The following is a 72,089-nucleotide window of genomic DNA, read 5'->3' as shown; positions in this document are numbered from 1 at the left end:
AGTTACTGTAATGTGTAAGGATTATTAGAATTTGATTTGGGTAGGCTTGGATTACTTCTGTTTAGAAATGTGTCACAAGCTGGTTAGGAGCTAATACTGTAAGGCACTATTGCTGGGTTGTTGGAAAGTGTTGTATATTGTTTTTTAAAGTTTATATACTAATCTCTCTTTACAAAATGAAACTCAGTTTTGCCTAGATGCCTAAGCTGGGTGCCTCACCAATAACAGTGTGTAAGTAACAGCAATGATACTGAGAGTTCTGCAGTGTATTAAAGCTCTCAGAGATAGAAACAAAGCTATTTACATGTTAAATTATACAGAACCATAAGCGAAGAAACTGGCATCTTAAGCTTCCCATACACGGGTGATGTCGCCAAGAGAGCGGATCTTCACCCGATATGCCCACCTGGGGCCAAACGATCCAATTCTAATGTCGGCAATGGGGCAGTCGGTTCAGGGACCGCATCAATGAGCTGATGTGGTCCCCGATCCAACTGAATTTTCTAACCTGGCCGATCGATATCTAGCCAATTTCAGGCCAGATATCGGTCGGCCAGGCCCCTCGTTTCTGCCCCTACACAGGCCGATAAGCTACAATCGGCCCGTGTATGGGGACCTTTACACTTCCTATTTGTGCATTTACATGACTCCACTAGGAATTGGCAGTTGACTTTTTTACAAAATGAAAAGCAAAACTGATACCATAAGAAATTACAATTATCAAAACTTCTTCTTACCTCATATGTTACTGCATGCCCTCTCAATCCTATTATTTTCTTATCTCTATGTTTTCCCTTCTCCTAGTTAATCTTAGCTCCAACCAATATATTCATTCTTTCCGTCTAAAATGGAATTTTATCCTCTCAATTAACACTTATCACCCCAACCCCTACTGCCTGTGGCCACACCAAAGTTTAATGAGCTGCCATAGTTTTCCTTTCAAATGTTTTGTTTTTAATAAATGGTGTGCAGGCAATTAGCAAAAGCCTCATATACTGCCATCAAGTTGAAAATTTTCTAATTTTCAAGTGACTTGTATCTCCTTTTCTTTCTGTTTCTTTAACCTGCATCCATAGTCATTGTTACCATTCCAGACATTTGAAACTGGCACAGACCTGCTAAAGGGATATCAAACCTAAATGCAGAGTGTTTTCAATCATATCATCAATGTAAAATAAATTGTGCTACACAGCTTGAGTTCCAAATGCAGTTTATTGAAGAAACAAAGAAAAAAGAGATGTTCTTGAACGTTTAGGAAAATACAGCAATGCATTAAGGGCACTGGCAAACAGGGAGATTAGTCATGAGGCAACTTCTGGTGACTTCAGAAAACCAAAGCGATGCATATGCCGTACCACTGGCCCTAAGAGACAAACAACCAGGATCCCCTTTCCTCTCAGATAAACGTTAAGCAGGAATTTACAGAACTAGATGTAATCATTAGTAAATATCTTCTTAACTTGTTGCTAGGAGACATAAGAACACAGTTACCTCCATACAAACAGCTGAGAGTCCATACCAACACCCAAGAGTAAGATAGCTAAGAAGATAGTTTATATATTTCACTAAAATTCAGTTCTTTCCATCTAAACTTGACAGGCTACACTACCTTCCTTTCGGGAGTGTCAATTAATGACAGAAAATACAGAGACATCATATGACTGTGTTATAAGGAAGTACTGTGTTGTGGAGACCAATTTTTATGGTTATTGACATTGAGAAGGAAAAAGGGATAGAAGTAGGATGACACACTCATTACATACTATTCAAGCTTCTGTTAGTTAGGCAAAGGTCTAGTGATAGGTGGCTTTAAAGTGTGACTGCTGCTGCTTTAAATTAATAGGTTTTCTTGGTTGTGTATGTAACTGACGATGAGGTTTTGCCGCCATGATGGCCAAATGAGCCGCTTCCTCCGTGCATGGAGCCGCCTTCATATCCAGCTCCATAGCCATATTTACCACCATGGACGGAACCCATGCTACCTTGAAGGCAGCTTCCACTTCCCATTCCGTCTCCCATGCCGCCTCCAATTCCCATTCCACTGCCCATGCCGCCTCCCATTCCGCCTGCTGCACCGCCAAGAGCGCTGTATACATTTGAACCTCCGCTGATTACAGCTAAAATGTAAGGAGGAAATTAATTAGCTACTATTTAAAAACCCAATCAGTTAAACATAATCATAGCATCAATCAACTGTAGGCACTTACATATGCTGACATTGTTGGCAATCTGTCCAGACATTCTGCAAAAACCAGAAAAAAAGTATTAGGACACATTCGTTATAAAAATTGTATAAGTTTTTGCCAGCATTAAAGGTAATACAAAGTGCTGCAGTAAACCTGGTTTCTTTAGCAACAAATCTTGAACGGCCACATTACCCAAAATGTCCATGCTGAATCTGGCAAAATATATATGTATTCATATAGATTTATTGTATTACTCTAGTCATGCTATGAGAAAAATCTAAAGCTAAGACAGCTCAGTCCCTAAAGGAGTAATGTAATAAAAATATCACACTTTGCACCAGGTCTGGTAACCCATTTGCTTTTAAACATTTGACAAATAAATATACCTGTTGATTGGTTATGATGTGCTAGTAAACCTGGTGCTGACTACAATCGGCACTGGCTACTCTGTAGTAGCAAAACAGTTGCAGTTAAGCAAGTTAATCTCTCCATGTAAGCAGAATAAAATGATTATAATGATACACTTTGCATTTCATTGCCAGTTATTTTAGATACAATAAACATTTTGATGATAGTGTTCCTATTAGAATGTTACAGAGTTTGTTTAAACCATAGGTGACTTTCAGTTGGTCCCCTTCATAACATGGAACTAATATTAATTTTATTTCACAGACGCCTTGTAACTTACCTGTGCTCTTCTCCTCCCAGCATGAGTCCGTAAGTGCTAATTTCGACATCCAGTGAAATCTTAGCAGCCAGAAGTTCTTGGTACTCTTTAAGCTGACGAGCCATGTCCTCCTTAAGTTTCTTTTCAGCAGCTTCAAGATCATGAAGTTTCTTTTCTGCATCCTTGAGAGCAAGGTTGCCCTTTTCTTCAGCTCCAGCAATGGATTGATTCAGACCTGCAATCTATCATTTAAGGAAAAGCATGGGTTCTGAGTATGGATCGGCTATTGGTTACAAACCTAAGTCACTACTGACACAGCTCCGACCTACCTGCTTCTTGAGATTTTCAATTTCAGCCCTCAGCCTCTGAATGTTACGATTCAGTTCTGCTATTTCAGCCTTGGAATTCTTTATGCTGTGTCCATGTCCTTCAACTGTTTTCTGCAGCTCCTTGTACTAGAGAGAATATATAAGTGAAAAACCATTGGACTTATATAATGCAGCCTAAACAAGCTGTACTGAAAGATTCCAATGAATCTAGTCGAGGACTCTCAGATCCAACAGTCAAATGTGGCTACAACTGATACTACAGATAACTGGCTATCCGTGCAATCAGAGAAATAAATATAAATGGATAGCTTCACAAGATATTCATTTCAAATGGCTTTTTCAGTTGCTTTCTGCTTTCATTTTTAAATATTTTTTAAATATACCTTTAAAACTATTTTCTGTTGCCCTGTAACAAACAAGTCAGGGAGCAAGCACACTAGGGACTAAAGCTGATGCTGAGAAATGGCAGCGACTAATGTATCAAACTGTAGCAGAACTGGCAGCTAGCAAGATGAAGAGAGCTGCTACATGAAGAATAGAACTAGAATAAAATGAGAGGGGATGAAAGCTAGACTAATTCTTCTTTAACATGTATATTGTAGGAAATCAATAAAACACTCAAATAAAATTGAGTTAAAATAAGTCATTATTTGTGGCATTCTAGTGAAAACTGTATGTTTTAGAAAGGCAAATCATTACCTTTACCAACTTTCTCTAATTTGTTTATTAGAAATAATATTGCATACATTTTAACTTCTCCTTTACATGACATTACATGACATTACAGTAGGGTGTAGATATACTCACTTTATTATCGTACAGAGCTTCAGCTTCCATCTTGCTTCTTTGTGCAATTTGCTCATATTGACATTTCACTTCTTGAATGATACCACTCAGGTTCAAATCACGGTTGTTATCCATAGTCAGAATAACTGAGGTGTCGGTGACTTGTTCATGTACCTGTGACAATTCCTATAAAAAACAAAGTCATACCAAAAATTTGTCTAAAACATGTTTGAAGCAAAAGGTTCATTTTTGGTAACCGGACCCAAGTGCTAGAGCATTTCAGGCTCCAGGGGAAACTTGCTCTCTGCTCCTTGCACAGTGCCATTTTCCAGTGTTGGACATGGCTGTAGGCACCTACTCACAACCTCAAGAACTGAAGAAAGTCATGGATTACTTCAGGATTACTTCTAGTGTTCCATCTTAAGCAACTGATTACCCTGTTGCCAAATTGCCCTAATGTCGCCATTTGAAGCTACCTCAACTTCAGTGTTATGGCTACTCTATAAAGCCCCATAAGTTGCCCCTTTTGCCCCGCCTAAAGATAGCTTTGCATTAATAGAGCAATTAAGTTGAATAAAACCTGTTTGTTGATCATAGATCATCCAGATATTTTCTCCTAAAAAAATGGTAAAGTATTTGCTTTGAATAAAGACCCCTGACTTGGGTAAAAACAGCATGGGGCAAAGTGGGTGTTATCCCGCACTGAACCCTAATAGTTGTAATAATAGTATAGTAGTGGCAGTATGTTGATTTAGCTGTCTTTGGCTAAACAGTACTATAACTTTAAGATTCCATGCATAGAGTGATACAGAATAAAGAATAATATACAGACACATCCTGTGATATTTGAATGTAACTATGTTATTTCTATTTAATAAATCTAAATATGCTGTTTGGTTACTTACAGCAGCATAAAGAGTTCTTAAGAAGTTGATTTCACTTGTCAATCCATCCACCCTGGCCTCAAGGTCTGTTTTAGCCATGAAGGCAGCATCGACATCCTAGAAAAGTAAAAGACAATATTTCTTTTATTGATTTTGCAACACTGGCTTGCAGTAGGAGGAAGAGACAATATTTAGCAAACACTGATCAGAAGATGCTAACATATATTATTCTTGTTTTACTCTGTGTCCATTGATGATAAGTTGGGAATATTTTTTCCAGGACAGGTATGGGATCATAACTGGATTGCCATACTTTGAGGCTTCTAAAAGAAATGTAAATATTTAAACACCCAATAGGATTACTTAGCATCCAACACGGATATAGGCAGATTAGTAACCCCCGTTATTATTATAGAGAAAAGGGAAATCAGTTAAACAAAGTAAGATGTATTTACTAAAACAGCATTCCTGTGGCATTCCTACATTTTCAAGCTTCCTAGATAATACGTTTGCATTTAAAGATGACATTCCTGTAGGTACTTCTTACATGATTATATAACAGGATAATGGAAAAGATTCATTGTTTCTACTCAATAATTACTTTATTAACACAATGAGACACTTTAAAAACAACAATGAGACTCACCTTTTTAAGTAGCACAAAATCATTTTCTGCTTTGGTACGCTTGTTAATTTCATCCTCATATCTGTTTGAAGAGAACAGTGGTTAGTAAGCAGTCTTTCTTTACATGTAGGAACAGAGCTTTACCTTATCATACAGTGAGCAGTTTAAAACTTATTCTAAATGTTCAATTGGGAAAGTAAAACTTGTGCAGACATACTTTTTCTTATATTCCTCCACAAGATCTTGCTGATTCTTCAGTTCATGCTCCAAACGGCCCCTTTCATTTATTAAAGTATCTAAATATCTCCTCAGATCGCCAATGTATTTCTCAAACAGGGGCTCTAGGTTGGCCCTTTTGGTGCTGTGCTTAGTTCCCTGTTCCTGCAGCAGTTTCCATTTTGTTTCAAGGACTTTGTTTTGCTGTTCCAGAAATCTGACCTGTGACCAAAAGGAAAGAGTTTAGTAGTAGAAAATATAAAATGACAGAAAATCAAATCACTAAAAAACAGTTTTGACAAATTCACTGTCCAGCACCTACTGGATCTGGCAAAGGGTCTCACAGAGACATGACGGTTCATTTCTGTACATCAGGACTTTAGACTTTAGTACTTTATAAACTAAATTCCTTCTATAAAGTCACTTACATTATAAGTTAAAGATATGTAGCAACACTTCAAGTCGGGACATTAGTAATATATAGGCTATTAATAAGAGACTTACCTTGTCAATGTAAGCTGCAAACTTGTTGTTAAGAGTTTTAATCTGTTCTCTTTCCTCTGCTTTTACTCTCTGGACGTTTGGATCTATAGCCAGATCAAGTGGCTGCAGAAGATGTGTATTGATAGTAACCTGCTGAATTCCACCAGGTGGGCAAACAGGGAATCCCATATCCCCTCCATCAAATCCTGGGCCTCCCATGCCACCCATTCCACCCATGCCCCCTGCACCACCAAACATTCCACCACCATGTCCTCCTCCAAAGCCACCACCAAATCCTCCACCAGCGGCACCACCAAATCCTCCACCAGCGGCACCACCAAATCCTCCTGCCCCACCTCGAGCACTGGCTGCACTTATGGAAGTTCTATATTTTCCACCAAGGTTATAGACACTGCGTGACCCATAGCTACCTCCAGCCCGAGATCCTCCTCCAATTGCTCCAAGTGAGCAGGTGCTAAAACCCCCTCTTCCACCACCACCACTGCTAACAGTTTGCCGCTTCCTGATGGAGACTTGTGAAAAAGACATGATTGCTTTGGATTTAAGCAGTCAAAAGGGAAAATCAGAAGGACAGATAAGATGAAGGAGCCCCTTTGCACTGAGAGAGAGAGAAGTGTCTCCCTTTTATCTGCTTGAAGTAAAGGGCTTGGTTGCATGGGAGTCAGAGGACCAGTTTACAGCAATAGTGGGTTTGGCATAGTTGGCAGACACCCATCTAGTCAGTCTACTACATTGATCACACCTATGGGAAATTATTGCTTTGCTTGCAGTCCTTGATCCCTTGCACATATTTAAATGTGCCTGTCTGTGATGAAATGAATAGACAATCATATATAAAAGTAATCTCCTTCTGCCTACTACCAATGTACTCTATTACTGAAATAAGCCTTCAGGGTTTTTAATGCATCTTTCTCACAATTATTAGGAGACACTAATATTTTATGGAGGGTTTGTATTACAGGTGCAGGTAATGATTAAAAATAACAGGTGAATAGACACGCTTGGGATATGATGAAATATTGGCTGAAAGAGTCACCTGGAATTACTGGATTTTTATGAGTTTGCAATAGCTTGTGCAGAATGTTATGCCAGCTTTTATGCCAATCTATTTTTATATATTCAGAGGATGCTAGGGGATTAAAACATCACAATGGATTATTTATAGTGACTCCCGAATAAATTATGTTTATAGGGGATGAAGTATCCAAGGAATAATGGTAGCAAAGTTCTGACTTCTAACAATAGGCTGGATTTTTACTTCACAAATGAAAGAATATTGTTATTAGGTTCACTTGTAGTATTAAAAATTCTGTAGATCATTTGAAATTGTTTTTTGTTGTTATTCCTTGTGGGTTTTAAACCTTTTGTCCAGCAGTTCAAACTATCTTCTAGTTTCTAGGATCCCATTTTTCCTTAGCAACTAGGCAGTATTCAGAATGACAGAAAGTTGAAAAGGAAAAGGTCTGAACAGGTAGATAATTTATTAAATATATATAGATAACACTGAACCTTAGAATTAATATGCTTTCTTGTTGTAGGGTCTGTGATTAATTTTATTGTATTTTATTAACATTACAAATATAGAAATCAATTAGAAGGAAAAGAAGAAAAACTGGGGGACAAGTAGGATTGACATTTTACAATTTAGCTATTGGATGTAGCAGGTGCATGAATAAAACTATTCATTTGCAGAATGATGGTTGTGAAAGCCAATCAATTCAAGGCTACTGTTTTATTGGCATTGAATTATAAAGAATTATGTTGCCTATGTGCCTCTCCCCATGAATACAGTGCGTCAGAACCATGTGCGTCTGCAGAAAATGTTCCGGGGGAACAAAGTAATCAACCAAAAACAACCTGTTTTTCTAGACTAAGCATGTAGACAATTAATAGTTCTACAGGTAATGCCATGTTTGTAGGGAATCATTTTATTGGAAAAGCCTATAAAGTTACTAACAAGTCTTAAATCATGAGAATGTGCTGCAATATACAAAACACAATAATAGGTGATCATCTATTTGAAAAACATTTAACCAGAAACAGTCTGTTGCTTTCCAATCTGGGAGAAAATAAGGGTAAAAAGGCCACTATATGGGTTATCGAAAAGAGTTTACATAAATGGTTGTTCTATGTGCCTCCCTCTGCCCTTCACAAATACAGCGCTGACTAACGCGGTCACTACTGTATTAGTGAAGGGAGACGCAGCTCTCTGCACTGTGAAATGGTGTACCGAGGTCTGCAGCTATTTGTGCACCCAGACACAGTGGGAAAAGTACAAAAAAGGCTAATTGTGTACCTTTTTTGCACTTCACACACTGCATTTGGGTTCGCAAAACAGACCCTATAACACCTAACTGCTCCTAAAAAAATATATACAGAAGAGTCAGACTGAGATTTGTGGGTTCCACTGGTGCAGCTGCTGCAATGCCCCCTTCCCACTTACACACAATAACACGTCTATTGTATTAAAAGCTAGGCTTTGCAATAGTTTTATTCCTCAGGCTGTAAGATTTTCAAATGAGCAGTTGCTCTTTAAATCTTCTTTTAATCTTTTCATCGGGTCTTGAATAACAATTTAAGGGGCCTCTGTTTTTTGGGTCTTCTATGTCTTTTTATAGATTATTTATATGCATGTATACTGTGGTTTTATTTAGATAAAAATGAATGGCAATTGCCTATTTTCACAGTAATACATAAATTATGCACAATAAATATGCACTTTATAGATGCCTGTGGGTGTAATATGCTTTGTATTGTTAAGGCGTGAAAACATTTTGCAATTTTGTCCCACCTTGTATGTTTGAATGCAGATGAGATGACAATAAAATTGCACTTGACTTGACTTGATGTAACCCTTTCTTGGCACTCTCCTTTAGAATAGGATCACACTCCCTTATACCTTTTGCTTCTTACCTGCAGAAATCCAGCTAACCTGGCCTCTATACTTAATATGTGGGAGATATTGAGAAACTGGGGTATCACAGCACAGTGCCTCAACCTGTGTGCTTTAAATGGGGACATGTGGGGACCTATACAACTTATGAGCAGACACTCTGACTCTCTGACTCTCACAGAACAACAGTTCAACTCTGGATGGGATAAATAAATGCAGACTTTGGTCTTCCCAAGAGTAGTGCTACCTTCCCCAGAGTACCTTTCCTTGTGTAGGGAGGCAGAGAATTCCTGTCCCATCCTCTGTGTTGTTTCTGTGCAGGAAGGGGGAGAAGTCCCCACCCCTGTGAGCTGACAGGTAGGAAGTCCTGCACAGGAAGTGCTGTGAAAGACACGGCAGGATGAGAGAAAGGTGATGTAAGGTCTCTGATATTAATGTGTGTGAAGAGTCAGTAGAGAATCCTATTGGCAGAAAAGTGCACCCTGTTTATGTTGTGGAAGGAAAGGGAGTCTTTGTTAGGGCTCAGAAGAACAAAGCACAATCTTTTCAGGACCCAGAAAGTGCTCACATTGCCACATAAGTGGGAATACCCCAGCAGGTTAAAGATCTGCATTATTATGTGAAGTTGCTCCAACCTTTGCCCTATGTGGGTTATATATTATTTATAGTGTACCTACTGTTCCTTATAGAGGAGAAGCAGGACTCACTGTATCTCCAATAGGTAGAAAACAATGCAGGATTCCTTCAGTAGCAGAATAATTTTGGAATTAGCATGCACTCACAAGTAGCAGACACACACACACACAAAATCTGTCCTCAACCAGGGGTCCTCACAAAGGTACCTTTCCAATATCCTCTCTTGGCAGATGCTCTGAGAGGCAGACACCCTGGAGTTTACAGGCAGCTTTGCAGCACAGACATTTTCCACAGTGCCGGCAACAACACAGGCAGGGCAGTATTAGGTCTTCTTTCCTGGACAATCTCTCTTTCTAGTTCTGGCTGGTATTGCTACAAGGGTTCATTTATAGCCGCTGCTGACCCACCCTGTAGATTGGGCACCAACCCCAGGCTTTCTTTGGGTCCTCTTTTTTTACCAGATGTCCTTTAGAGCTTACAGGAAGCCTGCAGCCTTTATCCTGCCTCAGAGCCAATTGAATTTCTTGTAAGCAGGCTGAATAATATCACAGACAGAGGCAGCTAAGGCACTGGCTGGCATGAAAGGAATGTAACCTGAATGGGGGAAGAGTCCTGCTTGATCCCCTACACACACACAAGCAGACTCACACTCAAAGCCATATTCTAACACAGTGCCACACAGTCAATCTCTCCTATACATGCCAGTATCTATCAGTACCTATGTTGCCTTGTTCGGTGTTAAATTGGGGTAACTTAGGCCAACCAGACAACATAAATGCCACAAACCTGAAAATGTTTCTTAGTCATACTTAAGCGCAGCATATATATGTGTGTGTGAGAGTGTGTGAGAGTGTGTGTGTGTGAGAGAGTGTGTGTGAGAGAGAGTGTGTGTGAGAGAGAGTGTGTGTGTGTGTGTGTGTGTGTGTGTGTGTGTGTGTGTGTGTGTGTGTGTGTGTGTGTGTGTGTGTGTGTGTGTGTGTGTGTGTGTGTGTGTGTGTGTGTGTGTGTGTGTGTGCATGTGTGTGTATGTACAGATCAAGTACTAGCACATGTACACTCACTGACAAAGGGCTGGAGGTAATAGGAATCCCCTTTCTTTTCTGTTACACTCACTCTCCCCCCACCATTCTTTCATTCCTGACTACTTCAAAAGATTACAAATAACACTAAATTCAAGTAGTAGATCTATATCTGAGTTTTTTATGACCTTAACTCCAGTTTCTAACTTCTTCAAAGTACCACCTATTTCTGTCTCTGAAATGCTTTGGTGAACCTTTGTGATGGGTATATTGGTATTTATTATCTCTAACTCAAATGTTAATAGGTGGCTGATCTAACACCCAGATACCCTGAAAAGAAACATCTGGAGAGGGGCCTTTTGCATTGCAAAGCTGTTATTGTTTGCAGTCGACAGCGAGTGCGCAATCACTAGGGCCCAGCAAAGGCATAGACTGCTGGTTAGCTTGCCCAGAAGGGAGGGAAGAAGGCTGTACTGGTGAGCAGGATCCAGTTCTGTTCGAGGGAAAACTCCCACAGTGCATAAAAGAAGCTAGGAAGCCGATTCCCCCCATACTGCACAGCTTCTGTGGTGTAAGGTAAGTTTGGCAGATAATTTTGAATTGTATTAACCCATTACTTGTCAAGCACATAGCTCCTAATATCCACTTAACACCCATGTTCTTTGCAGCTAGATGTTTTCTACCATTGCAGAGAGTCAGATGCCACAACCCCCTTAGCGACAAGTCAACCATCTCAGGACTGGCCCCAGACAGGACACATGACAGGATCACATATTTTCTGAGTGGGATGTGCCTTACAGCCCCTTGTGCCTACCCAACCACTTCCTGCTGCAAAGGCTCTGCAGAAGAAGAACCCTCTATTGCATAGATTTATCAGTGTATGGGGCCTTAAAATGAAAATGATGCTGCCAATTTACTTTAATGCCCTCCATCACTGGCATCAGCCATCTTGAACACAAAAATAGCAAATGACTATTAATGAGACGATCTGTTCCGGTTTGCTTCACTGAAATGTTCAAAAATTGGCAAAAATCCCCAAACACATTAAAGTTTATGGGTGTTTATTTCACGTCAAAACCTAGCAAAAATGTTTGCAGTGACCTTTATTTACACATAAATAGAAATATATGCATTTACGTGCACAATATATATTTTACTAAAGGTAGCTTTATTTTTTGCTTTATGCTTTTCTGTGCATATATTTACACATTCACATACAGTATATACACAATCACACAACTTTTAGAAGCGTGCACATGCATACACAAATCTATACATGTACATGTAATTTTCTTTAGTTCTTCAATTTATCATTTGTCTTTTGTGTTCCCTCTATAAAAACTGTTTATTTCACAACATGACTATTAGATATAGTATTCTGACCACTACCCACTAAGTTTCCTCTCAAGGCAACTTCGGCGGCTTCGGGAAATTGCGTCGCCACATATGCCATCCCACAAGTGATTTACATTCTAGCCGGTGGGATGGCATTTCGGGGAGATCAGTCGCCCGCGACAACAAAGTTATGTTGCGTGGTGACTAGTGATGGGCGAAATGTTTAGCCAGGCATGGATTCGCAGTGAATTTCCGCTTTTCGCCATTGGCAGATTGTTTCGCGAAAACGGGCGTCAAAAGAATAGCCGCGTGACTAAATAATAGCCGCGGGGGACAAAATAATAGCCACGCGACAAAATAATAGCCGCGGGAGACAAAATAATAGCCGTGCAACAAAATAATAGCCGCGGGAGACAAAATAATAGCCGCGGGAGACAAAATAATAGCCACACAACATTTTTGCTGTTTCGCAAATTTTTCGCCGTTTTGCAGATCTTTTGAAAGATTTGCGAATTTTGCAGCAAAGCGAAACAGAACAGATTCGCTCATTACTAGTGGCGACTAATCTCCCCGTGTGTCACTGCCCTAAGACTTTGCCTTTTGACTTGGAGCAAGGGTTACTGGTTAGCCCTGCTACTGGGCTGCACTGAAATCTAACATCTCAATAAAATGTGTTTAAGAGCTCAAAGCAATCACAGAGACAAACTGACATTGTGCTTTCACAAAGGAGACACTTGTTACCATGGACTGGTTACCATAGGTTACTAAAGGTTACTAGACCTGGTTGAAACTTTTATCACATTAACCTAAAAGTGACTGGAGATACTGAATGGTCCAGCCTGCTGGGCTCATAACTGTAATTTTTTTTTAGACAAGATAGACAAAATTAAGTTGTGAGGTGTCTGAATTAGTGATGAGCAAGTTTTTTTGGCCGGCATAGATTCTCAATTTATTACTAATACAATTTATAAAATGTGGGTGAGGTTTGACAGAAAATTTTGAATGTATAGGGTTAGAGGTTGTGCTAACTAATGTGTAGGAGGGAGAGCCACAAAGTCACAGCTGTTTGAACTTCCTGTCTCATCACTACAGTCACAATGCTGGATGGAGAGATAGTGGCCACCGGCAGCATTATAGTTCCTTGTTCTTGGTTCTCAGGTATGTAATGTACCGGTACCTACAGTAAAATGTCTTTGGTATCCCAGTGCCCACTGTGTCTCACTATATACTATGCTCCTGAAGATATAATCTGTTTGGGGTGTCAGTACTAACTGCTGTCCACTGTATAATATTCATGTGGTGACAGAACAACTACACTAAAATAATATCATAACAAAGCCATTATCCTTATCTCTCTCACTATAATTTGATGGGTATATTGACAGTCACCATATGTCTTTCATATGGATTTTACCACAACATACTACTAATTAATAGTTGTTCTTAATAGGGATGGGTGAAATAATTTGATCGGTGGAAGAATTCAGCGTGCAACAATAAATTGGCACGCATTGTTTTTATTAGGGCGCGCGTCCATCTTTTGTAAAAAAAACTATGCACGCATCAGAAAACATCAGAGAAAGTGTTGTGCGCATCACAAAAAGTGTGAATTATTTCGCCCATCCCTAGTTCTCAACATCCACGGATATTTTATGCCCTTATGTAGCATTTCTTGCTTGCCATATAAATGTGCATGCTACCACTGACTATGACTTTTGCCCCTTTGAGCAAAAGTCAGAAAGCACTAATCCTATCTGAGTTACAATATAATTAGAACTAATTTAAAGGAACAGTAACACCAAAAAATGAGAGCACTTTAAAGTAAATAAAATGTACTGTTGCCCGGCACTGTTACAACTAGTGTGTTTCCTTCAGAAACACTATTATCGACTATATAAACAAGTTGCTGTGCAATTATGGGGGGCAGCTGAAAAAAGTAAAAACAGGCACAGGTTACACAGCAGATACATTCTGTTGTATGCAAAGGGATTATACACATCTTATCTGTTATGTATCCTGTGCTTGAATAACTGCCCCCATGGTTTCCTAGCAGCCTATTTATATGAATTATAGTAGAGTTTTTGAAGCAAACACATCAATACTAGTGATGAGTGAATCTGTCCCGTTTCACTTCGCCGAAAAATTCACAAATCTTTTGAAAGATTTGCAAAACGGGGAAAATGTTGTGCGTCAAAAAAAAAAGAAAATTGACGCACTACAATACGTTTTACACATGACAGCTCTTTTGATGAGAGAGACAATTCTTTTTGGCATGAGACAATTTTTTTGATGAGGGACAATGCTTTTTGACACGAAAAACTATTATTTTGATGAGAGAGACAATTCTTTTTTGACGCTCGCAACAATTCTTTTTTGACACTCGCAACAATTCTTTTGACATGGACGGCAAATTTTGTCGCCTGTTTCACAAAAAAATGGCAATGGCGAAACATGGAAATTTGCTGCAAATCCATGTCTGCCTGCCTTTTTTTTTTTTGCCCATCACTAATCAATACTCTAACTATCAAAGTGGGACTTTGCCGCAGGAAGCAAGACTTGTGTAAGCTGTCTGCCAGTGAACCAGGCTGTTTTGGTTAATGGACAAAAAACTGTGAGTTGCTGTAACTTTTGTTATGAGCTGTTATTATACTTCTCTCTTGAAAACCTCTGTATAAAACAGATTTAGACAGATTTCTGTTTAAAGTCACTCTGGGTGTTGCTGTCTTTTACTTTGAGAAGTTATTGCCAAGCCTACTATTTGAGGGAAACCCCACAGCAGTCTTCATATCCATTGGGCGTGTGCTGTCAGTAGTCAGACCCAGGGCTGGAACTAGAGGTAAGAAGAAGGGGCATTACTTGAGGTAACGTTGGAGGGTGCTAGGCACTTACCTCTTCTGCCTGCCTTTAGCTCAGCACCAACCCAGATCTGCTTTGCTTTGTCTTGCTCCTCCCTCGACCAGCTTATTACCACTACCTCTTGCCCTGCCTCTGACCCCCTCCCCCCAATTTGTTGTGTAGTATTAGTATCAGGGCAGCAGAGAAAATCTGGAACATTTATTGTAAGTGGGGAGGGGGAGGAGGCAATGAGTGGTGGATCCTGCATTGGGTGCAATCAGCTTTTTGCCTGGCACTGCTCAGACTTAGAGCCCGTGGCAGTACATTTCCAATCCCAATTAGCTTAGGGAACTGTGCCAAACCATATCATTACATTAAAATCACGAAAAGGCTGCATATTTTTTTTTAACTGATATATAGTGGTTGAAATTATGTTTTCTTTTTAAAGAGCTTAAGTTGTGTTTGTTTACTTAAAGGACATGTCAACCCCAAAAATAAATTTTTGCCTAATAAAAGAAAACACAATTCTTTCCAAATCAATTTAATAAAAATTATAAGCGCTTTAAAAGTTATTTGTAAATGTAATTGCTATAGAAAGCAGCACTTGCTGAACTCCTAGTTGTTACTTTTTAAACATTGTTGCAAGTGCCAGGCTCCTCCAGCAAGTCAGGTCTGTCAGTCTGATGGCTTGTGTTACATTGTTTCTTTTATTAGACAAAAAATTATTTTTGGGGTTGACATGTCCTTTAAAGCCCTTTGAAGATACATTTTAAGGTGTGTGGGATAAAATTAATAAATGGCATATAGGCAATCAGTAATAGGTTCTCCATCAAGTTGGAGAAATTCCCATTTCCATGTGACTTTTGTTTCCATTCCTTTCTACTTCTTTAACTGTGAACCTAGGCCATTGTCACCATTCTGGGGATTCATCTTAAAGCTAAAACTGGCAAGGAATAGATGCAGTAAGAGCTGAACAAACATATACCAGTAGTTTCTGTGAGACCTCTTAAGTTGTGTATACACTTATGTCTCTGAACTTTAAGAAACAGTAACACAAAAACATCTCTAGTAATAGGCCTAGCATTTCCCCCCTTGTCTTTTTTAAATGCTTCATGCAGAATTTTAGTTACAAACTTGCTTTATAGCAGCACAACGAAAAGGCAAAAGGGGGACAGGTGCTTGAATCCCTGTGTGTGCTAACCTGTAAGTTGGCTTCACATAGGAGGACATTCTGCACTTTTTGACAATTTTGACTTATTATCAGTGCCTGCAGTTTAAATTATTGATCACAACATTACCCCCTTAACTGTCTGAAGAAACAGAAACACAAATTTAAACTACAGGCAGGGTCGGACTGGGGGATGAAGGGCCCACCGGGGCTCCCGCCCCAAGGCCCTGCACCGCCCGCGGCCCCCCTAACCCCCCCCGCAGGGCCCCCCACCCGACGTCCTCCCCCGAGCGCGTACATTTAACGCGTCAGGGGAGGAGCGGTCGGGCAGGGGGAGCACAGGTAAGGGACGGGTCTGGGCCGCCGGGGCCCACTAGAGCCAGAGCCCACCGGGATTTTTCCCGGTGTCCCAGCGGCCCAGTCCGACCCTGACTACAGGCATGATAAAAAGCTTAAGTGCAAAAGGCCCTCCCATGCGAAGACAACTTCCGGTTAAGTGCACACAGGAATTCAAGCACCCGTCACCTTTTTGCCCTGCTGCTATGGAGCAGTTTGTAACTAAAATTGTAAGTAAAAAAGACAAGGGGGCTAGGCCTAATATCAGAGATGTTTTGTGGCGAATAAGGTACTAAAATATTTTTGTGTTACTGTTCCTTTAAGGCCCCACCTAAAGGTATAAAAATCAACTCCATATAAAATGCTAAAGAGACATCCAACCATTTGTATGTGTGTTTTTCAGTCATACTATCACCATAAAATACATTGTGCTACAGAGTTTGATATCCAAATGCAGTTTATTGAAGACACAAAGAAAAGAAAAGACGTTTTTGAATGTTTAGGAAAATGCAGCAATGCATTTAAAAGATACTATATACAAACACCCAAGATCCCCTCTCCTAAAAGATAAAAGTTAAGCAGGAATTTACAGAATTAGATGCAATCATGACCCATCTCATTAGTAAAAATCTTCTTAACTTGTTACTAGGAGACATCAGAACACAGTTACCTCCATACCAATGCCTGAGATTCAGATAGCTAAGAAGATACTTCTTTATATATTTAACATAAATTCAGTTCTTTTCATCTAAACTTAACAAACACTATCTTCCTTTCGGGAGTGTTAAATAATGACAGAAAATACAGAGACATAATAGGACTGTGTTATAACAAAGTACTTTGTGGTGAAGACCAATTTCCTTGGATATTTACGATGGGTACTAAAATAGGGATAGGTTTAGGTTGACACACTCATCATTATATACTATTCAAGCTTCTGGTAGTTAGGCAAAGGTGTAGTGATATGTGGCTTTAATGTTTGGCTACAACTGCTGTAAATTAATAGGTTTTCTTGGTTGTGGATGTTGTTGATGCAATTGCCACTGAGGTTTTGCCTCCAGAATGGCCATAAGAGCTTCCTCCATGCATGGAGCCACCTTCAAATCCCATTCCTCCCATGCCTTGGCCATATCCACATGCAGATCCCATGCCGCCTCCCATTCCCATTCCGCCACCCATGCCGCCTCCCATTCCGCCACCCATGCCGCCTCCCATTCCGACACCCATGCCCATTCCGCCGCCCATGCCCATTCCGCCGCCCATGCCGCCTCCCATGCCGCCTCCCATTCCACCAGCTGCACCGCCAAGAGCACTGTATACACTGGAACCTCCGCTGATTACAGCTAAAAAGTAAGGAAAAAATTAATTAGTTACTATTTTGAAATCCAATCAGTTAATAATTATAGCATAAATCAACTGCACTTACATATGCTGACATTGTTGGCAATCTCTCCAGACATTCTGCAAAAACGAGAAAAGAAGTATTATTATATAATATATATATAATTATATATATAATAATTATATATTATATATATTATTATAAAAAATATTGTTGCACAAGTTACTGTCTCTCTCTGTTTACTGTGTTGGTACAAAATGAGCAACACTTTTGTTTAGCTTTAGTTGTCCTTATCGAGGTAACGTTCCAGTCATGTAGTATTTCCTTCTTGTCAGCTGTTTGAAAGCAAACATCTGATTGGGTTCCTAGACCTGGTTATACTATGTGCCATTGAAATACTGTATACTGGTTGCATGACAGACCAATAACAGGTTTGATAAACTAAAATAGGAACTGGCATTAACCAATTGAATGGGGACAGCCTTTCCAGTGCCCCACATTGCCTAGCAATGACATTTTCCAATTAATTACACAATGAACCTTGAAATATAAAATTTGCTTTGCTAGAAAAACTTTTTTTTGCCAGCAATAAAGCTGATACAAAGTGCTGTGGTGAAGCTAGTTTTTCTAGAACCTGGTGCAGAATTTTATCCTCATATGTAATAAAGCACTAAGTTTGCCCAGGAGTAGTAACCCATAGCCACCAATAAAATGTTTGCTTATAAACAGGTGACCACTAAATTCTACCTTCTGATTGGTTACTATGGTTTACTGCTCCTCAGCAATCTTAGTGCCTTTTATTACGTAACCCCTTAAGACTTTCATTTCATTATTCCCCAAGATAAGAAGTTAGAAGAAGAAAGTCAGAAGAAGAAGGTAAACTATACAATGTGTTCTTAATATTTCCAATAGACAAATACAAAGAGGAATATAAAACAAAATTGAGGACTGGCTCAGTTTCTACTCCATAACAGCAAAACAGTTGGAGTGAATCAAGTCAGCTTCCCCATGTAATAAGATAATATGATAATAATAGTACAGTTTATTTCAAATTTTTATGATAGCATTCCTATTAGAATGTTATAGTTAGTATAGCCCATGGGTAACTTTCAATCTGTCTCCTTCTTATAGGGGCAGATTTATCAAAATGTGAGTTTAGAGCTTAATACATAGAAACTCACCCACGTTCTGTTCATTCCTATGGAATTTTTAGAAGCGTATTTATCAAATGGTGAACTCTAACTTTCACGCATTGATAAATTCACTTCTAAAAATCCTATAGGAATGAACAGAACGTGGGTGAGTTTCTATGTATTAAGCTCTAAACTCACATTTTGATAAATCTGCCCCTTAGCGTGGCACTAAATTAAATTTGTCTCTTGGACCCCATGTAACTGACCTGCCCTCTTCTCCTCCCAGCATGAGTCCGTAAGTGCTAATTTCAACATCCAGTGAAATCTTAGCAGCCAGAAGTTCTTGGTACTCTTTAAGCTGACGAGCCATGTCCTCCTTAAGTTTCTTTTCAGCAGCTTCAAGATCCTGAAGTTTCTTTTCTGCATCCTTGAGAGCAAGGTTGCCCTTTTCTTCAGCTCCAGCAATGGATTGATTCAGACCTGCAATCTATCATTTAAGGAAAGGCATGGGTTCTGAGTATGGATTGGCTATTGGTTACAAACCTAAGTCACTACTGGCACAGCTCCGACCTACCTGCTTCTTGATATTTTCAATTTCAGCCCTCAGCCTCTGAATCCTACGGTTCAGTTCTGCTATTTCAGTCTTGGAATTCTTTATGCTGTCCCCATGTCCTTCAGCTGTTCTCTGCAGCTCCTTGTACTAAAGTGAACATGAAAAACCTCACTAACACATGTACCTCAAACAGACATGTTTTTTCGACATTTCGATATCACAGCAAAAGAGAAATTAGCATGCTTGATTTCACAGGCTAGAAGTTTTAAACTTTTGTTGTATTTATTATTGGTCTCAAGAAAAATAAAAAAATAATTTTCATAGATAATCATATCATTTTCAGAAAATTGCTGTTTGTTTTTTTATATACCTTAGCGCAGGCTTACTTTTGTTTAATAATCTAATCTTGCCTTCCCTCAGATCTGCAATATGGCACCAGGGTCGGACAGATTATTTTAGGCCTATTACACATGTGGTGTATTTTCAGCCAAAGTTTTTGCATCTGGTGGGGAAGGGCCAAAAAGTTGCCTGTTTTCGCATCCATTTCAGTACATTTCAGCCAAAGGATTTTCTCCCCTGCCACATTATCCAGAAGTAGCTTAGGAAGCCTGACAGCTGCCTCTCTAAACTCTTACAACTGTATGCTTTGTAAAGGGATAACTTGTCCTTTACATATACATTGGCTAAAGGGGGCTGTGTTACTGTAATAAGCTGCAACATGAAGTAACAGTGTAGATATACTCACCTTATTATCGTACAATGCTTCAGCTTCCATTTTGCTTCTTTGTGCAGCTAGTTCTAATTGTGCTTTAACATCCTGAATGATACCTTCCAGGTTAAAGTCACGGTTGTTATCCATAGTCAGAACAACAGAGGTGTCGGTGACGCTATCATGTACCTGTGACAATTCCTGATAAAGACAAAATCACACATCATTAGTGTTTTTGTCTGAAAGCAGAGTCTATCTCAAATTCAAGATCAAAAACATCAAACAGAAATTCTCTTATATATCAGAATATAGTATAACTTATGTGTAACCTCCTGACTCAATGTAATTGGGATGTGTATACAGTATTCACTTAATTCACTTGAGATCCCTCCATTCCATAAGGCCTGGCAGGGCTTCTAGTGGTTGGGCAGAAATCAAGAAAAGACTATAACTTATATAAAGTTGGATTAGCCAGCCTGTGTTGCTACTGGCATTCAACTCTAAGCATACAATTTTCCCACAAAATTCAGTGGTTCTGGGAGTTGTGCTTCAAGAACATCTGTGAGTTCCCTTCTTGAGCAATTAATTGCCCTGTTGCCATACTAATTGCCCTGCCATACATAGCAGTGGAGTGGGCTCAGACTGAATGTCAGTTAAGATGAGAACTGAGGAGAATGCCTAACTTTAAAGGAGAATGCAAGTCAAAATTTAAAAAGCATACTGTCCAATAGTCCTCCTATTGTTTAGTAAAAACGCCACACTTTTGGCTCACCTAATCAAATATTTACTCAGTCACAATTACTTCACATTTTCTAGAACAGGCAGCCATCTCTAAAAAGGTATTCTCCCTTCCTTTCCCTCCTTGCTTCATACTGCACATGTTCCCTCCCCCCCCTCCCCTCTGCCAGAACAGCTTCTGATTCCTTCCCTCCCCCCCTCCCCTCTGCCAGATCAGCTTCTGATTGGCTGGTGGGCATGTGTAGCTCAGAACAGCAGACAGGATCAAGTTACACACATGCTCAGAGAATAGGAAGGCTGCCACTGGCAGCCTACAGGAAGGACAGAGAGATTTCAGTGATGTCACTGTAGGCTTCACACTGCTGTAGGCTGCCAGCACCATATCTCAGAGAAGCAAGCAGGGATCTGGGAATTTAGATATGCAGTAAGTACTTAAAAAGAATGCCTTTAGACTTACTTTTAATTACTATTAACCTTTCATTGTCCTTTAAAGGTTAGTTTGGATATGACTGGGGTTGATATGTGAATGTTGTTCTAGATTTTCTTGAAACTATGGCTTACACAATAATATTTTCCTAAATCTGTACTCTTGAATGTACTGAAATGAGCTAAGGGGACTCTGGGAAAAAAGGCTTTTCCATAGACATTTATAGTGGGGCTTAAACTGAAAGTGTCTGGCAGCCACTGCTGTGAGGCCCCATTATGTGTGTGGCCAACAACAGTCAATTCTTTTTGTGCCTCCTAAACATAGCTTTGCATCGGCGTAGCAATAAAGTTCAATCAATCGTGTTTGTTTCAACAACTTTCTGAGGCAGGCCTACCCAAATATATTTTCTAGACTGACACTGTTTTGTTCTTTCTAAATGAGTTTCAACAAAGCAAGTGATAACTGTTCAGCCTAATACTTTCTCCCATGAATTGCTAAATTATGTTCCACAACATAATTTGTTCTTAATAAAGACCCCTGACTTGAGGGTAGCAACAACATGGAGCAGAATGTGCATGAATCCGCACAGACACCCATGAGTTACATTGTCATCTTCTGTACTCTGTTCGACTATGAGAGAACCTGCAGTGTCTCATACCGATGACAGTATGTTATGATATAGTTGACTTCAGGGCAACATTACTATTGCTTTAACTTTATGATCCTAAGCATGGAGTAATACCGAATAATTACAAGGAACATCCTGTGATATTTCATCTTGTCTGTATATAAGAATAAGGCAATATTATTCCTGTTTTATGAATATAAACAAGCTGTTGGGGTTCTTACCGCAGCAAAAAGAGTTCTTAAGAAGTTGATTTCACTTGTCACTGCATCCACCTTGGCCTCAAGTTCTGTTTTAATCATGTAGGCAGCATCAACATCCTGGAAAAGGAACAATAGTTCTTTCATTCATCTTGTTACACTGGCTTAAAGTAGGAGGGAGAAAGAGGGAGAGCCAACATTCAACAGGAGCTGATCACAGGACGCTAACATTTATTGTTCGTATTGCTTTCCATCTCTATTAATCATAAGTTGGGAAGTTTTCTTCTAGCACAGGTAGGGGATCTATTGCCCAGAATGCTCGGGACCTCGGGTTTTCAGGATAAAGAAATCTTTCCATAATTTGCATCACCATAACTTGAGGCTTCTAAAAAATGTAAAGTATTATTTTGCCTCCAGCATGGATATATGCCGCGTAGTTACCCACATTAATATTACAGAAAAAAATAAATCATTTCAAACAGTAAGATTTTTTTATTTTTTTTTAAATGGCACTCTGTGGAAAAAGGAATTTTCATATTTTGGAGCTTGCTAGATAATAGTTTTGCATCTAATAGATCCCATACCTGTAAGTGCTTCATAAATGCTCTATAACAGCATATTATAAAAGCTGAGCGCTTCATAGTTTCTATTCAATAATAACTTTATTAATACGACAATGAGACTCACCTTCTTAAGTACCACAAAATCGTTTTCTGCTTTTGTACGCTTGTTAATTTCATCCTCGTATCTGTTTTAAGAGAACAGTGGTTAATAAGCAGTCTTTCTTTTCCAGCTTATTGTCACAGCAACACAAACATGCAGGTTACATGTACCAACAGAGCTCTACCTTATCATACAGTGAGCAGCTTAAAACTTATTCTAAATGTACAGTTGGGAAAGTAAAACTTGTGCAGACATACTTTTTCTTATATTCCTCCACAAGATCTTGCAGATTCTTCAGTTCTTGCAGCAAACGGGCCTTTTCATTTGTTAAAGTATCTAAATATCTCCTCAGGTCGCCAATGTACTTCTCAAACAGGGGCTCTAGGCTGGCCCTTTTGGTGCTGCCCTTAGTTCCCTGTTCCTGCAGCAGTTTCCATTTTGTTTCTAGGACTTTGTTTTGCTGTTCCAGAAATCTGACCTGTGACCAAAAGGAAAGAGTTTAGTAACACAAAATCTGTGAAGACGGTAAATCAAATCAATTAGTATCGGCAAATTAACTGTCCAACACCTGCTAGAGGTAAAGAGACTCACAGAGACATGACTTGGTTCAGTTCAGTACCACTTAACTTAGAGATCTGTCATTTATACATTTACATTAATAACAGCCTTACCTTGTCAATGTAAGCTGCAAACTTGTTGTTGAGAGTTTTAATTTGTTCTCTTTCCTCTGTTTTTACTTTCTGGACGTTTGGATCTATAGTCAGATTAAGTGGCTGCAGAAGTTGTGTATTGATAGTAACCTGCTGAATTCCACCAGGTGGGCAAACAGGGAATCCCATATCCCCTCCATCAAATCCTGGGCCTCCCATGCCACCCATTCCACCCATGCCTCCCATACCTCCCATGCCACCCATGCCTCCCATGCCACCCATGCCCCCTGCACCACCAAACATTCCACCACCATGTCCTCCTCCAAAGCCACCACCAAATCCTCCACCAGCACCACCACCAAATCCTCCACCAGCACCACCACCAAATCCTCCACCAGCACCACCACCAAATCCTCCTCCAGCAGCACTACCAAGTCCTCCTACCATACTTCGAGCACTGGCTGCACTTATGGAAGTTCTAGATTTTCCACCAAGGTTATAGACACTGCGTGACCCATAGCTACCTCCAGCCCGAGATCCTCCTCCAATTGCTCCAAGTGAGCACGCGCTAAAACCCCCTCTTCCACCACCACCACCACCACTGCTAACAGTTTGTCGCTTCTTGATGGAGACTTGTGAGAAAGACATGATGGCTTTGGATTAAAGCAGTTAAAAGGGAAAATCAGAAACTTGAAGGGACAGATAAGACGAAGGAGATGTGGCCCCTTTGCACTGAGAGAGAGAAGTGTCTCCCTTTTATCTGCTTGAAGTAAAGGGCTTGGTTGCATGGGTGTCAAAGGACCAGTTTAGAGCAATAGTGGGTTTGGCATAGTTGGCAGACACCCATCTACTCAGTCTACTACATTGATCACACCTATGGGAAAATATTGCTTTGCTTGCAGCCCTTGATCCCTTGCATATATTTAAATGTACCTGCTTGTGATGAAATTAATAGACAATCTTATAGAAAAGTAATCTCTTTCTACCTGCTACCAGTGTTACTGAAAAAAAGCCTTCAGGGGTTTTAACGCAACTTTCTCACAATTATTAGGAGACACTAATATTTTATTCAGGGTTTGTTTTACAGGTGCAGGTAATGACTAAAATAACAAGTGAATAGACATGCTAGGGATATGATGAAATAACTCAGTTGAACGGATCGCCAGAAATTATCAATTTATTGCAATTTGAAATCACTTGCTTCAGCTTTTATGCAAATCTATTTTTACATAAGCAGAGGTTGATTTGGGGATTATTTATAATGACTCCTAAAAGAATGATGTTCCTAGGTTTTTTTTGAGATTTTGTTTTATTTATTTGAGGATCCATTGTAGAAAAGTTTTGGACTTCAAGTTCCAACAGCAGGTTGGATTTTCACTACAAATTCCTTTTATATTACCTTTTAGTACAGTACAGACAATGATATCCTGAGACACTCTGCAGCCAGTCTTGCCCAGTTTTTCTTCAAACCCTGGAAGTAGTTAGAATGACAAACTGAGATAAGTGAAACTAATTATAAGAAAGAATTTAGCCTCAGAATTACTTGCTGAGAGTCTCCATATCCAAAATATCATTTTAGTCCAGAGAGAGGCAGAATTAAAAGGAAATCACTAAAAACCACACATAAACAGAAAGGAAGACTAATTGCAAATTGTCTCAGGATATCATTCTCTGTGTCTCTTATTGCTCTATATAGTTCATCATAAATAGATAGTCCCCCTTGAAGTTGGATCTAATTCTAATTTATTGAAAAGTTTATATAAAAATAATGTCAACCTGGGTGACCAGAAACGCAGGACCTACAAAATGTAACCTAACAAGCAATGTTATTCAATGTAATTCGGGCATTGCAACATAATCTCTGGGTTTGCACAAGCTGTCAGCATCATGAACAAAGATCATTGCCTTTGGATTCTGCCCAAGTGAGAAATTCTACTTATTAGGATCAGAGGGCCACACCTAATAATATCTTAGGGTAATTAGTCCCAGAGCTTGCTGTCTGTGCAGAATTCATATAGATTATCATTTATTGAAGGTGACTATTTCAGTTTATGGATCATTTGCTAAAAGACATGTACAAACTCATTGGTATTTTATGACAATTGAAGTTGTTGTTTAATGTTTATCCTTGGTGGGTTTTTAATTTATTCTTTTCTTCTACCGGTTTCCATTTTGGACAAAAACATGTGCTCTGGTGGGTCTTGGGGCCCACTTACCTTAGCCATCAGGTACTGGCTGAAAGAAGATTAGGAGAGGGCCTGAAAACAAAAAATGAGCACAAATCATGATACAAATTAAACTTCAACTTCAGAATAACTCTCCGGTTGCTTTACAATGTTTGCTAGACAGGATGTTACACTACAGTTAGTCTGTTAGAGACATAATAATTACAAATAATTCTTACATTTTTTCAGAGAATCAAGCCCTACTTCATTGTAATAGTAAAGAGACATTTATTTTGTTCATGAATAATAATCTGTTTTAACAGGGTGGCATAACATTTCTGCCTCTAGACGGTGCCCTTCCTGTCTGCAGCCATGGCAGTGGGTAGCATTTATATATTGACTGACAATAAAGAATGCTGCCCACAGTGGCCAATGCCTTCATTGGCATCTATCAGATGTCAATAATGACATAAAGCCTTCCAATGCCACAGCTACTTGCAGAAGGGGCAGTTCCTTGTAGCACAATGATGAAGGAAAGACTGACATGCATGGCACCCACCCACCAGTGCTCACAGAGTGAATTTCTTCCTGAAATTGCACAGTTGTAAATGTTTGGCTAGTAATATGCCATGCTTGAGCAATGACACCCAGAATCTGTGCCTAGGCCCCTGGACTGTTTCTTTAGGTCTATCTGGATGAAAACTGCCTTTCCAAATTAGGAAATGGAGAGCAGATCAGCAAATGGCTGACTGACATGTCATGACCCTGTCCCCTGATGTCATGGACCCACCCACCAGCCATTCCACACATAGTTACATAGTTACCTAGGGTTGAAAAAAGACCAGAGTCCATCAAGTTCAACCCTTCCAAATAAACGCAGCACCCACTTCCTATACTGACCTATCTATACACTCACATACATAAACTATATATATACAACCACTAATACTAACTGTAGATATTAGTATCACAATAGCCTTGGATACTATGCTTGTTTAAGAACTCATCCAGGCCCCTCTTAAAGGCATTAACAGAATCTGCCATTACCACATCACTAGGAAGGGCATTCCACAACCTCACTGCCCTCACCGTGAAAAACCCCCTACGCTGCTTCAAATGGAAGCTCCGTTCCTCTAATCTAAAGGGGGGGCCTCTGGTGCGTTGATTGTTTTTATGGGAAAAAGAACATCCCCCAACTGCCTATAATCCCCTCTAATGTACTTGTACAGAGTAATCATGTCCCCTCGCAAGCGCCTCTTTTCCAGAGAAAACAACCCCAACCTCGACAGTCTAACCTCATAGTTTAAATCTTCCATCCCCTTAACCAGTTTAGTTGCAGTCTCTGCACTCTCTCCAGCTCATTAATATCCTTCTTAAGGACTGGAGCCCAAAACTGCACTGCATACTCAAGGTGAGGCCTTACCAGGGACCTATAAAGAGGCAAAATTATGTTTTCATCCCTTGAGTCAATGCCCTTTTTTATACAAGACAGCACTTTATTTGCTTTTGTAGCCACAGAATGACACTGCCTGGAATTAGACAACTTGTTATCTACAAAAACCCCTAGATCCTTCTCCATTAAGGAAACCCCCAACACACTACCATTCAGTAGATAGTTCGCGTTTATATTATTCCTACCAAAGTGCATAACTTTGCACTTATCAACATTGAACCTCATTTTCCAGTTTGCTGCCCAGTTTTCCAATTTTGTCAAATCGCTCTGCAAAGCGGCAGCATCCTGCATGGAACTTATAGTTTTGCACAATTTTGTGTCATCAGCAAAAATAGAAATAGTACTGTCTATGCCCACCTCCAGGTCATTAATAAACACCCCGCCCCCAATGTCATCCTCCCACTCTTGTCATCATCGTTATCATCATATTTTAGATAATAATATATAATATATAATATATAATAGTCTAACAATATAATTATATACATTATATTGTAAGTTGGATAACATTTAAATAAATGTTAGAGCTTAGCCCTGTTGTATCAAGCTCTAACATCCTATTAAAACATATGCTTAAAAAATCAAGCTGTTGGGTTCAACTGTATAGACTAATGATGAGCAAATCTGTCCTTTTCTGTTTGCCAAAAAATTCGTGAAATGGTGAAAAATCAGAGAAACGCATTTGTTTGTAAAGTCCACAATAATTTTGTTAAAATTCTGCTACTTTTTCGTCGTTTTCATTAACTTTCACTAAAAAGTCGTACTTTTCGCAAAGACTATGACCTTTTCGGAATTCATTCAAGCTTTGGTATTGTGACTCTCTTTTCTCCAGGTTGGATCTGTCGAGTGCAATTGAGTCCTATGGGAGGCTTCCAAAATCATACATTGAGGTCTCAATGCCAGAATGGCTTTCGTGCCGTTTACAAAGTTCAGATCCAAAAATGCTGTGACTTTCGTAAGGCAATTACAATATTTTCATACAACCGATAAAAGCATTTTCTTGACATTTTAGAACATCAGAAATGATCGTGGTTACTCAGAATTTTTTCTAAATCGTGATTTTAAGCCCAAAAAATTCGGACTTTAGTGAATGGGCCCCTTTGCCTCTGTGTAGCAGCCACCTGCTCCTGTTATTTTTTAGAGGGTCAGCAAGAATATGTTAAAGGATTTTTGATTCCAGAATCTTGTTCTTTGCACCACAGTGTATCTTGATTTCTGGAATTGTTTTGTTCCTGGAGAGAGTTTCAGGGTTAAACAGTCTGACATCCATTCTCCCTGTTTTATGCAATAATGCTATTGACAATTTTCTTTAAAAACTGGAATGGTAAATGTATTACTTAAAAAGAGCCTGTTTGGTGGGGGTCCATGCAAATGCTTCAGGTGCTGACAAAAAACGATATAGCCCACCTTGGTACATTCAATGGTGATGTGTAGTGATGGGCAAAATGTTTCGCCAGGCATGGATTCGCGGTGAATTTTGGCGGTTTTCGTGAAATGGATGGAAAAAATTGGAGCGGAAAAATTTGCAGCGCGTCCAAAAATTGTCGCGGGCGACAAAAGAATAGCCACGTGACAAAACAATAGCCGCGCGTCAAAACAATAGCCGCGGGCGACAAAAGAATAGCCGCAGGCGACAATTTGTTTTTACGCGCGACATTTTCACTGTTTCACGAATTTTTCGCAGTTTCGCGAATCTTTTGAAAGATTCACAAATTTTTCGGCGAAGCGAAATGGGACAGATTCGCTCATCACTAGTGATGTGAAACAGCTTATGAATCTCAAGCAGGTTTGAGGATCTCCAGTATAGGGTGGAGAGGGTGGAATATGGGGTTCTGGTGCAGCAGCTTGTGGGAGCTGCTGGGCAGGCAACCATGACTTTCCAATACAGTTTAACTGTATTTCATAAGCAGATATAGCTCTTAAGACAGATGGGTTTATCACACAAAACAAAAAAATCACAAAAATGCATATGGAAAGTAGAAAAAGTCTCATCAACCAATTTAACTCCCTCTGATATTTAGGGTCCTGTTATATGGCCCCTCACTCCTCCCCCATGACCCTATTCTAACTCCCCAAGCAGTGGCTCATTAACATGTTGCTTACCACCCCCTTTGATGTTACCCCCAGTGCAAGTAGATGCCCATTTTGAAATATCTGGCGAGTTTTGGAAGCACAGAGACCCAGATTTACTCCAAGCAGAGCATCCTGCAGGCCAGCAGTGCACATGGAGCTACCCAATAGCCAATCACAGCATACTCATAGAACTTTTTTCATGCTTGTGTGGCTCACCAACACTTTTTGCATCAGAGTGTGGCTCGCTGGTAAAAAGGGTTGGGGATCCCTGCTCTAACTCATTCCACCCCTTTGACCTAGTGTAAATGCATTTCCAGCCTCTTAGCCATCCTTTTCCCTAGCCCACTGGACCTCAAAGAAAATTTAGCCCACTGCCCTCCAAAGAAAATTTAGGCCAGTACTCTAAAAAAAAAAAAAACCCTTTCTCTGTACACCAAGGCTTTTGTAACATATTTAGCTCCCTAAGTTCCAGCTATCCTCCCAATGCTTCATGTGGTGCTGGTAAAATCTTAGAAACAAAGACATTAAAAGACCTTCCTTTATGCTGGAATCCTAGATCACTGAACCTGCACCTTAAAGGAGAAGGAAACTAATTTTACATAGTTACATAAGGTTGAAAAAAGTCCATTAAGTGAACCCAGCACACACAAACATGTACTGACCTATCTATACACCATATATACCAACATCAATACTAACTGTAGATTTTAGTATCACAATAGCCTTGGATACTATGCTTGTTCAAGAACTCATCCAGGCCCCTCTTAAAGGCATTAACAGAATCTGCCATTACCACATCTCTAGGAAGGCCATTCACCAACCTCACTGCCCTCACCGTGAACAACCACCTACGCTGCTTAAAATGAAAGTACCGTTCCTCTAATCTAAAGGGGTGACCCTCTAATGTACTTGTACAGAGTAATCATGTCCCCTCGCAAAAGTCTTTTTTTTGGCATTTTATTGCCAATAGATTAGTCACAAAAGTGCAAGCTAGAATGCTATATTTATTCTAAAGAATGGTTTACCATACCTGAGTAAACAGCCATAGAAGCTCCCTCTGTTTGTTTAAGATGGCAGCTGCCATTTTAGCTCAGTCTGACTTCACTTCCCTGCCTGCACATTGCTCCTGTAACAGCTCTAAGCTCAGAGTACACAGCAGAGAGGGGAGGGGGAGAGAGGAGCAAACTGAGCAGACTCATGCAGTACCATGAAGTATTTTTCTGAGAGTAGAACCTTTACGTGTATGACCACCTTTAGTTTTTACCTTTTCTTCCCCTTTAAGGTCCCCTATCTACTATTAATTATGTTAGTAGTGCCAATATGTACCAAAACAGCTGGGTCATACCCAGCCCCACCTCATTATTTATGCGTACCTGATAAGCTACATGCTGACCCTGGCACTAGGGGGGTGGCAAACGGTGTACTAGCCAAAAATGTCAGTTATTGTAATATAGTATTATCTTCCAAATTTTAGCCCAACTAAACTTGATGAGTTACCCTACTTTTCTCCATGAGGGGCAGCCCAACAGTTTGAGAAACTCAATGATACCTTCCTAATCTCAAAACTAACATATATATATGGATGAAGACCCTTGTCAAGGTCCAGAGCTAAAGCAAAGAGAATCTGTAACACTTTATTTTAGTGTATAGACTACTAATTGAAACATTAAAAAGCTTTCTAATGGGAGGTTAAGAAGACTTGATGATAGAAAGATGTTTTAGATGGTGGAATTGAATCTGAAATAATCTTATATTTACCCTCCATTACATCTTTAACATCTTGAGAAACTGTCCTGGTTAATATTGAGCTTGAAGTTCTACAGTAAAATGATGGATGTAAGAGCAATGATGGTTCTCTACAAATATTTATTAAATAAATTAATATGTAGTGATGGGAGAAATTATTTGACAGGCATTGATTTGTTGCAATTTCTGCATTTCAACGATTGTTTAGGGGAAAGAGGTGACAAAATTTTCAGTGCAAAATGGGCATATTGTAGGTCTGACATCTGAAGACAAGAGAAAAAACATATCTATGTAAGAGAAAAAAGGGAGGTAAAGAAAGGTCAAAACATTACTAAAGGAATGAAAAGTAAAGTGCTATTCATTGATCACTTGCTCGGTTAGTCATTGAGGGAACTTATTGGTGTCACTGGGGGAGATGGGGGTTTAGGCTCCCATCTCCTATTGTTGTTGTCTGTGCTGGGGTAGTGGTTGTCCTTTCCCTGAAGGTTATCCATGGGGACCAAACATTGTCATAAAGATTCTATTTGTGTTTCTGGCTGCCATCTGTTCCATAACAGCCATGGTATCTAAAGCTTGTAAAATTTCTTGTAGGTTGTAGGGGCCTTCTGGTTTCCTGAGTCTTGCTATTGCAGTAGTAGTGGCGTAAAGGATATGAAATAAGAGTTTTTTTCTTGTCTCTAGGAACATGGTTTGGGAAAAGCATGAGGAGTGCTCCCTTAGGGTCCTAAGGTAAGTTTGTAATCCAGTGTTTATTAGTTGGTAAACTTGTGACCAGATCTGTTTAACTGGTGGGCATTTCCACCACATGTGAAGCAGCGACCCAGTTTGATTACATCCTCTCCAGCACAAGGGGAAGGACTCTTTTGTGATATTATGAAATTTTTCTGGTGTTAGGGGCCGCCTGTAAATAGTTATTTTTATAGGATTCCCGATGGTTGGTGCAACTGGTAGTACCGGGCAATGATGCTATAGCTTCTCGCCGTTGTTCTGCTGTCATGGTCATCTGCATATCATTGTCCCTTTTGGTCATTTAGGAGTGTTTTGGGTCAGGGGGATCCAAGATAAGGTATTTGTAATACTGCAATGATATTCCTCTCCCGTTCCAACTGTTATTGCTTAAAGGGGAAGGAAAGGCTAAGTCACTTGGGGGTGCCAAAATGTTAAGCACCCCCAAGTGACTTAGATCGCTTACCTTGTACCCTGGGCTGGTGCCCCTGTTAGGAGAAAAAAGCACCAGCCCAGGATACCCCCAAGTGACTTAGCCTTTCCTTCTCCTTTAAATGCTCTATACAAGTTGGTTGCAGTCTTGTTTTATAATTTAGTGAATGTTTAGCCAGAAAATGTTTTATTCTGAGGTATGTATATCTTTCTTTTTCCTGAAAGTGGAATTTCTGTTGGCGTTCCTCAAATGTTCTAGGTTTACGTATTTCATATAAGTCTGAGGTAAGTTCTATATCACGCTCTGTCTGTGTCTGCAGAGGTACAGTAGGTCTTGAATAAGGTATGAGAAGTTTGTGATTGGCATCCTTAGCGAGGGGTAGTGAACAAAGGTGCTTGTTGATGATTGTTTGTCCCAGGTATTTAATATTGTCTTGTTAGTTTGGAATATATACGGGTTGTTGAAGCCAGATTAGCTGGGGAATCGTGACATTCAGTAGTTCCCCTGTTTCCAGATCTACCCATTTTCAGTAATATTGTGGGTGGTGCATTTTGATAGCCATGTCTAATAGGGATGCTTTTTAATAATTTTGTATATTGGGTAATCCAAGGCCTCCATTTGAACTTGGTTGTTGTAAAATTTTAGCTGCTGTTCGAGGGTGTTTCTCTGCCCAGAAAAAAGCACTAATTTGAGTTTGCAGTAGTTTGCAATTTGAATTGTTCTGAGTAGGTATAAGATTTTTGACACAATATTCATTATATATAGTGGTGACATTTCCCAGGCAGGAGATTTGGAGGGATTTCCATTTTATATATTCAGTTTGCAATTGTTTTTGGAGCAGGATGTAATTATGTTTATATAACAACTCAGGCTGTTTTGTTAGTTTGATACCTAGGTATTATAGATATGTTTCTTCAACAATTTAAGTCAGTATTCAGTTTTAGCTAAGAGTATTTGTTGGAGATCTTTTTTCTGTGTATTTTGCCCTCTAAACATTGATTAAAGCAAATTTGTGAAAGAGCTTCCTTAATTTACTGGCTGGTTTGTGATCTCTGTTGTTTGGTTTCATGTTTAGTCTACATACTGTATGTCTAGAGAGGGGTTCATTATGCTAGTAAACTCTCCCGCCACAATACATTTGCCTTGCTTATACTGCATAAGGTGTGTTAGTGTTTTTGTAAGAAATTGTAATTGGTTTTCATAGGTGTATATAAGTTAATTAATGAGTATACTTGATTGTCTATGGACCATACCAACATGGGATCTACTTGAGGGTCCGCAAATAGCTGGTGCAACTGGAATGTTATTTTAGTGCCTACTAGAATTGAGACCCCCTTAGATTTAGCACATGATAAGGCATGGTAAGTGAGTGGGTATTGTCTATTTGGAAATGATGGGGGGGGGTTAGGTTTCTTAAAATCACATATACTTTATATCAGTTCTGTCCAACTGGCGGCCCGCGGGCCGCATGCAGCCCGCGACCCCCCTCTGTGTGGCCCCCCACCTGTCTGGCTGCTTTGATGTAAGCATTTTGAGTAAGCATTAAATGGTATCAGTACTGAGATTAACTGCCCCCCCCCCCTGCATGGTTCTCACCTCAGATTCAGGCTGTAATCCCTCTGTATTGTTTAAAAATGTAATCCCCTGTGTTTTTCACACTTTTTTCAATCTCTGCATTGTTCACCCCCTGCAGTGTTCACACCTCAGGCTCAGACTGTAATCACTCCCATTGTTCACTTCTTCACACCTCAGACATAGGTACTGTAGGCAGAGTATGGCACATACAGCCAGCATAGGGCAGGTAGAGTATGGCACACACAGGCAGCATAGGTCAGGGAGGGTATGGCACACACAGGAAGGGTAGGGCAGGCAGAGTATGGCACACACAGTCAGGGTAGGGCAGGCAGAGTATGGCACACACAGGCAGGGTAGGGCAGGCAGAGTATGGCACACAGAGGCAGCATAGGGAAGGCAGAGTATGGCACACACAGGCAGGGTAGGACAGGCAGAGTATGGTACACACAGACAGCATAGGACAGGCAGAGTGCTGCCTGTTTGTGCCATACTCTGCTTGCCCTATGCTGCTTGTGGGAGGTGAACCTGGCAGGGGTTTGTTGTGGGAGTTTGTTAGCAGTTGGAAATAGCCATTAAATGGCCCCTAAGGTGTGTAATTATGTACAGGGGGTTGCTCTGCTATCCACAGGGGAGGAGGAGGCATATGGAATTTAAGGGTATATCTTAATATGACATAATTCTTTCACATATGAATGACGGTTGATATCCCCACAGTAAGGACCAAGCATTTGGGATTTTGCTGTGCTACCACCATTGTGATAAAATAGGTGTGGTTTGAAGTGGGTGTGGTTTCAAAAAGGGGAGTGGTCAAAACTAGCTTCCATTAGTGGCCCTCCACCATGTATGCTAGAGAAATTCCGGCCCTTGGCAACGTAGAAGTTGGACAGCACTGCTTTATATGATTTAGGGGGCCTGCACCCCAGTGTCTGCAAGTTATAAGGGTTGTGATCATTACCAACGGGAAGTAACATTAACTGTATCTTTGGTTGAAAAACATTAAAACCATTAACAACAAGCATATTTACAAGGATGGAAAAGATACTTATCAACAATTTTAGCTGAAAGGAGCGCCACCTTGTGGCGTGGGTACCAAAAGGGTTGAACTGTGCCTTCATTATTTCCAGGATGAGGGGGGGCGGGATGCATCCTAATGATCCGAGGGGGGTAGGATGGAATCAAATAGAGGAGGAAATATTTCTTGCTCCTTAGGGTGAGCCATTACTATTTTTGTGGAGGGAGACCTTTGAAGGTACTGGTTACTGATGCGGGAGTTCTCTCTTTACATAGAGGGATAGTAGGAAATGGTGAGTAGCACAACTTTAATCAGGTGGTTGACTAATCTTTCGTGATTCTTCTGGGTGATTTCTTGTGTGGGGGGCTCGGGGGAGAGCTTCATGCTTGTGATAGGTTCCATTGATGCAATGTTTTTTTAACTTTCTCAGGAGAGGTTAAGGCACTCGGGATACTTTGTTTGGCGATTAATAGTTTTGTTGGAAATCCCCACTGGTAAGAGATATTGTTATCACGGAGGACTTCTTGAAATGTTCTTCTCTTAGTTAGTAATGCCTGAGAAGGATCTGATGTTGAGATAATTTGGGGGCCAGTTTGTTTTGTGGGGCACTGCTTAGAGTAGATTTTCTTTCATGCGAAAAAAAATTTGTTTTGCCAGCTTGTCTCTTGAAGCTGTTTCAGGTGGGTTTCTGGATTTGGAAACCCTATGGATTCGGTAGATTTTGGGTCTGGTGCCTGCATCTAATCCTGATCTGTATTCTTTAGACTTTGCTTCTGATCCAAGATGGTGTCTATGTTCTGCTGCTGGTCCGCGTGAGCAGGAGGGGAAAAATATGCAGTAACTTGTGAAGCTGCTTTTATCTGTGTTGTTTTGCTCCCATGCTTTATTGGGATCCAAAATCTTATCGCTGCAGTGAGATTGCTGTGGTCTCCTGCACTAACACACATTTAAAATCATCCCTCTCAACCGGTATGTTTCTGTTCACCTTCAAACCTGTTATTGTCATTTTCTGAATCCCAACCATCTTCTTGAATTCTTTTCAATCTGGTTTCCACATTGAAAGAGATGTAATGTTAGACCATCAATTATATCCATGCTGCTAATAACCAGGGACACTATTCCATACTCATAATCCTGGATCTCTCTGAAGCATTCAATACAGTTGACCATTGTCTTCTTTAAAAACATCTTCAAATGTTTGGTATCAGCAGTTCTGCTTTATCCTAGTTGTCATCCTGTCTCTCTATAGACACCTTCAGTGTAACAGTTTCTGACACTACCTCCCCACCTGTTAATCTTTCTTTTGGGGTGGCCCAAGGGTATTCTTTAGGGCCACTTTTGCTCTCTATTTAAATTCTTTCTCTTAGTGACCTCATCACATCCTTTGGCTTCTCCTGTAAACTTGATGCAGATGAAACACAGATCTTCCTTTCCTGCCCTGATCTTAACCCTGCTATTCAGGAAAAATCACGCAATGCTTCACTGTCATAGCATTTTAGATGGCTGCTTGCCACCTTAAGCTTAACATGTTTAAGACTGAACTGCTTGTATTCCCACCTAAATTTGCCCCCCCCCTCCCTTTGTTTAACATTACAGTTGACAATGTCACCCTACATCTAGTCTCCAAAGGCAGGTACCTGGTCCTCACTTTCTCATCCCATATTGCAAACATGCTGCTTTTTAAATGAAATTTTTTTAAAATGTGTCCCTTCCTCTGCCCCTCCATTCCTAAAACACTGCTTCAGGCCCTCATACTCTCCAGGTTAGACTACTGTAACATATTGCCAGATGGTCTCCCTGAAGCACATCTTCACCCACTAAATTTAATACTCGTTGCTGCTGCTTCTTCTTGTATGATCTCACCTGCATCTAAACACCACTACTAAAATCTGTCTCCTGGCTTCTGAGCAAATGGCATATTAAATATAAAATTCTTATCCTGTCTTCCAGAGCCCTTCGTACTTCTACTCCTTTCCTCTCCCTGTACACTCCTTCCCAGGCCTTGCGCCCAGCTCAGGGCAATCTACTGACCATTCCACCAAAACAGCAACGCATAAAACTGATTGTATCCCGTCACTGAAATGCTCTGCCATCTTGCATTCGGAAAGCTCCCACACTAACACGTTTCTTTAAGTTCCTTAAAAATCATTTTCTAGATCACTTTGTTAGTCTTCCTCCCTTTTTGTCTCTTTTTCCTAGTAGATTGTAATCTCTTTGGGACAGGGACCTTATCCAATTGTGTATTGAAACTCCTAAGCACTTAAGCATATATTTACGTTGGTTATGTATAACTTAAAATATCTATACCCCTATTTGTGTTTATGTCTTGTAAAGCACTGCATACAAATGTGGTGCTACATACTTAACTATACATAAATTTATACCGTACATACATAGTGAAAATGAACACTTAAGCGCTAGGTGTTTCAATACACAGTGGTTTTGTCAGCTAACAGATGAGCTATTTAGAATACAAGCCCCAACCCCAAAGAGGCCAAACATTTTAGCAGAGTATATTTTCTTAATAATACGATTAATATAAAATAAATTGGGCTACAGAGATTCAGATCCAAATGCAGTTTATTGAAGATACAAAGAAAAGGAAAGACATTCTAGAATCAAAAATGCAGCAATGCATTAAAAAGATACTATATACAAACACCCAGGATCCCCTTTCCTCTCAGATAAAAGTCAAGCAGGATAAAAGTAGATATACTGTAGATCTTCTCAACTTGTTGCTAGTATAGAGATTCACAGTTACCTCCATACCAGTGCCTAAGATTTCGGCATGATAAGTTGCTTTCAGGTTGTTTATATTGCTTTTTGATGTGTTTATTTCACAAACAAATTAGTACTTTTTTTCTGAACCCTTGTCTTCTTTCCAGTGACAATTTATGACACAATATACAAAGACATGATATGATTGTGTTATAAGGAAGCACTGTGTTTATGATGGAAATTAAAACATTTATAGATGTAGGGTGACACAATAATTACATACTAGTCAAGGTTCAAATAGATAGGCAAAGGTGTAGTTAAATGTGGATTTTTTGCTTGGCTATTGCTGCTCTAAATTAATAGGATGTCTTAGATGTGGATGTTGTTGATGCAATTGCCACTGAGGTTTTGCCTCCATGACCTGCTCCGTGGCCTCCTCCGTGGCCTGCTCCATGGCCTGCTCCATGGCCTGCTCCAAAGCCTCCTCCGTGGCCGGATCCATGGCCTGCTCCAAAGCCTCCTCCGTGGCCATATCCACCACCGTGGCCAGATCCCATGCCGCCTCCCATTCCACCGCCTCCCATGCCGCCTCCCATTCCGCCTCCCATGCCGCCTCCCATTCCGCCTGCTGCAGCACCAAGAGCGCTGTATACACTGGCACCTCCGCTGATTACAGCTAAGATGTAAGGAGGAAATTAATTAGCCACTACATAAAAGCCCAATCAGTTAAACATAATTATAGCATTAATCAACTGTAGGCACTTACATATGCTGAAGTTGCTGACAATATCTCCAGACATTCTGTAAAAACAAGAAAAGAAGTATTAGGGCATAATCATTCTAAAAATATAATGATGCACAGGTTGCTCTCTCTGTGTTAACTGTGTTGCTTTTTAAAGAAAAAAGGGCCAATAAATAAAACAAAAGTGAAAGTTAAACGAAAAATGAATAGGGCTGCTTTAGGGTAACAGCAGTCAGCAGCCCTAGACCAATATACCAAATAAACAACACTTTTGTTTAGCTTTAGTTGTCCTTATATTTGTTCATGTCATAAAAGATGTAAAATGTTTCCAATTTCTAGTAACAAATAGCTGATCTTAAGCATGGAGAATATCCTTGAAAACTAAGATTTAATTGGCTTATTAGACCTGGGAATACTGGGAATGCCCCCAAACCAGGTAGTTTGAATTCCTGACTTGGTGGCAAGTTTTAGTAGAATAAAAACACGATTAATTACCAAACAAAGCCCCCTGTAAGCTGTTAGTGTTCATAGAGGCGCCTAATAGCCAATCTTAGCCCTTATTTGGCCCCTCCATGAACTTTTATGGTGCTTGTGTTGCTCTCCAAGTCTTTTTACATTTGACTGTGGCTCACGAGTAAGAAAGGTTGGGGACCCCTGGTCTAGACCAAGCTCTCTCTTGTTTCTTGTAAGGGAATATTATCACTATAGAAAAGTTTTGCTAAAAGATAGAAGGTGGTAAGCAGGCATCCTAAAACTTTGACAGCTTAGTCCCTGAGGAGGAATGTAATAAAGCCACATGTTTGCAGCAGGGCTAATAACCTAAGTTAGGAAAAAGCTTAATGAAAACTATACAATCAGCTCTAAATATTTCCATTATACAAATGCAAATGGGAAAAAATTAAGCAAAAGACATTTGATTAAGGATACCAGTAATACAGTTAAAGGCTTATTTAGCAAATTTCAGATTTGTAAATTTCAACTCTATGTAACTGACCTGTGCTCTTCTCCTCCCAGCATGAGTCCATAAGTGCCAATTTCAACATCCAGTGCAATCTTAGCAGCCAGAAGTTCTTGGTACTCTTTAAGCTGACGAGCCATGTCCTCCTTAAGTTTCTTTTCAGCAGCTTCAAGATCCTGAAGTTTCTTTTCTGCATCCTTGAGAGCAAGGTTGCCCTTTTCTTCAGCTCCAGCAATGGATTGATTCAGACCTGCAATCTATCATTTAAGGAAAGGCATGGGTTCTGAGTATGGATCGGATATTTGTTACAAACCTAAGTCACTACTGACACAGCTCCGACCTACCTGCTTCTTGGTACTTTCAATTTCAGCCTTCAGCCTCTGAATCCTACGGTTCAGTTCTGCTATTTCAGACTTGGAATTCTTTATGCTGTCCCCGTGTCCTTCAGCTGTTTTCTGCAGCTCCTTGTACTAGAGTGAACATAAGAGTTAAAAACATTAATAACATGTATCTCAGACATGGTCTTTATATATATATATATTGCTTTATCATAGCAAGCCAGAGATTACACACAAGCCAGCAGTTCTGACTTTTATTACTAATTGCACTTATGATTTTGCATCATTAAATAACGTTTTCAGAAATGTTTCATAAAATGGTTTAGAATGTTTTTCTTTTATAACATTCATTATAATAGTTTAGTTACTAAAGGATTCCATCCAAAAAAAACTGAAATCCATCTGCCACCACAATTGACATGAAACTTATTAGAAGGCCAAACTGCTAAGATTAGAACCTTCTCCACCAGTTCAAAACCCTGGGAGAGAATACTCCCAATTATGCCAAGACTGGCAATCGGTGGGGCTGCTGTAAAATGCCATAGATAGTCACTATTTTGTGGGTAGGGGGGGGTTTAATGCCAATTGTGCCCTATCACTTGACAATAAGCTTTCCTATGGAACTTGCTAGTGTACTCGTCCCTGATAAAGTTACCCTTTCTGTGACATCGGCATAAATGTCACAGGGTTTGCTTTTCAGTCCTTAACCACTATACCATGTTTATAATGGAGATAGTGATATATATGTATGTTGGCTAAAGGGGGCTGTGTTACTCTAATTAGCTGCAACATGAAGTTACAGTAGGGTGTAGATATACTCACCTTATTATCAAACAATGCTTCAGCTTCCATTTTGCTTCTTTGTGCACATAGTTCTAATTGTGCTTTAACTTCCTGAATGATACCTTCCAGGTTCAAGTCACGGTTGTTATCCATAGTCAGAACAACAGAGGTGTCGGTGACGCTATCATGTACCTGTGACAATTCCTAAAAAGGCAAAACCCAACCACATTAGTGCTTTGGTGTGAAAGCAAAATCTCTTTCAAATTCAAGTTAAAGAAAAAAGTCTCTGTAGCAATCAAATATAAATTCAAATGTGGAAACTGGTTATACAGTACTTAATTGGGACATGTGCTCTTAATTGCTCTTACTTGAAATCGCCCCATGTATGACCAACAGGAACCCTGCTCTGTTATAAAGATATGTAGTGTCTATTCTATAGGGCTAATGGAAGTTGAGTGGTGAGTGGTGAAGCAAATACAATGACTTCAGGAAATTCTCTTTTTTGAGTGATAACATCTGGAGTGTACACTATTAATGGTTTTATCACCTACTAAAGCAAGGCTGCCTATAGTTGTAATGGGACCTGGGGAAAATTAAACCTTGAGGGGCCCCTTTATACAAATTAATGGCCTAACTGGGGTTTTTCCTAAGCACTCACAACCTCATGGGTTGAGTACTGCCTAATACTCAATTGCAGCACTGTAAATTGTCAGTTGTGTTTGTTCAACAACATTTTGCTATGAATAAAGACTTCTGACTTGTAGATAGAAACAACTTGGCAATTTTTGTGATTCTACCTTGACACCTAATAGTTACATAGTGGTCTCTTGCCCTTTATTAGGCTGTGAGAGAACTTGCAGTGTTTCATCAGAGAACCATTTTAGAATACAGTACTATAGCTTTAACTTGAAGATCCAATGCTTAGAGAAATGCAGCATACAGAATAACATACAGATACATCCTGTGATATTCGATCTTTCATGTATATACCAATAGGGGAATCTAACCAATTTATACCTGTTTACTGGAAGTTAACAAGCTATTAGGGTTCTTACCGCAGCATAAAGAGTTCTTAAGAAGTTGATTTCACTTGTCACTGCATCCACCTTGGCCTCAAGTTCTGTTTTAATCATGTAGGCAGCATCAACATCCTGGAAAAAGAGCAATAGTTTTAAAATGTATCTTGCTACACTAGCTTTCAGTAGGAGGGAGAGACAACATTTAGCAACATTTATGATATAGTCATGATTAGTTTCGCCGTTTCGCGAATCTTTTGAAAGATTGACAAATTTTTTGCAAAGCAAAACGGGTCTGATTCGCTCCTCACTAGTCATGATATATGACAACATATTAAAGAAGCTTATTGTTTCACCGTACCTGTACAATAGTTACTTTATCAATGCAACAATGAGACTCACCTTCTTAAGTAACACAAAATCGTTTTCTGCTTTTGTGCGCTTGTTAATTTCGTCCTCATATCTGTTGAAAGAAAAGTTTTTTATTTTTTAAATGGTCTTTCGTTTCCAAATTATTTTCACAGAGACAGAAACATGCAGGTTACATGTATAAGCAGAGCTTAAGCTAATCAGTGAACAGTCTAAAATATATTCTAAATGTGCAAAACTTGTGCAGACATACTTTTTCTTATAATCCTCTACAAGAACTTGCAGATTCTTCAGTTCTTGATTCAAACGGTCCTTTTCATTTATTAGAGTGCTTAAATATTTGTTCAGGTCGCCAATGTATTTCTCAAACAGGGGCTCTAGGCTGGCCCTTTTGGTGCTGCCCTTAGTTCCCTGTTCCTGCAGCAGTTTCCATTTTGTTTCCAGGACTTTGTTTTGCTGTTCCAGAAATCTGACCTGTGACCAAAAGGAAAGAGTTTAGTAACTCAAAATCGGTGAAGACGGTAAATCAAATCAATTAGTATCAGCAAATTAACTGTCCAACACCTGCTAGAGGTAATTTTTACATTAATAACAGACTTACCTTGTCAATGTAAGCTGCAAACTTGTTGTTGAGAGTTTTAATTTGTTCTCTTTCCTCTGTTTTTACTTTCTGGACGTTTGGATCAATAGTCAGATTAAGTGGCTGCAGAAGTTGTGTATTGATAGTAACCTGCTGAATTCCACCAGGTGGGCAAACAGGGAATCCCATATCCCCTCCATCAAATCCTGGGCCTCCCATGCCACCAAAGCCCCCTGCACCACCACCATGTCCTCCTCCAAAGCCACCACCAAATCCTCCACCAGCACCACCACCAAATCCTCCACCAGCACCACCACCAAATCCTCCACCAGCACCACCGCCAAATCCTCCACCAGCACCACCGCCAAATCCTCCGCCAGCAGCACTACCAAATCCTCCTCCGGCAGCACCCCCAAGTCCTCCTGCCATACTTCGAGTACTGGCTGCACTTATGGAAGTTCTAGATTTTCCACCAAGGTTATAGACACTGCGAGACCCATAGCTACCTCCAGCCCGAGATCCTCCTCCTGTTGCTCCAAGTGAGCAAGCGCTAAAACCCCCTCTTCCACCACCACCGCTACCACTATGGTGCTTCTTGACAGAGACTTGTGAGAAAGACATGACGGCTTTAAATTAAAGCAGTTTAAAGGGAAAATCAGAATCTTAAAAGAACAGGTAAGACGAAGGAGATGTGGCCCCTTTGCACTGAGAGAGAGAAGTGTCTGCCTTTTATCTGTTTGAAATGAAGGGCTTGGTTGCATGGGTGTCAGAGGACCAGTTTACAGCAATAGTGGGTTTGGCATAGTTGGCAGACACCCATCTACTCATCTACATTGATCACACCTATGAAAAAATATTGTTTTGCTTGCAGCCCTTGATCCCTTGCATATATTTAAATGTACTGGACTGTAATGTAGTTAATAGACAATCTTATATAAATGTACTCTCCTTCTGCCTGCTACCAATGTACTCTGTTACAGAAAGAAGTCTTATGGGATTTCAACGCAACTGCTATACGTGTTCAGGTAATGCCTAAAATAACAGGTCAGTTGACATGCTGGGGATCTAATTAAAAAAGTCGACTAAAAGGGTCACCTCATATTACTTTACATTATCCAAGGATCCATGGTAGCAAAGTTCAGACTTCCAAGAGCAAATTGGATTTCCACTTAAACACAAACTACAACCGCAAACACAAATTTCTTATACAGGTAGTATGATACAGACAATGACTTTGTAAGACAATGTTATCTGGTCCTGGAATCCCATTTTCCTTAGCAATCAGGCAGAAGTTAGAATCACAGACTGGAAGATGAAAAGGAGAAACTCTAAACAGAAAGATAACTAAAAAAAAGTAAAAGAATTAAGGTTTTTGACTTTGGTAACAAATAGCATTTAGGCTAGAGAAGGCAAACGGCTAAAACACACATGCTCTAAATTAAAAATGAGGACCAATTATATAAAAAATATTGCCTTTTTGGGAGACCTAATGAGCATTGTATTAATTAAAGGAACAGTAACACTAAAAAATAAAAATGTTTTAAAATAATTAAAATATTGTGTACTGTTGCCCTGCACTGGTAAAAGTTGTGTTTTTGCTTCAGAAAGACTACTGTAGTTAATAGAAATAGCTGTTGTGTAGCCATGGGGGCAGCCATTTAAATTGAAAAAAGGAGAAAAGGCACAGGTTACATAAGAAGATAAGAGATAAACTCTGTATAATACAATGGGAATCTATGCTACTCATCTGTTATCTGCTTAGTAACCTGTGCCTTTTCTCCTTTTTTCAATTTAAATGGCTGCCCCCGTGGCTACACAGCAGGGTATTTATATAAACTGTAGTAGTGTTTATGAAGCAGACACACAACTTTTACCAGTGCAGGGCAATAGTACATAATATATTAATTATTTGTATACACTTTCATTTTTTGGTGTTACTGTTCCTTTAAGGCATTGCAACACAGCCATCAACATCACAAATAATGATCATTGCCTTTGGATTCTTTTCAAGTGAGAAGCTCTACCCATTGGGATCAGAGGGCCACACCTGATAATATTTCAATAATATCTAATTAGGCCCAGAGCTTGCTGCCTATGCAAAATTCCTACAGATTATCAGTCACTGGAAGTGACAGTTTCAGTTCATACATCATTTGCTTAATGTAGCACTGCAGCAAGGGCGTAACTACAGAGGAAGCAAACCCTGCCGTTGCAGGGGGGCCAGAGTGTAGGGGGCCCAGTAAGCAGTTGTGCAGTTTTAATATATCTTGGTGAAACTGGTCAGCTCAGCAATGGTTTGGGGCCCTAAACTGAAATTGCTGTGTGGCCCAGTAACATCTAGTTACGCCACTGTACTGCAGTCTCTTTCAAACCAATACAAACACACAGAGGTCCACAGAGGTAAAGAATCTTGTTATAAACATTTCTTCATACGATCTTTCTCCGGTTGAACTTTCCTTGTTAAACAAAGGACTTGGATTTGTTCCTACATATGTGACTGATGTAGAAAACTTAGAAATTGATTTCTTAAAATTTGTGCGTAAGGTTAAATTAAGAATGTGTTTTTCTAATAATAGTGTCCCTATGGGAGGGAATAAGGATGAAGTTGATACAATTGGTAGGTTCAAGAAATCGAGCTCCTTTATCCCTGATATACAGAATGAGTCAGTAGATGCTTTTGAGAAGATTGTTATTTCTGAATTGAGAAAAATGGAGAGTGATAATTTATCAGCCCACCACAAGAATTTAACATTTCAGGAGAGATGTGCATTACAAGCACTGAAAAATAATAAGGAGATTGTGATACGTAAAGCTGATAAGGGGGGAAGTATTGTTATACTTGATAGGAACCATTATATTGCAGAGGCCCGTAGGCAACTGAATATACCAGGGCACTATGCCCCTATAGAGAATGACCCCACTTTAAAAATTAAAAAAGAAATTGATTTTATGATAAATGAGGCATGGTTAAATGCAACGATCAATAGCACAGAGAAGGAATTTCTTACTACTGACTACCCACGGGTACCTGTACTGTATCTTTTACCCAAAGTGCACAAAACTTTGTGTAATCCCCCGGGGAGACCTATTGTCTCAGGTATGGGGTCTGTATTAGAACCTTTGTCCAAATATGTAGATAGTTATTTACAGCAAGAAGTACAGAAAATTAAGTGTTGCTTGAAGGATACAACTGACCTCTTAGTGAAATTACAACAGTTGGGCACTATGCCAGAAAACATGATTCTTTGTGGGATTGACATTCAGAGTTTATACACCTCTATCCCCCATGAAGAAGGAATGGCCTTTGTGGAGGAGACTTTATTGGAAACAGATTTGGCTAACTCTAAAATATTTTTCTTGCTTGATTGTTTGAATATGGTTCTATCTAGGAACTACTTCAGTTTTGAAGGTGATTTCTATTGGCAGACGCAAGGTACGTCAATGGGTGCGACGGTCGCCCCTTCTTTTGCCAATATTTTTGTTCACCGGTTGGAGAAGAAGTTTTTCCTAGATAATGAACCTTTTTGTCAATCAATACACGCCTATTTAAATTTGTGGACGACATCTTGTTGTTCTGGAAAGGACCATTAGATAAATTGCATGAGATGCTTAATGAGGCAAATAAAGGCCACGATACTATTAAATTTACTTATGAATGGTCGACATCTGAAATTAATTTTTTAGATGTTAAGTTAACTCTACAGGATGGTTTATTACAGACAGATCTTTATAGGAAAGATGTTGATAGAAATAATTTATTGCATGCGAAGAGTTATCATAACCCTAAAATAATGCGTGCAATACCGAAGGGCCAATTTATGCGTGCTAAGGGAATTGCTTCATGTGCAGAGAAATATGAGGAGGCCAAAACCAGGCTTACCGAAAGGTTTATTGAAAGGGGGTATGAAACAAACATAGTCCAGACTGCAGTTAAGGAGGTAGATAAAATTAATAGAATAGATTTATTACAAAAAAACAAAAATAAAAATGCCGAAAATCAGAGAATAACCTTTGTCTCTACATATGGTAGACACAGTTGGAGAGTACAAAATGTGGTCTATAAATATTGGCCTCTAGTACAGAATGATAAACAGTTTGGCAAATTGTTTCAAGGTAGCCCTCTGTTTTGTTATAAACGGGGGTCCACATTGAAAGATATTTTGTGTCCCTCAGACACTAGAATAAAGAAGTCAAGATTTAAAGGGGTGCGAAAAGTTGGTACCTATCCATGTTTAAATTGTAATTGTTGTTCCTCGATCATAAAGGGAAAGTCCATCTGCCATCCTTCTAAAGGGTATGATATACCACTGAGAACTTTTGCCACTTGCAATTCTTCGTATGTGGTCTACTTATTAAAATGCCCGTGTGGCTTAAGGTATGTAGGCCAAACTGTAAGAGAAGTGAAACTTAGGATACAAGAACACAAAGGAAATATTAGAAACTTTAAACCCGGTACACAAACAGATACACAGGTGTCTAGACACTTTATTGAGTTTAAACATAGCGCTGCACAACTTAGGTGGTGTGTTCTTGGTGAAGTAATTTTGGATGTAAGAGGTGGTGATCGCAAGAAAAATCTCCTGAAACTCGAGGGCAAATGGATAAAGAAGCTTAATACTCTAGTTCCAGATGGCCTCAATGATGCGTGGAGTCTGAAACCCTTTTTATAATGATTTTTAATATTTTGATGATGTGCTAGTAATATGTATTTATAAATATGATTGATTTTTTACAGGCCTTGAATTCCTTTGCGTCAGGGTGTGTAGCTTCATTAAGATAAGAGTAAGAGTAATTTCCGATGGTGTGATTACCATTATTATTATCAATCAATGATCTATGTATTTTAAACTGTGTAGTAATATAACACTGGATATGAGATATGTTCTGGCCAGTTTATGTTTGTTTTTAATAATTTCTATATGGTGTAGGGTGGTTGGGGACCATCTATATTGTAATTGTACTTCTAAAGTTTAGTATATGAACTTTTCACAGATTTAAAATCGATGTTATTGATGAAACACAATGTTAAAATTGAAATGAATGGCAAGGAAAAACAAGCAACACATGAGAAAAATTTGACTTTTGATGGACACTTCTGAATACCAATCAATGGACACAGAGGGTGGAGTTATGGTTTAAATGGTTCACCTTGTTTAAGTAATACTTACACTTGATAAAGGGCGTCACACTGCCCGAAACATGTTGTGTTTTTTGGTCTGAAATAAATAGCATTTTAGCAGAAATCTGCTTTATGGTGCTCTCCTCTATATTTGGACAATACAAACACATGTTTGAATAAAAATTATATTTTTTGCTGTAAAGAATAGTCATTTTTATAAACTGTGGTTTTTAAATTTACTTTTTTTCTGCCACATACCATCTTGAAATTGTATATGTTATCTGGGTTCTAGGGCCCCTTGGGATGCAAAATGATATGCAGCTTTTTAATAAATCTTATTTCTTAGCAATGTTGACTGCGGCAACCAGATCATACTCATTAGCTGGGATAGCAAACCCATACATAGCAACTTCCAGCAAGGGGCAGTGTTCTCATCAAGCATGTTCTCATGAATTATGTGCAAGGGCCCACATTAATGCAAGGAAACTCTACAATTGCTGCCAACTCAGATGTTTCCAGGCCCCACTAGCATCCCACTAGGATGCTCAGTTTGGTTTTGCAGGTATGGGACCTTGGGTTTTCCAGATAAGGAATCTTTCTGTAATTTGGATCTCCATATACCTACAAACACGCCAACTACCAACTCAGGAAGACAATTAAGTCAGCCAAATATGAGTACAGAGACAGACTGGAAGAACAATTTGACAATCCTCAGAGAATGTGGCAGGGACTGAACACAATCACAGACTTCAGAGGGAAAATCGGCACACCACAGCCCATGGCCTCTCTGTGTAAGGATCTAAACGTATTTTATGCTAGATACGACACAGTGAACACCACGAGACCAGATAGCGCACGCACCGTGGATGATGTTAGTGCGCACACCGTGTCTGCAGGGGATGTGCAGAGGTGCTTCACACAGGTTAACGCACCCAAAGCTGTTGGTCCTGACGGTATCCCAGGCCATTTAAATATACATATCCTGTACTTTTTTGTTTGCCTAAGAATTTCTTATATATGTATGCAATTATGTGAATAGCACCACAAATATGTGCACTGCTTGACACGGCTTTACAAAAAGCATACAGGGGTATAGTTATTATAAATTATCACTTAGTCTTGGCCAATCACTGCACCCCAAACTATTCATAATATCCCCTGTCCCAATCTCCAATCAATTTCATTCTCACCCTCTAGAGAGTTGCACCCTGCTATATTGTTGTCACTGGCATTCACACTCAATCTTTCACTGTTCTCACACAATTCCTCCTCTGACCCTGACTATCTTGTCAACACGTCCAAATTCCTCCCAGGATGTTTATGCACCTCTCCTCCCACACCAACAACAAGCCTCTAATCCCAGACCCTGGTTAACTGCCACCACCCACCCACTTCGCTCATGCACTCGCTCAGCTGAATGAGTATGGAGAAAATCCCATGCACTCCACTTTCTTTGCTACAAGTATCTTCTCTCTTGTTTCAACACTGCTCTCTTCAGGCTTAGACAATCCTTCTTCTCTCAACTCATTAACATGCATCAAACTAACCCACTGCACCTTTTTTTCTCTGTTCAGTTCACTGCTCAAACCCCAGACTGTAGCACAATTATTTCCTGTTCTCTCACCCCAACAATCTGCCCCCCAACAAAACCACCTCAAATCCAAAGTTAACCTAATACACCAAAGCATCACTCCCATCTCTTTATATGCCTCTCTACTAGGGATGCACTGAATCCACTTTTTTGGATTAGGCAGAACCCCCAAACCCTTCGTAAAGGATTTGGCAGAATACCGAACCAAATCCAAATCCTAATTAGCATATGCTAATTAGGTTTTGGAAGGGTTAAATTTGGGAAAAATTGGAAAAATTTTCAACTCACATGTTTACATGACAAAAAGGCACGTGATTTTTAGGATTCTGATTTGGTTCGGCCAAAGACATGGATTCAGCTGAATCCGAATCCTGCTGAAAGCGCCTGAATCTTGGCTGAATCCCGAACCAAATCCTGGATTCGGTGCATTCCTACACTCTACCCATCAATACAAAGCATCTAGAGTATCCATTGACTCCTTGCACCCAGTAGCTGAGGATGATGTGTTAAAGCTGCTCTCCTCTTCCCCAGCCACCACTTGCTCCCTCGATACCATTCCAAACATTTCCTAATGTTTCCTGCACTTTAAAATCATCCCTCTCAACTGGTATTTTTCTGTCTTCAAACATGTTATTGTCACTTTCTGTATAACCAACCATCTTCTTGACTCGTTTTCAACTCGGGTTTCCACACACTATTAAAACAGAGATAATGTAGACCATCAATTATATCCATGCTGCTAATAACCAGGGACACTATTCCATACTCATAATCCTGGATCTCTCTGAAGCATTCAATACAGTTGATAATTGTCTTCTTTAAAACATCTTCAAATGCTTGGTATCAGCAGTTCTGCTGTATCATGGTCATCATCCTGTCTCTCTACGGGCACCTTCAGTGTAACAGTTTCTGACACTACCTCTCCACCTGTTAATCTTTCTTTTGGGGTGCCCCAAGGGTTTTCTCTAGGGCCACTTTTGCTCTCTCTTTAAATTCTTTCTCTTAGTGACCTCATCACATCCTTTGGCAGATGAAACACAGATCTTCCTTTCCTGCCCTGATCTCAACCCTGCTATTCAGGAGAAATCACGCAATGCTTCACTGTCATAGCACCTTAGATGGCTGCTCGCCACCTTAAGCTTAACAAATTTGCTCCACCCCCTTTGTTTAACATTACAGTTGACAACGTCATCCTACATCTAGTCTCTAAAGACTAGATGCCACTTTAGACCTGGTCCTCACTTTCTCAGCCCACATTGCAAACATGCTGCTTTTTTAAAGAAACATTTGTAAAATGTGTCCCTTCCTCTGCCCCTCCATTCCTAAAACACTGCTTCAGGGCCTCATACTCTCCAGGTTAGACTAGTAACATATTACCAGCTGGTCTCCCTGAAGAACATCTTCACCCACTAAATTGAATCCTCGTTGCTACTTCTTGGATGATCTCACCTGCATCTAAGTATCTACTCATCACCTCACTACTAAAATCCTGTCTCCTGGCTTCTGAGCAAATGGCATATTAAATATAAAATTCTTATCCTGTCTTTCAGAGCCCTTTATTCTTCTACTCCTTTCCTCTCCCTGTACACTCCTTCCCAGGCCTTGCGCCCAGCTCAGGACAATATACTGACCATTCCACCAAAACAGCAACGCATAAAACTGATTGTATCCCGTCACTGAAATGCTCTGCCATCTTGCATTTGGAAAGCTCCCACACTAACACGTTTCTCTAAGCTCCTTAAAAATCATCTTCTAGATAAATCACTTTGTTAGTCTTCCTCCTTTTTTATCTCTCTTTGTTTCTTTTTCCTAGTAGATTGTAATCTCTTTGGGACAGGGACCATATCTAACTGTGTATTGAAGCACTTAAGCATATATTTATGTTGTTACTGTATAACTTAAAATATCTATACCCCTATTTGTGTTTACGCCTTGTAAAGCACTGCATACAAATGTGGTGCTACATAAGTAACTAAATACGTATATACATAAATATATACTGTACATAGATAGTGAAAATAAACACTTTAACGCTAGGTGTTTCAATACACAGTTGTAATAGGTCCCCCCTGACATGTTATTGTATGTTATCTACATGTTTTGATGGATATAACCTTCACCTATTGTACATTAAAAAAGTTTACATTAAAAAGCTTCCACATAGCAGTGGTTTCGTCAACTAACAGATGAGCTATTTAGAATACAAGCCCCAACCCCGAAGAGGCCAAACTTTTTAGCAGAGTGAGTTTTCTTAATAATACAATCAATATAAAATAAATTGGGCTACAGAGATTGAGATCCAAATGCAGTTTATTGAAGATAAAAAGAATAGGAAAGACGTTCTAGAATGGTTTATCAAAATGCAGCAATGCATTAAAAAGATACTATATACAAACACCCATGATCCCCTTTCCTCTCAGATAAGTCAAGCAGGATAAAAGTAGATATACTGTAGATCTTCTCAACTTGTTTCTAGTATAGAGATTCACAGTTACCTCCATACCAGTGCCTAAGATTTCTGCGTGATAAGTTGCTTTCAAGTTGTTTATATTGCTTTTTGATGTTGTGTTTATTTCACAAACAAATTAGTACTTTTTATCTGAACTTGATGGCCTCCTTGTCTTCTTTCCAGTGACAATTTATGACACAATATACAAAGACATGATATGATTGTGTTATAAGGAAGCACTGTGTTTATGATGGAAATTAAAACAGTTATAGATGTAGGGTGACACAATAATTACATACTAGTCAAGGTTCAAATAGTTAGGCAAAGGTGTAGTTATATGTGGCTTTTTTGCTTGGCTATTGCTGCTCTAAATTAATAGGATTTCTTAGACGTGGATGTTGTTGATGCAATTGCCACTGAGGTTTTGCCGTGGCCTCCTCCGTGGCCGGATCCATGGCCTGCTCCAAAGCCTCCTCCGTGGCCGGATCCATGGCCTGCTCCAAAGCCTCCTCCGTGGCCATATCCACCACCGTGGCCAGATCCCATGCCTCCTCCCATTCCACCTCCTCCCATTCCGCCTGCTGCAGCACCAAGAGCGCTGTATACACTGGCACCTCCGCTGATTACAGCTAAGATGTAAGGAGGAAATGAATTAGCCACTACATAAAAGCCCAATCAGTTAAACATAATTATAGCATTAATCAACTGTAGGCACTTACATATGCTGACGTTGCTGACAATATCTCCAGACATTCTGTAAAAACAAGAAGAGAAGTATTAGGGCATTTTCATTCTAAAAATATAATGATGCACAGGTTGCTCTCTCTGTGTTAATTGTGTTGCTTTTTAAAGAAAAAAAGGGCCAATAAATAAAAAAAAAGTGAAAGTAAAACAAAAAATGAATAGGGCTGCTTTGTGGTGACAGCAGTCAGCAGCCCTAGACCAATATACCAAATAAACAACACTTTTGTTTAGCTTTAGTTGTCCTTATATTGGCTAATGTCATAAAAGTTGTAAAACGTTTCCAATTTCTAGTAACAAATAGCTGATCTTAAGCATGGAGAATATCCTTGAAAACTAAGATTTAATTGGCTTATTAGACCTGGGAATACTTTGAGTCAACTGAATACTATATAGTAGTTGCATGATAGGCCAATAATAGTACAGGTTTCTTAAACTTAAATAGAAATGAGCATTAACCCATTCCGGTACCACATCCAATACCGACCTCTTTAAGGACTGACATCTGGCCAGTCCCACTGAGTCTCTAAAGAGAGTCTAGACCAGTGATCCCCAACCAGTGACTCGGGGGCAACATGCTGCTCCCCAACCCCTTGGATGTTGCTCTCAGTGCCCCCAAACCAGGCAGTTATTTTTGAATTCCCAACTTGGGGGCAAGTTTTAGTTGAATAAAAACAAGATTTACTACCAAATGAAGCCCCTGTAAGCTGATAGTGTGCATAGAGGCGCCTAATAGCCAATCTTAGCCCTTATTTGGCACCTCCATGAACTTTTATGATGCTTGTGTTGCTCTCCAAGTCTTTTTACATTAGACTGTGGCTCACGAGTAAGAAAGGTTGGGGACCCCTGGTCTAGACCAAGCTCTCTCTTGTTTCTTGTAAAGGAATATTATCACTATAGAAAAGTTTTGCTAAAAGATAGAAGGTGGTAAGCAGGCATCCTAAAACTTTGACAGCTTAGTCCCTGAGGAGGAATGTAATAAAGCCACATGTTTGCAGCAGGGCTAATAACTTAAGTTAGGAAAAAGCTTAATGAAAACTATACAATCAGCTCTAAATATTTCCATTTACAAATACAAATGGGAAAAAATAAAGCAAAAGACATTTGATTAAGGATACCAGTAATACAGTTAAAGACTTATTTAGCAAAATTCAAATTTGTGAATTTCAACTCTATGTAACTGACCTGTGCTCTTCTCCTCCCAGCATGAGTCCGTAAGTGCCAATTTCAACATCCAGTGCAATCTTAGCAGCCAGAAGTTCTTGGTACTCTTTAAGCTGACGAGCCATGTCCTCCTTAAGTTTCTTTTCAGCAGCTTCAAGATCCTGAAGTTTCTTTTCTGCATCCTTGAGAGCAAGGTTGCCCTTTTCTTCAGCTCCAGCAATGGATTGATTCAGACCTGCAATCTATCATTTAAGGAAAGGCATGGGTTCTGAGTATGGATTGGCTATTGGTTACAAACCTAAGTCACTACTGGCACAGCTCCGACCTACCTGCTTCTTGATATTTTCAATTTCAGCCTTCAGCCTCTGAATCCTACGGTTCAGTTCTGCTATTTCAGATTTGGAATTCTTTATGCTGTCCCCATGTCCTTCAGCTGTTTTCTGCAGCTCCTTGTACTAGAGTGAACATAAGAGTTAAAAACATTAATAACATGTATCTCAGACATGATCTTTATATATATATATATTGCTTTATCATAGCAAGCCAGAGATTACACACAAGCCAGCAGTTCTGACTCTTGTTACTAATCGCACTTATGATTTTGCATCATTATATAACGTTTTCAGAAATGTTTCATAAAATGGTTTAGAATGTTTTTCTTTTATATCATTCATTATAATAGTTTAGTTACAAAATGATTCCATCCAGAAAAAACTGAAATCCATCTGCCACCACAATTGACATGGAGTTTTCATTAAACTTATTGGAAGGCCAAACTGCTAAGATTAGAACCTTCTCCGCCAGTTCAAAACCCTGGGAGAGAATACTCCCAATTATGCCCAGACTGGCAATCTATGGGGCTGCTGTAAAATGCCATAGATAGTCACTATTTATTGTGGGGGAGGGGGCTATTAGGCCTTTGTGTACTTGGAATGCCAGGCCACACCTGTCTCCAATGTGTCAAAGAAGTCATTTCCAAAAAAATGCTTGTCACAGTTACTTGGTAGCTGTAAAGCCAAATATACAGTTTTAAAGCGAGACCTTAGATTTTCATTGTTGAGGGTTTAATGCCAATTGTGCCCTATCACTTGACAATAAGCTTTCCTATGGAACTTGCTAGTGTACCCGTCCCTGATAAAGTTACCCTTTCTGTGACATCGGCACAAATGTCACAGGGTTTGCTTTTCAGTCCTTAACCACTATACCATGTTTATAATGGAGATAGTGATATATATATGTATGTTGGCTAAAGGGGACTGTGTTACTGTAATTAGCTGCAACATGAAGTTACAGTAGGGTGTAGATATACTCACCTTATTATCAAACAATGCTTCAGCTTCCATTTTGCTTCTTTGTGCACATAGTTCTAATTGTGCTTTAACATCCTTAATGATACCTTCCAGGTTCAAGTCACGGTTGTTATCCATAGTCAGAACAACAGAGGTGTCGGTGACGGTATCATGTACCTGTGACAATTCCTAAAAAGGCAAAACCCGACCACATTAGTGCTTTGGTGTGAAAGCAAAATCTCTTTCAAATTCAAGTTAAAGAAAAAAGGACATGTATGTAATGTGCTCTTAATGTACTTGAAATTGCCCCATGTATTACCAACAGGAACCCTGCTCTGTTATAAACCTAACAGGGCTAATGGAAGTTGAGCAGTGGTGAAGCAAATACAATGACTTCAGGAAATTCTCTTTTTTGAGTGATAACATCTGGAGTGTACACTATTAATGGTTTTATCACCTACTAAAGCAAGGCTGCCTATAGTTGTAATGGGACCTGGGAAAATTAAACCTTGAGGGGCCCCTTTATACAAATTAAAGGCCTAAGTGGGGTTTTTCTAGTGAGAAAACAGAACCATTTTAGGATACAGTACTATAGCTTTAAATTAAAGATCCCATGCTTAGAGAAATGCAGCATACAGATTAACAAACAGATACATCCTGTGATATTCCATCTTTCATGTATATACCAATAGGGGAATCTAACCATTTTATACCTGTTTACTGAAGGTTAACAAGCTATTAGGGTTCTTACCGCAGCATAAAGAGTTCTTAAGAAGTTGATTTCACTTGTCACTGCATCCACCTTGGCCTCAAGTTCTGTTTTAGCCATGTAGACAGTATCAACATCCTGGAAAAAGAGCAATAGTTTTAAAATCTTGCTTCACTAGCTTTCAGTAGGAGGGAGAGACAACATTTAACATTTATGATATAGTCATGATATATGACAACATATTATAGAAGCTTATTGTTTCACTGTACCTGTACAATAGTTACTTTATCAATGCAACAATGAGACTCACCTTCTTAAGTAACACAAAATCGTTTTCTGCTTTTGTACGCTTGGTAATTTCGTCCTCATATCTGTTGAAAGAAAAGTTTTTTATTTTTTAAATGGCCTTTCGTTTCCCAATTATTTTCACAGAGACAGAAACATGCAGGTTACATGTATAAGCAGAGCTTAAGCTCATCAGTGAACAGTCTAAAATATATTCTAAATGTACAGCTGAAAGCAAAACTTGTGCAGACATACTTTTTCTTATAATCCTCTACAAGAACTTGCAGATTCTTCAGTTCTTGAGTCAAACGGTCCTTTTCATTTATTAGAGTGCTTAAATATTTGTTCAGGTCGCCAATGTATTTCTCAAACAGGGGCTCTAGGTTGGCCCTTTTGGTGCTGCCCTTAGTTCCCTGTTCCTGCAGCAGTTTCCATTTTGTTTCCAGGACTTTGTTTTGCTGTTCCAGAAATCTGACCTGTGACCAAAAGGAAAGAGTTTAGTAACACAAAATCTGTGAAGACAGTAAATCAAATCAATTAGTATCAGCAAATTAACTGTCCAACACCTGCTAGAGGTAAAGAGACTCACAGAGACATACCTTGGTTCAGTTCAGTACCACTTAACTTAGAGATCTGTCATTTCTACATTAATAACAGCCTTACCTTGTCAATGTAAGCTGCAAACTTGTTGTTGAGAGTTTTAATTTGTTCTCTTTCCTCTGTTTTTACTTTCTGGACGTTTGGATCAATAGTCAGATTAAGTGGCTGCAGAAGTTGTGTATTGATAGTAACCTGCTGAATTCCACCAGGTGGGCAAACAGGGAATCCCATATCCCCTCCATCAAATCCTGGGCCTCCCATGCCACCCATGCCCCCTGCACCACCACCATGTCCTCCTCCAAAGCCACCACCAAATCCTCCACCAGCACCACCACCAAATCCTCCACCAGCAGCACTACCAAATCCTCCACCAGCAGCGCTACCAAATCCTCCACCAGCAGCACTACCAAGTCCTCCTGCCATACTTCGAGTACTGGCTGCACTTATGGAAGTTCTAGATTTTCCACCAAGGTTATAGACACTGCGTGACCCATAGCTACCTCCAGACCGAGATCCTCCTCCAATTGCTCCAAGTGAGCAAGCGCTAAAACCCCCTCTTCCACCACCACCGCTACCACTATGGTGCTTCTTGACAGAGACTTGTGAGAAAGACATGACGGCTTTAAATTAAAGCAGTTTAAAGGGAAAATCAGAATCTTAAAAGAACAGGTAAGACGAAGGAGATGTGGCCCCTTTGCACTGAGAGAGAGAAGTGTCTCCTTTTTATCTGTTTGAAATTAAGGGCTTGGTTGCATGGGAGTCAGAGGACCAGTTTACAGCAATAGTGGGTTTGGCATTGTTGGCAGACACCCATCTACATTGATCACACCTCTGGGAAAATATTGTTTTGCTTGCAGCCCTTGGTCCCTTGCATATATTTAAATGTATTGGACTGTAATGAAGTTAATAGGCAATCTTATATAAATGTACTCTCCTTCTGCCTGCTACCAATGTACTCTGTTACAGAATGAAGCCTTAAGGGATTTCAACGCAACTTCTTTTACAATATTTAATGCAGAGTTTGTTATAAGGGTGCAGGTATTGACTAAAATAACAGGTCATTAGATTGCTGGGGATATAATTAAAGTCGACTGAAAGAGTCATCTAGATTATGTTTTTTTATGAGTTTGTAATATCCTTTGCTAAATATAATTTCAGCTTTTAGGCAAATCTATTTTCATAGATGCAGAGCTCAATTTGGGGATTACAACACCGCAATGGATTATTTATAGTGACGCATGTTCCTGGGGGATAAAGTACCCTTATACTACTTTGCATTATCCAAGGATCTATGGTAGCATGGAAGTTCAGACATACCAAGAGCAAATTGGATTTCCACTTAAACACAAACTACAAACTACAAGCACAAACACAAAATCCTTAGGGCTGTGACAGACGGGGAGATTAGTAGCCCGCAATTTCTTGTCAAGGCAACTTCCCTGATTTCGGGAAAACTCGGCGCCGCGTATGCCATCCCACCGGTGATTTACATTCTAACCGGTGGGATGGCATTTCAGGGAGATTAATATCCCGCAACAAATCTCCCTTGTCTGCCATGGCCCTTATAGTATGATACAGACAATGACATTGTAAGACAGTGTTATCTGGTTCCTGGAATCCCATTTTCCTTAGCAATCAGGCAGAAGTTAGAATCACAGACTGGAAGATGAAAAGGAGAAATTCTGAACAGAAAGATAACTAATAAAAAGTAAAAGAATTAAGGTTTTTGACTTTGGTAACAAATAGCATTTAGGCTGGAGAAGGCAAACTGCTAAAACACACACATGCTCTAAATTAAAAATGAGGACCAATTATATAAAAAATATTGGCTTTTTGGGAGACCACAAACACACGGCCTAATGTAACCTAAAGAGCATTGTATTAATTAAGGCATTGCAACACAGCCATCAACATCACAAATAATGATCATTGCCTTTGGATTCTTTTCAAGTGAGAAGCTCTACCCATTGGGATCAGAGGGCCACACCTGATAATATTTCAATAATATCTAATTAGGCCCAGAGCTTGCTGCCTATGCTAAATTCCTATTGAGTATCAGTCACTGGAAGTGACAGTTTCAGTTCATACATCATTTGCTTAATGTAGCACTGCAGCAAGGGCGTAACTACAGAGGAAGCAAACCCTGCAGTTGCAGGGGGGCCAGAGTGTAGGGGGCCCAGTAAGGCCCTTAGTAAGCAGTTAGCAGTTTTAATATATCTCGGTGAAACTGGTCAGCTCAGCAATGGTTTGGGGCCCTAAACTGAAATTGCTGTGTGGCCCAGTAACATCTAGTTACGCCACTGTACTGCAGTCTCTTTCAAACCAATACAAACACATGTTAATGGGAATATCCACCATAAAATTACATAATTTGCTGTAAAGAATAGTAATTTTTATAAATTGTATTTTTTAAATTTACTTTTTTTTCTGCCATTCACCATCTTGAAATTGTTGATGTTATCTGGGTTCTAGGGCCCCTTGGGATGCAAAATGATATGCAGCTTTTTAATAAATCTTATTTCTTAGCAATGTTGACTGGCAACCAGATCATACTCATTAGCTGGGATAGCAAACCCATACATAGCAACTTCCAGCAAGGGGCAGAGTTCTCATCAAGCATGTTCTCATGAATTATGTGTAAGGGCCCACATTAATGCAAGGAAGCTCTACAATTGCTGCCAACTCAGACCTGGAGGCGGTTCCAGGCTCCACTAGCAGGATGCTCAGTTTGGTTGTGCAGGTAGGGGACCTGTTATCCAGAATGATTGGGAGCTTGGGTTTTCCAGATAAGGGATCTTTCTATAATTTGGATCTCCATACCTTGCGTCTTCTAAAAAAAAAGTACAAGGTACTGTTTTATTATTACAGTGAAACATTGGAATTATTTGCTTATAATGCAGTTTATGGGAGATGGGCTTTTAGTCATTTGGAAATCCCAGTTGGATCCTATGCCTGTATTTCTAGATATCGTTTTTTTTTTTTTAAAAATTGAAAGACTTGCTACCAAACAATTTCATTTAGTCGCTCCCACGCAAGACCTGTCAAGATAGTACTTTGGTCCAGTTAAACACATACAATAATCTGTAAGTTCTATGCTACTATCTGTAGACATCACTGTAGCAAGGATTATGTAATTGTAACATAACCAAGTAACTTGTACAATATAAACTTGCCACTGCCCAGTTTTCCAAAGCAGGTTCATCTCAAAAAGGTCTGAACAGTAAGGAATAAATTAATTCTTTATATTTCCTGTCTGGCTTCTGGTACTTTCTCCTCTTTATTAAAACATGTCTGTGTCAGGTCCATTCTCAGAAAGGCTACAATTGACCCATCCTGCCCAATTACCAGCCTCTCTCTCTAACTTTCTCCATACCCATAATCTGCTGGACATGCAGTCTGTTTGTTGACCTTCACCCAGCTTCAGTGCGAATGATCTCCAGACTGCCAAAGTCAAAGAACACTATTCTATTCTCATTCCCCTAGTTGTATACTCTGCCTTTGATACTGTTGACCATTTTATTCCATGGCAAATTCTTTTGGTATCCATAATCAAGCTACATCCTTGTTCTCATCCTATATTTTTAAATGATCGTTCTTTGTTGCTTTTGCTAACAAATCCTCATCTTTGGGGCCTGAGAGTTTTGTACTTGGCCCTCTGCTGTTCTCCATGTACACCTTCTCTTAATGAAGACCTTAGGCATCACCTATGACCCACCAGTGCAACTATGGTCACTCAATTTTAGGAAAGATTCAGTTCAGTGAGAAAAAATTATACCGCGGTTTATCATGCAAAAACTTATGAAAAAGAGTCAATTCAAGGAGAAAACTACACAAGATACTTGTGTCTAAAGCCACTCTTTTCACTAGTTTAACTAGTGTCACTATTTCTGTCCCACCACACATTGTAAATCATATGCAGTACACCTTTTGACACAGAAAAAGCATTAATGATGGCAGCTTACGTCAATTGACACAGCAAATTTGCACCTAAAGAATCAGACACAGATGCCATTTTTACACTCTCTGCCCACCACGTCAGTGTGCACCTGTTCCTTCTCTGCCCAGCTGCCTGCCTTTGCTTTTTTATATATTCCTTTATTAACACAAGAGATGGGGCGGGCAGGTTTATATAAAAAACACGGCTCATTGGATCGGTTTGGTTACAGTTTGGAAAATGGCGTGTTACGATTGGGTGTAGGCTGACTTTTTGTCATCCCGCACATCACTACCAGGTATCCTGGTATTTATTTGATGGAACCTCGGATAACCGTTGTATTCTCAGGGCAAAGTGCTTGTAAGCAAAAACAGAATAAAGTTCATAGCCTATTAGTGCCACCAACTCTGTGTAGCCTTTGTGATAATATATAAAAACAAAAAAAAGGGGTCAATCACGTCTGGTAAGGCAGGGCAAAAAATGCAAAAAGCAGGCACAATTTTAGTGCTCTTGCAGTTCGGCCTGGAGACATAAAATTTACCCCTATAATTTGCAACATATCTAAATCTAAATACCAAGAGTAAGGTGACTGTCAACATCTTTACTACGCTGACTACACAGCCATCACAATCTGCATTTATATCATAGAATGGAAGTGTGTTTGTTTGCTTATTCTGTTTTGAAGATTCCAGCTGGGTTAATTATCATAAACCATATCTTATCTAACTAGTATCTATCAAGATATATAATTAAGAAAAGGGTGGCACTTATTTTATGATTTCATTGGCACTTCATTTTATGCTACCTTATGGAGCAGATAAATCATTGTGCAAATGTAACTGTATCATTAATCATTTTCATAATTCTCTCACATCACACAATATGGCACTTTTCAGGGTATATAACACATTAAGAATTTTGAGTAGAGGCATAGGATCTATTTGACGGAAAACCTATATTATACAAAAAATGCTGACATATGACAATGTGTTAGAATTCTTATTTATATAACCACTAACCATGATTAACAGTATAACCTCTAGCTACTAACAGCTAAGGGAAAGTGTAAATATAACCCTGAATGAATGTGGGGTGAGGTGGCATTTGGGGAAGAGTTTGAAATCAACCTTTAATACATTTATATATGAATATTTTATATTTATGTCCAGTTCAGTATTAGGTTTCATATGTTAAATTCTATGTTAGGTAGCTGTTTCTGTCATTTTTTTTGTATTCCAAATATCTTTTATTGGTAGCATTTGCATGACATACATTATACAACTTGTGCAGACCCAGTGTGTTGGAAGCGCATGAAAAATAAAAAATAAAAATACAAAATAGTGCAATATGTTTCAAAAGTTAATGAAACTGAAATGAAAGAGTTATGCCTATAACTCTAAATAATAGCAAAGTGCACATAAAATATACAAATGGCAGAGTGGTGTAGTTGCACACTCACCAGATGGTAGTTAAGATATTCAGAGGTAAGTAAAATCCACTGTTGATAGAGGTAGGTTCAAGATCTCCATTCAGTTTGGGAAAGCAAAAGATAAAACAGAATATAGTGTAATACCCTTTATTAAAAATAGTCCTGCTGCAGTACAGGCTACTTACAGTATCTGGATAAGAACAAAACGTATCAAAAATAGCTTACATTATACAACTGTCTGTTACTCCTTGTATTCAATAACACCTGTTAACTCATCTTTCCTTACAATGTTTGTACATGCATGCTACTCTCAAGGTTTTAGGAAAGAACAAAAAGGAAGATGATATGAGCACATTAACCAGGTAAGAAACTAAAAAATACTATGAAGTGCTTTCTTTGTGAAGGTCAGGGTTATAATGCCTATTGACACTAAACATGTAGCCTTTAAGTTAAGTTATAATCTGTTGTGCGAGTCCAAGTAGGAGACCCAGGGCTGCCATGTTGCTATAAACTTTTGCTTTGTAAGTGCTAGGGAGGATGTAATTCCCTCCATCAAATATTTTGTTAACACTTGATATCCACTCTTCTATTGTTGGGGGATTAATGTCCCTCCATCTCCTTGGGATTCACATTTTTGCTGCTATTATTAATTGCATAAGGAGACTTTGCTTAAATGATTTCTCAGATTTATCTTTGTAAAATAAAAGGATTAGCTGTGGGATAAATTCTATTTGGCAGCCCAGGTTCTCCTGACTTATCCTTTCCACATTTTTCCAATACAAATCTAAATTTGGGCAAGTGAAACAGATATGGGACAATGCCCCTTTACCCTTGTTGCATCTCCAACAAAGGTCGTTAGACATTAATTGCATCTTATATAATTGCGTTGATGTTCTATACAAGTAGGATAAAATCTTGTATGAATTCTCTTGAAATTTATGGAACATTTAGCGACACTCTTCTTCTGATTGAAGGTTGATCTGAAGTTCCTGCGACCAGGCTATCACTCAGTATGGCATCTGAAGCCACTAAATGCTCACTGCTCATATGCTCCTCTCAAGTCAATGAATGCTTGCTGCGCTTGCACGCATTAATTCCCTGGAGATATCTGGGAAATGATGAAAGGTGATAGAAGACCGGGAAGAGATGGCCTAAACTGGGTAAACGAAAATGGGAGAGGTGATTCCGATTCAAGGATTCCAATTAAGCGGAAGTTCAGGTCTACTCTTACCAAACAGAGGAGCCATATCACTTATTACTGTAAATATACAGTTACCCCTAGGGTTACATTTGGTACTGCTGAGATACCAAAATAGAATATTATAATTGCTATCATACCCTAAATAACCCAGGCTTAAGTGTTTGAGCAGCCTGTAGCTGAGCATATTAACCCTAGGCATGCCTTCGTTATTATACCATCTCAACCTAGAGGACTTTCACCTATTTGCTGACAAAGCCTGAGGAGTAAATGGGTAGCTGACTTCAAACCACATACCATTTTCCTTGTGTGCACTCACAGACCACCTATAATTCCATCAGTGAGAAGTTCTGTTGAAGCTGAGACACATATATCAACCCTTGTTCCAGACTCTGTTAAAGCCAAAATGGTCCTCCCCCTCTATGTACCCCTAATTGTGGGATAAACTAACTATCCAAAGTTAAAAGTATTTCCCAGAATTTCCCCCACACTAGTGGGAAAACAAGAGTTTAATAAATGACAAGAGGCTAAAGTGCAGATGCTGGAGTACTGCTCTTGTTCTGATGTAGAGAAAATAATTCATCTTTCTGCTAGGGGTGCGGGTCTGAGTATCATTATCCTGATCACCATGGCCCAACCTAGCTGAGTTGTTTTCGGTGTGGGCAGGTAGGGCACTGCCCTGATCAACTGAACGTTCAACATAAGGTAGGTCGGCCTATTACAAGTCTTTCTAGCAGCAATAGTTGTGTGCATCACTAAATTTTAAATCATTAGACAGGGGTGCCTATAAACATACTAACAACAACAAGAGGTCCTTTGCACTCACCCTTTATCAATATATATAGGACATTAAGTCATTCTGTACATTAAGCTACCAAGTAATCCCCTCCCCTTTAAGCAAAACAGGGATTGTTTGTCTATATATTGTAATATACTTCAAGCTGGCCAACTACATCAAAGTCATGCTTGGTCTGGCCAGTCCTATAGCTGGAAAGGGGGGGGAGCTACAACATGAAGCTGGCCACTGTATATTGAAGCAGTGAAAAGTGAGTGTAGGACTGGCCAGACTGGGAATGACTTTGATGTGTTGACATGTGACATCCCTGCAGCAGGATCTTGACCAACTGGCAATCTGGGCAGCTAAGTGGCAGATGAGATTTAATGTGGATAAATGTAAGGTCATGCACCTGGGATGTAAAAATATGCAAGCCCCGTATACCCTTAATGGAGAAGGACCTTGGAGTCCTTGTAGATAATAAACTTGGCTGTAGCAAGCAATGCCAGGCAGCAGCTGCAAGGGCAAACAAGGTTTTGAGCTGTATTAAAAGGGGTATAGATTCACGGGAGGAGGGGGTTATTCTTCCCCTTTACAGAGCACTGGTAAGGCCCCATCTAGAATATGCTGTTCAGTTTTGGTCTCCAGTGCTCAAACGGGACATTACTGAGTTAGAGAGGGTCCAGAGAAGGGCAACTAAGCTGGTAAAGGGTATGGAAAGTTTCAGTTATGAAGAAAGACTGGCCAAGTTGGGTCTGTTTACACTGGAGAAGAGGCGCTTAAGAGGTGACATGATAACTATGTATAAATATATAAAGGGATCATATAATAACCTTTCTAATGTTTTATTTACCAGTAGGTCCTCCCAACGGACACGAGGGCACCCACTCCGTTTAGAAGAAGGGAGGTTCCATTTAAACATTCGGAAAGGATTTTTTACAGTGAGAGCTGTGAGGTTCTGGAATTCCCTCCCCGAATCAGTCGTGCTGGCTGATACATTATATAACTTTAAGAAGGGGCTGGATGGATTCTTAGCAAGTGAGGGAATACAGGGTTATGGGAGATAGCTCTTAGTACTAGTTGATCCAGGGACTGGTCCGATTGCCATCTTGGAGTCAGGAAGGAATTTTTTCCCCTCTGTGGCGAATTAGAGAGGCTTCAGATGGGGTTTTTTGCCTTCCTCTGGATCAACTAGTAGTTAGGCAGGTTATATATAGGCATTATGGTTGAACTTGATGGACGTATGTCTTTTTTCAACCCAACTTACTATGTTACTATGTTACTATGTTGTCTTGAAGTATATTGCAATATATGAACAAGCAATCCTGTTTTGCTTACAGGACAAGTCAACCCAAAATATAATTTTTGCCTAATAAAAGAAAACATAATTCTAAGCAACTTTGCAATATACATTCATTACACATTTGCAATGGTTTTTGAGTTATATGTATATTTAATTGCTATTAGAAGCAGTGTTTGCCTGTCCTTTCTATTCTCTGCCCTGGGGGCTCTGACTCTTGAAACAATGTAACACAAGGTAGCAGACTGACAGACCTGCCTTGCGGGAGGAGACTGACCTTTGCAACATTGTAAAAAAAAAGTAACAACCGGGAGTCCAGCAAGCGCTGCTTTCAATAGCAAATAACGTTTAAAGCACTAAAAATGTTCAATAAATTCACATTGGAAAGTTGCTTGGAAATGTTTTCTTTCATTAGGCAAAAAATTATTTTTGGGTTGAAGTTCTTTAAAGAGGAGGACATATCGTGGTAGCTTAAAAGAGAAGGAGAGGTATAATCACTGGGGGGTGCCAACATGTTAGGAACCACCACCCCCCAGTAATTTTGATAATTTACCTGATACCCCAGCCCGGTGCCCCCAGTAGAAAACTGCACCAGTTCGCGGTACATGTGCCTGAGCAATCCTGCACAGGGTCTCCCCAAAGTGTCAGTAGTGAAGAATGAGGGAAGGTCACATAAAACAACCAGTCAACTACCTATTCTCACATCTCCAACAGAGGTCCAGAAAGTCATTGACTAGGGTCAACAGATATGGTTGGATTATCAGTCATACTAGGAGCAGGAGGGGGTTCATTTTCCATTCTTGGCAGAAAGGGAGTAGTAGTAGTAGTATCCAAGACAGCCATTTGAGGAAACCCACCACTTGCCCCAGGCAGCATAGACTGCATAGAGGGGGTATAAACCAGTCATTGTCATCAACTTGTTCTTCTTCACAATGAGTAGGTAGATCATTTAAATCAGCAGCGGGATCAGGCTCCTTATCAGGAGTGGGAACTTGGGGTACTGGAAGCAAATTATTCTTGTGCACATTTTAATCCTTCAATCAGAACCAAGGATTTGGTACACTGGAATGTTAGGTTGTTTATCCTTCACCTTAAACAATTCTTATGTTAACCTATCAGCCAGCTATGTATGTATGTATGGCTGTGGGATCCAAATTGCAGAGGAGTAGTTTATCACAGACATCAGTTCTCTGTCCATAATAAGGCATAGTACAATTCTTTTAAATGTTTAGTAGACTCAGGGGAGTCTCAGGGAGCTGAATCCTTATGGTTGGAGCTTTTCACAGGTAGTAAAGAGCAAACTATTTGTAGGGGTATGCTATAGAGCGCCCCCCCCCCCCCCCCCCCAATGTAAGTGAAGAGAAAGAGGCTCAGCTGCTGTTGCAAATAGAAAAGGCTGCTGGTTTGGGGCAAGTATCAAGGATCAAGGAGAATTTTAATTACCCAGGTATTGACAGGAGCAATAGTACAGGTATGGGATCCCTTATCCGGAAACCCGTTATCCAGAAAGCTCCAAATTACGGAAAGTCTCCTATAGACTCCATTTTAATCATTAATTCAGAATTTTAAAACTGATTTCCTTTTACTCTGTAGTAATAAAACAATACCTTGAAATGAATCCCAACCAGATATAAATAATCCTTATTGGATGCAAAACAATCCTATTGGGTTTAATTAGTGTTTTATTAATTTTTTAGTAGACTTAAGGTATGGAGATCCAAATTACGGAAAGACCCCTTATTCGGAATACCATTGGTCCCGAGCATTCTGGATAACGGGTCCCATACCTGTACTGCCAGGACAGTAAATGGGAACAAGTTTATAAACTTGTTGCATGACAAATTGTTGAGGCTGTTGAGGAGCCAACCAGGAACCATGCTATACCAGATCTAGTGACCCAGAATGTATATCAAATGTGCAAGTGGTTGAACCCCTTGTTAATAGTATATGGTTAATGTTAAATCATTTTATGTTTGGTGCAAAAAAATATATAGTGTAAGGGGTTAGGTATCTGGGACCAACTTTTTGGGGAGTAAGCAGCCCATGGCACAATTACAACTCATTAGAGTGTAGTATCTTTAAGGCAGTTTATTTTCACTTGGAACAAACATAATAAAATAAACTGATTAAACAGTTCAAAATTAAATTCTTGCCACTTCATAGGCTTTAGCTAACCAAGGTCAGTTGTTGTAACTAACCAGGAGTAGGCCTACCACCTCTCTCCCACACAGAGTAAAGGGGAAAAACATAGTTCCAACCTTGTGGTGGTTCAAAGCCTCTCAGTGAGCTCACACAGGCAGCTTCCCTGTGTCTTTCCCCCAGAATAGAGCTTTCTACTTTGGCCTAAGCTGCCTTTTACTTAACCACCTGAGATGCCTCAGATAGACATAAAACACCCAGGATGGACTAGCAGTCCCAGAACCACTCTGTTAGGAACCTGGGAAATAAAGTTTTTTTTTAGTGTTTACAATAGAGGAGCCAGAGTTCAAAGACCTGCAGTGTTGGCTCAGCTCAATCTAGTTTGTGGTTGATGCAGGACATGGTGTATAAATGGTTGCTCAAAATTAATGTGAACAAAGCACTCACATAAGCAATGACTGTAAAAGAAGGATTGTTGTCTCCCACTACACCAGGGGTATGAACAACTACTTTCAGAGAACTGTCCATGTAGACAGAAGCTTCCCCCACACCAAAACTGACACAATACCCAGGTATCGCTGCTAGAAAGCATTATCAATACATAGAGTATAGGACATTAAGACATTCTGTTATGCTGTGCCATGTAATCCTGCATCACCTTTTACATTGTTAAATCTAATTGTTCATGTTCATGGTAGGCTTGTTAATATGATCCCTATGTCTTATAAATAATTTTCTACTTGACGGCTACTTGTAACGGGTTGCTTTGGGAGAGGTAGTGTGCAGAAAACAACAAAAATGCTTTACAATTCTCTGATTATTTATGCTGTTCTGTGCTGAGCCACAAGGACTTTTACCAGGGGGAGAATGTAGAGATCTAACCTATGTTTTCCCTGCAGGAGTTAAAATGCCTTCCCCAAGACAGCTATTGATTGCTGCCTGGTATTGTGATGTTGCTCCCATCCAGGGCTGTGGAAAAACACTTCTTCCAGGGTTAGAGAGACAGTTTCAAGTTTTATTGTCATATACAAATAACAATGAAGCATCATTACTGTAATGAAATTTTTTTGACCCGTGTTCCTCCCAACTTTACAAAAAACAAAAAAAAATACAAATATTAAATATAATAAAAGTGTGCAATAAAGGTACAAGTATTTACAATAATAAAATGCAATGCAATATTTGAAATTGTGCAGTGAGGATTTAAAGTGGCTTTGCTTAAAGTGACACTGGGAAGAGTCCAGTAGTTATGGGGAGTGTGTGTTGGTTTGGGTAGAATGTCAGCAGTTCAGAAGCCTGATGGCTTGTGGGTAGAAACTGTCTCTGTATCTGCTGGTGTGGGTCTGGATGCTCCTGTACCGCCTGCCTGATGGTAGGAGCGTGAAAAGTAGGAAGTGAGAACATGAGGAGGAGAGGGGCATATTTATTATGTATAAAATATATATATTTATATGTTGTTATATTTATTATGCTGTGCAAAAAACGTAGAGAAATTCGCCACACATCGGCAGGCTTCGCTGTGTAAAAATGGTGTAAAATCAGCGTAATTTTTTTACACGCTTTTTCTTCTGCCAGGAAGTAAAATAACGGCGTAAAATCTGGCGTTCGGAAGGCGATATTCTCCGTTTATTTTACACAGCTTTTTACACCGTTTTTTTTTGGCCAATTCGTTTTACACAGCATAATAAATATGCCCTCTAGTGTTTACAGGAAGCTGTGTTGAGGAAAGGGAGCAGATCACATGTGGTATTAACCCCTAACGTTCCACAAAGGAGTCAGTAACATGGTCCAACTGTGAATTAAATAAAAGATACAAAAAATGCCTCAACATCAGCTCCCATCACCTCCCCGCACATTGTATTACATTAAAAAATGTCCCTGTTTGCAAACCTGAGATAATAATGCAGAGCAGAGTTTAGTTGCACCATCTGATCCTCTTCATGTCTCTTTACCAACACAGAGCCTGCAGGAGCACGTGCAGTTGGAGCCAGTTCAAGATCAGCTTGGGGGGGGTATTTATTCTCATTTAATTAGGAAGTTTTCTTTGTTTTCATTCTTCTGTCTATTTCATCTTGCATACCCTGGCACCCCATAGCTTGCACAGCTGAATGACACAAACACTAGGGGGTATCTAAGGGGACACCCATGTGCTGACCCCACCCAGAATGCAGACAAAGCTGTATTCATGGCTCCATCTTGAACTTCAAAGACTTGTGCCTAAATTAGGCCCTGTACCTATTACTTTCTGTTACCTAAACTAAACTAAATTAAAACTAAATTAAAACCATATTAATAGGAACAATTAATCCTGTTGGGTTATCTTAATGTTAAAATTGTTTTTAGTAGACTTAAGCCATGGTGATCTCCATTACTGAAATGTGTAAATGACCACTAAATGAGGTTTCATTACAGATCTTGCACTTCTCCAGCCCCTATGATGGATACAAAATCAATATTTAATTAATGGGAACAGGAAATTTATCGCAGAACACCTAAGAACTAAACTTTAAAAACGAATATGGTCAGAAATGCTGCACTGTATTGTATATAATGAACTTACTATAACAACCCAGAGGCACAGCATCTAGTAGTAATGATCCGGGCCTATAAAGCAGCGCCGCCACAGGGAGGGAGTTGATGATGCACATCGCTAGTCCAGAGAGCAGTACTAGAAGGGCTGAAAATCAGATTTAAATAACGGATTTTTGGTTCTTTAAGTTTCCAGAAGCTTATTTTTGCTGCCCCTGGTAACTTGCTGGGGGGGGGAGTGACAACTGCTTCAAAGTAGTCACAAGAGCTCCCCATCTTGGACTTTGAGTGTCAGTGACACAGCACACGCTCAGTGTGCTCTGGGCAGCTGCTGAGAAACTACTCCTTACTCATAGACTTCTCTTTACTCATAGACTTCCCCTTACTCATAGACTAGAATAGAACAGACGACCATGCACATAGGTCAACATATAATTTGGACATTTTATTGCAAGTTGACAATTTAACATGATCAAATGGCAGAAAGACAAATCTATGGTCAGCCAGTTAGTCAAAAATGAAGCTATATTCTAAGCTAATCAATATTGATGCAACCAGCTGTGCCCAATAAAAATAAAACAAAATTAAAGATGTAGCCCAAGATAGACTACGTCGAATGTTTTTAAAGCTGAACATACATTCCGCCATTTTCCCTTTAATACATTTACTTCATCAGATTAATCATAGCTACTCCACTAATACTCAGGTTTTACAATCAACTTGTGCAATATATATCATTTACCCTTTATAGGAAAATAAAATTGCCATATTTAGAAACATGTAATATTGCCCACTTAATTAAAATCAGCGCTGCATTAACATGTGCATTGAAAAAAGCAGCACTTAGTGACTGATTATGGGGTTGTATGTCTTCTTTTACCTATGGAATCCAACTGGTTCCTCACCCAGAACAAAATCTCCTTACTCCTACCTCGCCCATGTACTGCACTGCCTAAGATTAATCACATGTCAAAAGCTCATTATTATACTCTTACACCCTTTATTCCTTATATTTAATTACCAATTAAATCTGAAGGGTATTATATAAAACCTTAGAGAGTGTCAAGTAGGTCATGAGAGTGCTGCTTTGATTTATTTGTATAGACCTCTGTGCATTGCATATGCGCCACTATAGGGGGTCCGTAAGTGACATCAGTTTGCAACTCAGGCCTTGTCATACAGTTTGCCTGGAGAAGTCATCCTTATCCACTTTAGAATTACCCAGATTTAAGCTGTCTTACAATAGTGAGCACGAATGTCACAAAAAAATGGAATTTTATTATTGAATCATTGCTGTGACTCACCAGTATCTTTATCGTTTTTGTTCTTATAAACCATTTCTGCCCAGTCATTTTATCCACATGAAATACCAGCTTTTTATATTCTACTGTATTTCATTACTGCATTTCATTATTGCATACACCTGAAATTTAATTTTTATGTATAGGTTGTGGCCAAACAGTAGACATTTTAACAGCATTTAAACATGATATTTGAAAAACCTCCCAATACTTGCTCCTAATTAAGATACACATTTGTGACTGAAGCGGATTGCTTTCCTCCTGTAGCATTTGTTTCCTGCTGGAGAAATGTTATTGTGCCTGAGGCTAGTGCTGGCCGCCATACATGGTTGGTAGAAGGCACAGGCTAGGGCTGTACAACTTTTTCCATATTGGGCCAGTCTGGACGACCATTAACATGACGGCCACTGGGGCAGCATAAATTTGATGGGCCCCTCCCAACAACACCAAACTCCTCCCCCTTTTAATTAATATAACATACCAGACTACATAAAACACTTTGGGTGGAAGAGGCAGCAGCTTGTTTATTGCCTAATGTAATAAATAACAATCAACATATAATAACACCAGTTAAATGTAACAATTACTTTTCTTGTAACCTCCGATAGCCACTGAAGGCCGCAAACACTCGTAGGCTCAGCTTTGCTCCATAACTCACACCCCTTCCATCTCTTATACCTGTTACACCCTACATTTCATACTCCATTTACTGGCTCCCCCCAAGGGGATCCTCTTCTGATGCTACTTTAAACTACTACCACCCCCTACTCCACTACACATTTGCTCTAGCGAGGGTGAGTGGGAGCTGTTCCAGGTAAAAGTGAACACCCCTTCACTTCCTTCCACCTTTAACCCCTCATGTCTCCATTCCTCCTAAAAAGCAACCCAACAAACTACAATATCCATAATTCCTTATTTAAACTCCTCCGGTTTCTTTCTTTGTAGCCCTGTCACGGCCTGTTGTTTATTATAAGAGACATAGAAGCAGCAGTTACTAACGTAGGGAAAGAAACAGCATGCAGATCGATTACCAATAACAAGAAAATGAAGGATTTGCATTAAAATACAATAGCTACGTGGTATCAAAAATCCATGAGAATGGAAATAGAATAGTTCCTTTTGGCAACTCATTTGCACTCTACATAGGGCTGTCTCAGATTGTGCAGGGGGAGAAGTAGACTGCCCACTGTCCCACAAATATTTAAAGGCCAGTGGTAAAAGGGAAATGTGGTGGTATTATTAAAAAGTATTGAGATTCTATATCACTAGCAACTTACAAACCCATTTGCAACTTACTCCTGAACATTCTGCAATGACATTGCGGATAAATTTGTCATTCCGGCCCTGGCACTAGCAGGTGATTTATTGGCTGGGCCGGTCAGATACAGGCC

General features: G+C 39.6%; 4 protein-coding genes across 5 annotated transcripts; all 4 read right to left on the bottom strand.

The window, feature by feature from the left end:
- Positions 1-1,193: 1,193 nt before the first annotated feature.
- krt78.6 (keratin 78, gene 6) lies at positions 1,194-6,829 on the bottom strand. The gene is made up of 9 exons (XM_002935728.5): positions 6,198-6,829; positions 5,695-5,915; positions 5,499-5,559; positions 4,874-4,969; positions 3,990-4,154; positions 3,183-3,308; positions 2,875-3,095; positions 2,208-2,242; positions 1,194-2,117 (listed from the first exon to the last, which is right to left on the bottom strand). The coding sequence occupies exons 1-9, from the start codon at positions 6,723-6,725 to the stop codon at positions 1,837-1,839; spliced, it is 1,734 nt and encodes a 577-aa protein (XP_002935774.2). The 5' UTR covers positions 6,726-6,829; the 3' UTR covers positions 1,194-1,836.
- Positions 6,830-16,858: 10,029 nt separating this feature from the next.
- Positions 16,859-24,177, bottom strand: krt78.7 (keratin 78, gene 7). 2 transcript variants are annotated; one of them, XM_031895854.1, is made up of 10 exons: positions 23,726-24,166; positions 23,481-23,671; positions 23,067-23,287; positions 22,834-22,894; positions 22,171-22,266; positions 20,193-20,357; positions 19,469-19,594; positions 19,161-19,381; positions 17,846-17,880; positions 16,859-17,762 (listed from the first exon to the last, which is right to left on the bottom strand). In XM_031895854.1, exons 1-10 carry the CDS (start codon positions 24,105-24,107, stop codon positions 17,419-17,421), a joined length of 1,842 nt encoding a protein of 613 aa, XP_031751714.1. In that variant the 5' UTR covers positions 24,108-24,166; the 3' UTR covers positions 16,859-17,418.
- Positions 24,178-37,204: 13,027 nt separating this feature from the next.
- LOC105946568 (keratin, type II cytoskeletal I-like) lies at positions 37,205-42,842 on the bottom strand. Its single transcript, XM_031897211.1, has 9 exons — positions 42,168-42,842; positions 41,820-42,040; positions 41,600-41,660; positions 41,237-41,332; positions 40,221-40,385; positions 39,405-39,530; positions 39,097-39,317; positions 38,127-38,161; positions 37,205-38,036 (listed from the first exon to the last, which is right to left on the bottom strand). The coding sequence occupies exons 1-9, from the start codon at positions 42,765-42,767 to the stop codon at positions 37,717-37,719; spliced, it is 1,845 nt and encodes a 614-aa protein (XP_031753071.1). The 5' UTR covers positions 42,768-42,842; the 3' UTR covers positions 37,205-37,716.
- Positions 42,843-51,148: 8,306 nt separating this feature from the next.
- Positions 51,149-56,780, bottom strand: krt78.9 (keratin 78, gene 9). The gene is given in 9 exon segments (NM_001172563.1): positions 51,149-51,934; positions 52,025-52,059; positions 53,232-53,452; positions 53,540-53,665; positions 54,524-54,688; positions 55,251-55,346; positions 55,519-55,579; positions 55,749-55,969; positions 56,157-56,780. Coding segments are annotated over 9 exon segments (1,734 nt in total). The 5' UTR covers positions 56,709-56,780; the 3' UTR covers positions 51,149-51,677.
- Between the last annotated feature and the right edge of the window lie 15,309 nt (positions 56,781-72,089).

Source organism: Xenopus tropicalis, chromosome 2 (genome assembly GCF_000004195.4).
Source record: "Xenopus tropicalis strain Nigerian chromosome 2, UCB_Xtro_10.0, whole genome shotgun sequence".
In the NCBI taxonomy this organism is placed as follows: Eukaryota; Metazoa; Chordata; class Amphibia; order Anura; family Pipidae; genus Xenopus; species Xenopus tropicalis.
This window is presented reverse-complemented; position numbering and strand designations above follow the sequence as displayed.

Excerpts from the sequence above, each read along its gene's own strand:
- krt78.6 (XM_002935728.5), bottom strand. The coding sequence starts at position 6,725 with ATGTCTTTTTCACAAGTCTCCATCAGGAAGCGGCAAACTGTTAGCAGT. Across the intron at positions 3,309-3,989 it reads AAGCTCTGTACGATAATAAA|TACAAGGAGCTGCAGAAAAC; the intron begins GTGAGTATATCT and ends TATTCTCTCTAG. Across the intron at positions 3,096-3,182 it reads TTGAAAATCTCAAGAAGCAG|ATTGCAGGTCTGAATCAATC; the intron begins GTAGGTCGGAGC and ends CTTAAATGATAG.
- krt78.7 (XM_031895854.1), bottom strand. The coding sequence starts at position 24,107 with ATGTCTTTCTCACAAGTCTCCATCAAGAAGCGACAAACTGTTAGCAGT. Across the intron at positions 20,358-22,170 it reads TAAGAACTCTTTTTGCTGCG|GAATTGTCACAGGTACATGA; the intron begins GTAAGAACCCCA and ends TGTCTTTATCAG. Across the intron at positions 17,763-17,845 it reads TGCCAACAATGTCAGCATAT|CTGTAATCAGCGGAGGTTCC; the intron begins GTAAGTGCAGTT and ends CTTACTTTTTAG.
- LOC105946568 (XM_031897211.1), bottom strand. The coding sequence starts at position 42,767 with ATGTCTTTCTCACAAGTCTCTGTCAAGAAGCACCATAGTGGTAGCGGT. Across the intron at positions 41,333-41,599 it reads ATTTTGTGTTACTTAAGAAG|GATGTTGATGCTGCCTACAT; the intron begins GTGAGTCTCATT and ends CTCTTTTTCCAG. Across the intron at positions 38,037-38,126 it reads TGTCAGCAACTTCAGCATAT|CTGTAATCAGCGGAGGTGCC; the intron begins GTAAGTGCCTAC and ends CTTACATCTTAG.